Source organism: Hemicordylus capensis, chromosome 1 (genome assembly GCF_027244095.1).
Source record: "Hemicordylus capensis ecotype Gifberg chromosome 1, rHemCap1.1.pri, whole genome shotgun sequence".
NCBI lineage: Eukaryota > Metazoa > Chordata > Lepidosauria > Squamata > Cordylidae > Hemicordylus > Hemicordylus capensis.
The window spans coordinates 66,436,487-66,489,532 of record NC_069657.1 but is presented as its reverse complement, the minus strand read 5'-3'; the positions used below and the strand labels follow the sequence as shown (position 1 = coordinate 66,489,532).

The window sequence follows — 53,046 nt, the reverse complement described above, 5'->3', positions numbered from 1 at the left end:
ATATTTTTTTTGTTCAATTTGTTGCAGGGCTTTAAGAAACAACAACAACCCATCTTTGTGAGTACCAGTCCTACGGAGGACAAGAGACTTTTCCTTTGATGTCTATGTAGATCAAGGACAGTTGTGTGACACTTCTGTTGTTACTACAATACATCAGGCACAGAAAAGACTTGTTAGATTTGTGAGAGGGAACTGGGCTTTGTGTTTTGCTGTGTATGTACACACACACACACTCAAGTTGTTTGAAAAGTAATTATGCATGGTTTCTCCAATCCTCAGTCAGATTTGGGGGGGCAGTTTGCTACACCAAGGTGCCTGCAATGTGCAGAAATTGTTGATTCATTTTTCTACAAAGTTGTCTTTTTAGGAGTACACAATATCTTCAAAGAATGGGTAGTTTAAATACATGGTTTAGTTTCTCTCAATGAAAAACTGCTTGGAGTAGGTTTGTGCCCCAAAAGTGACTGGGTTTTCCCATATGGAGTCACTTACCCAAAGCACGTTATCTCAGAAATTAGCAATTTCTGCTAATAGGACTTGCTATGCTTGGGTGTGTTTGACCATATTTTGCTGAGGTGGCCTGTGGGTCAGAGTGCATTCAAAGTTTGTTCACACCAGTTCTGGTGTGCTTGGAAACAAATTGGCCATCGATATCCAACTTTTGCAAAATTTCTGTTAAAAACTCTGGTTGCAGGATGTGAAGCCTGCAACCCGCCTCACGCTTGCCCTCAGGAAAAGTCCATTCACACCTTTTCTGGTGTTCTTCGTAAAGAATGGAACCTGGATTAGCAATTTATCTTACAATAGCCTTCTGATGACCTTTCTATTTCAAGAACACTCATAACAAATTTGCATGATAAATACTTTCAATCTGTAATGTTAATGTTGTATTTATTTGTGTGAACCACCTAGAGCCTCTGGAATCAGGTGGTAACAATAACAACAACAATGTTTAATAAATAGTGGAGTTTTCCCCCAGTTAAGAACAACTGTCACTATTTTCTGATAAGGCATGTGAGTGGGAGATAGTTATCCTATTACAGCAACATTGTGGTGTTATGGGATAAAGAGTTATCCTATGATGATGCTAACGATTATCAATTCATGGACACAAGATTAAATTGCCTCTGGATTTATTTCTGTTCTGATTCATTGAGTGTTGACTGGGGAGGAATGAGAACAAATTATGGGGCACCTCCCAGAGAAAGGTCTAGGGAAGATTTTAATTTTAACCTGTGGGCACATTCATACAAGAGCAGACAATCCTTCCAATCTTTAGGTCCTACATAATGCAAGGTTTTAAAGGGAAGTCCCACTTTGTGAACTATGTTTACAAGAAGTACTGTGTGTGAAACATCTTTCTTGCATGACAGTCAACTATTCTATGATATTCAGGAGAATTGCACCAGATGCTCAGCATTGTAGAACAGACTTGGTCCACTCCCGCCACTCTGGATGCTGCATCTGGCTGCACCTTTGTTCTTTGGCACTCTTTGTCAGCATATATCTGCTTCTGAATGTATAACTTTAGAAATACAAGTGTGTTTGCTTGTTAGGAATTGTTCATCACTGATTCATCGCTGAATGATGTTACTTGCATCTGTATCACAGAAAAGATGAAAGAGGCACGCTTTATTGCATCTTAGAAACCTTTTTGTTTTACTGTTAAACCAAAATATTCTCCTTTTATGTCAGCATATTTGTATTCCACATCTTTTTACAATTACTTAAAATGGACATGTTATAAATATTGTTTCCAATCAGATGGGAAAATAATGAAAGCACAATCAAGCAGCAATTAAAAGGCATCACTCCTTTCCCATCACTGTCAACGTCAAGCCAAGAATTCAGCCACAAGCCACACAGGGTATGATGTGGTGCGTTATGAAAGTTGCCAGATCTTCTTACTCAGCAAACCTGGCTGACTGGGCTTCACATGCAATTCTGAATGTGCATGATGAATCCACACAACTATACATAGCTTTGGTACAGATAGGGGTGAATTTATGTATTTATTTGTCACATTTTTATACTGTCCCATGTACACATCTCTGGGCGGTTGACAAAACCTTAAAAAAAAATTGATTGATTGATTGAGTGAGTGAGTGAGTGCCGTCAAGTCAGTGTTGACTCTTAGCGACCACATAGATAGATTCTCTCCAGGATGATCTGTCTTCAACTTGGCCTTTAAGGTCTCTCAGTGGTGCATTCATTGCTGCCATAATCAAGTCCATTCACCTTTGTGCTGGTCGTCCTCTTCTTCTCTTTCCTTCAACCTTCTCCAGTATTATGGACTTCTCATGGGAGCTGAGTTTTCGCATAATGTATCCAAAGTATGCTAGTTTGAGTCTGGTCATTTGCGCCTCTAGTGAAAATTCTGGATTGATTTGTTCTATGATCCATTTGATTCTTTTCCTGGTTGTCCATGGTATCCTCAAAAGTCTTCTCCAGCTCCAAAATGCTGGAGGCTCCCTCAAGGCTCCATTCTGTCACCAATGCTTTTTAATATCTACATGAAACAGCTGGGTGAGGTCATCAGGAGATTTGGTGCTGGGTGCTATCAGAATGCTGATGACACCCAAATCTACTTTTCCTTTTCATCTTCAGGAAATGGTACTCATTCTCTCAATGCCTGCCTACAGGCCATAACGGGCTGGATGAGGGATAACAAATTGAAGCTGAATCCAAGCAAGATGTAGGTGCTCATTGTGGGGGCTCAGAATCTGAGGAGTGTGTTAGATCTTCCTGTGCTGGATGGGGTTACACTTCCCCAGAAGGATGCAGGTGCGCAGCTTGGGAGTACTCCTGGACCCAGGCCTCACCCTGGTATCTCAGGTGGAGGCCATGGCCAGGAGTGCTTTCTATCAGCTTCAGCTGATTCAACAGCTGCGCCCATTCCTTGAAGAGGATGACCTCAAAACAGTGGTGCATCAGCTGGTAACCTCCCAGCTTGACTATTGCAATGCACTCTACATGGGGCTGCCTTTGTACATAGTCTGGAAACTTCAGTTAGTTCAGAATGAAAACCCTTGTAAACCAGGGCATTTTCCAGACTAGCTGCCCAACAGCAGCAAAATGCTTCCTTTCAGGTAAGTCGCATTCAAAGCATAAACAGCAGCGGGAGCAGTCTCGCAGAAACTAACAATCTCCCAAAACAACAACTTTCTTATGCCAGATATACGAGGTTCTAGCTCTATATTGCAGTGATTAAATTTGAAACAAGGCATTGGAAATGTGAACAGCACCCTGCTGTCCATGTAGGGACTGTGGTGTCACAACACAGGAAGTGTAGAAGCACACTTCCAAGATACACCGTGACACCGTTGCAGGGTCTAATCTGGAAAAATGCCCAGGCCAAATCTTTACAGTTTAAAAACAGTTTAAAAACCCTGGAAGGCCAGGCCAAACAGATAGGTCTTAAGGACTTTCCTGAAGGCCAACAATGAACTCAAATTATGGATTTCTGCCAAGAGTGCATTCCACAGCCCAGGAGCAACTAAAGAGAAGGCCCGCCTCCGAGTCACCACCAGATGTGCTGGTGGTGGTAACTGAACTCCAGAGTATTTTGTACTTGGACTCTACTTTAATCATGCCTTCACCATTTATAACTTCCTCAGGACTCCACTTTTCATCTCACTGGCTTGTTGTTATTGTTGTTGTTTTGTAAAAACATTTGCTTCCCACCCTTTGATTATACTTTCCAAAGTGACAAACATTATTATCAAAATCAGGTTGTATTCTGTACTTGCATTTTCTCTCTTAGGTGTGCTTTTTTGAAGTCACTTTGAAATCTTTCCCTCTCCTTGGGAAAAGATACATTTTGTTCACAAGTCTACATTGTAAGTAAACTGATCAGGTAGGAATATCAATTCATACAACTGTCGTTTGTACCTGATGTTGTTGGGAATGTATGGTATCATCTGGAGTCATTACACATACAACATGTGCAACTGGAGTTGGATCAGGGTCATCATGACTTGTAGGACCCATGTTCAGCAGCAGATACCAAGCAAAAGGTATGGGAAACCCTGTTAACCTGGATGTGTGTGTTGGGATCACCTGGAAGCAGTTAAGTATAATGGGAAGTGGTAAACCACTGTAGACTGGATCCATGTTAATGCTGGTTGATGAGAGGGGTATGAAATGCTCTAAATACTGAGACTGTTATTCAGTGTTTGCCTTTGGGGTGGGAAAGGGATGGGCACCATTATAAATCCACAGTTTGCAGGCCCCTACTTGAGAAATCAAGTACTTGCATAGATTCAATGCTGGCCTTTCTACAACTCTGTAGAGTTATGGTTATTGAATGAGTAACTGCCAAAATCTTCAGGTACATGTGGATGATTCTTAGGGCCCTATCAGGCTGACATTTGACCTTTGACTCGCACTGAAATTGCATTTGCAGCTTTTGGTAAATGACAGTCCCTGCAGACTGACAGATGAAATTGTATCCTATTGATCTTTCTTCCTTTCTTCCTTTCTTTCTTTTCTTGGTTGATTGATTGATTGATTACATTTATATACCACCCCATCCAAATGGTTCTGGGTGGTGCACAGCAGCAAAACTAAAACCCATGAATCAGTCCTTTAAAAATAATTATTACAAAACAATTTAAGAACAGTATAAAACCATTAACATTTAAAACATTTAAAACCCTGGAAGGCCTGGAAGGGCAAACATATAGGTTTTAAGGACTCTCTTGAAGGCCAAGAATGAACTCAAATTACAGATTTCTGCCAGGAGTGTATCCACAGCCCAGGAGCAGCTACAGAGAAGGCCCGCCTCTGAGTCGCCACCAGACATACCGGTGGTAACTGGAGATGGACATCCTCAGATGACCTTGAGTGGTGGGGATCATGCAGAAGAAGGCGCTCTTTAAGGTAACCCGGGCCCAAGCCTTTCAGGGATTTAAAGGTAATGACCAGCACTTTGTATTTTGACTGGAAACATATTGGCAGCCAGTGCAACTGTTTTAAAACAGGCGTAATATGGTCTCTCTGCGTTACCCCAGAGACGAGTCTGGCTGCCACATTTTGAACTAACTGAAGTTTCCAAATTATGTTTGAAGGCATCCCCACATAGAGTGCATTGCAGTAGTCAAGCCTGGAGGTTACTAGCTGATGCACCATTGTTTCATCATCTTCAAGGAATGGACATAAAATTAGCCAAAGCTGGTAGAAAGCACTGCTGGCCATAGCCTCCATCTGAGATACTAGGGTGAGTCCTGGGTCCTGGAGTACTCTCAAGATTCCTTCCGGAATCCTTCCTTCCTGTTCCTTCCAGAAAAGCCTTGATACCATTGATCATGGTGTCATGATAGTTTTCCACTTGTCTTCAGTTGACCTCCTGTTCTGCGGGAGAAACATGGCCATCAGTCTTCCTTCCAGTTCTCCTCCTTGGCCCCCTCTCCTGTCCCTTTAAATAGTCTCTGGCACTGATGCACCTGCCAAAGTGACTCACCTATTTCCAGTGTGAAGTCTCATGAGACCTCCTTGAATAGCCTTGTATTTGAGATTAATGGGTGGCCCCTCAGATGCAAGAATCAGAGATTGATTGAAATGCAAAATAAACTACACATATTTTTAGGCTACTTTCTGAAGGGAAGAAGACTTCTGAAATCACCATGTCCATATGTGCATGTCCCCTCTAATAACCTTTGTGTTTGTGGACCAATACAAATCAAATTCACAGCACTTCGGAGGAGATCCTCAGGATATCAATGTGGGTATTTTTTGCCAGTCCATATTGGTTCAAGGTGGCAGCGACTCAAACCAGTGGTGCACCTAGGCAATTTTGCAGCCCAAAACCTAAAGGGCTTTGGAGGCCCCCCCGCCTTTAGGGAAAGTGCAAAAGCTTTTCTTTTCTTTTTTTAAGAAAAAGAAAAAAATCTGAACTGACGCACTTTGCCTGCCATGCCCACCACTCTCCTGTCCCTGGAGGCCTCCTCCAAATATTCTGGAGGAGGGGCTCTCTGTAGTCCACTGCCACACCTGTCCCCGCCATGCCAATCTCCTCTTGTATGTTGTGTGAGCAGCCAGGGATGGGGGCTGAGAGCTGAGTGCTGAGCAGGCCTATGTGGTGGCGGCTGCTAAGCCATAGGTCCCAGGCTAATCCTGGCCAGGCCTGCTGGAGGCCTGAGCATGCAAGCCACTTCCAGGCACCTGCAGAGTGTGACTTGCAAATGTTGCAAGCCTGACATTGCAACCAGGCCCAGCCTGGGATCTATGGCTTAGCAGCTGCCACAGAGGCCCACTTGGCTCTCAGCCCCCATCCTGAGATCAGTGTGGCAGGGGTGACGGGGGCAGTAGTGGTGACGGGGGCAGTAGTGGGGACGAGGGCATTGGTGGGCTGCAGGGCCCTCCTCCAGGACATTTGGAGGTCTCCTTCTGGTGCTGAGGACTGGACTTAATCCTGGAAGTCCAATCCAAAGAGTGCCACTGTACATGCGTACCTTGAATCTAGCCTGGAAGTGGACTGGTAACTAATGAAGCTGCCACACGAAGGGTGTGACACTTATGAAGTGTCTTGCACCCACAAGCATCCTTGCAGCAGTATTCTAGACCAGCGGAGGCTTCCGAGAGGAGAGCTGGTCTTGTGGTAGCAAGCATGAGTTAGCTAAGCAGGGTCCACCTTGGATGCATATGAATGGGAGACACCAGGGAGACCGTGGATGCTCTGAACCTGGGCTTGGACTGGATGGCTGTTCTGGAGACTTGATGTGTGAGCACTGTAAGCTATTCCCCTAATGGGATGGAGCTGCTCTGGGAAGATTCCAAGTTCCCTCCCTGGCATCTCTAAGATAGGGCTGAGAGAGATTCCTGCAGCCTTGGAGAAGCTGCTGCCAATATGTGTAGACAATACTGAGCTAGATGGACCTATGGTCTGACTCAGTATATGGCAGCTTCCTGTTCCGAATCATCTTCAAGAGCAGCCTCATGTACAGCGCATTGCAGTAGCCAATCTGTATGTTACCAAAACATGTGTGACTAAGGTCAGGTCTGACTTCTCCAAATAGGGTCTCAGCTGGCGTCACAGCCATAGCTGGTAAAAGGCACTTCTGCACACCGCTGTCACCTGCGCCTCCAAGGACAGCATTGGGTCCAGGAGCACCACCAATCTGTGGACTTTGTTTTTCAGAGGGAGTGTGACCCCTTCCAAGACCAGATTTGTCTCATTACTGGGATGGTCAGTTCTACCAACCCAGAGCACTTCCATCTTATCTGGATTAAGTTTCAGCTTGTTTGCCCCCACCCAGTCCAGAACAGCCTCCAAGCCCTGGTTCAGAGCAGCCACTGATTCCCTGGTGTTTGTTGACTTAAAATATAGGTAGAGCTGGTTGTCATCAGCACATTAATGGCACCGCAGCCCAGATCTACGGATAACCTCTCCTAGGGGTTTCATGTAGATTATTATTATTTATTATTTATTGAATTTTTCGTGTGGCCCTTCCAAAATGGCTCAGATGTTATGGGGGACAGAATAGATCCTTTGTAGTACCCCATAGTCCAAAAGCTAATGGGTGAAACAGGCATCCCCCAGCATCACCTTTTGAGTACAACCCTCCAGGTAGGAGCAGAGCCACCATATAACTGTGCCCCCAAGCCTCAACCTGGAGAGAAGTCCCAGAAGGACACTATGGTTGATCAACTTGATAGTATCAAAAGCAGCTGAGAGGTCCAGGAGAATCAACAGAGTCACGCTCACTCTATCTCCTGGCGTAGGTTATCCACCAGGGCAACCAAGGCAAGTCCCATATCCAAGTTTCGGTCCCATATCCAAGGCAGAAGCCAGATTGGAAAGGATCTGATTCACCCAGAGCAGTCTGGAGCTGAGATGCTACAGTGCTCTCCTCCAATACCTTGCCCAAGTTTGAAACTGGTTGAAAGTTATTTAAGTCATCTGAGTCCAATGAGGGCCTTTTTAGGAGGGGCCTAATGACTGCCTCCTTCAGGCAAGGGGGCATCATCCCCTGATTTGGAGAGGTATTCACCATCCCCAACACCCATAGACCTAACCCCTCACTAGAAGCCTCCTTCATGTCCCGCAAACAGGCAGAGGGGTGCTGGCTAAGTGGAGATTCTCCATGCATATGGAGGCAGGCTGCTGCTGCTGCTCCCCATTCCTAACAATCAGCTGTTCGGTGGGTGGGGCTTGCAGAGGTCTCTGCCTCCTGGAAACCTAAAGGAGAGAGAGCAACCTCCTCTTGTGCATGCCTTATGCCCTCCCACCACTGCCTCTGCCTCATCAGTGTGCTGTGCCTGGCTGTCCTCAGAGTCATTCTCCATGAAGCCTCAAAAGTGTGTGATGGACTATAGGGCTTCTGTGGCTGCTCTGCCCCATTTGTATATTTCCTGATGGCTTGGCCAATCTAATTAACAACATCATCATCATCAACAACAACAACAACAACAATAACCGCCAGTGAGGCACTACCTTGGCATGGTTGTGGGGCTTGCATGCTCTGTGCAAGGTGAGAGCTATGCCAGAGGTCCAACCATACTGGACAGGTCTCACTAGAGGAGTCAGACGAAGAGTGCCTCTCCCATCAACAATATGGTGAGATGTAACTTTAATAAATCTATACTGGATCGGTCATCACCCGGGTCAACAAGGACCATGCCAGGTGCTGGAGTCCCTGGACATCTGGTGGCAAGTGGGCTACAGGACTCAGGATCTTCAGTTGAGCAACCAGGGCTGGAGAGTGAAGGGTTACTGGAAGAAACGTTACTTAACCGGAAGAAATATACGAAAAATGCCAACAAGGAAATAATGATCTGCTATTACAAGTCTAGTCCAACTAGAAGAGGTTATTTAAAAAGAATGTACCAAATTTGGAAAGAGAAGCATCCAGGTACAGAAATCACAGAACAAAGGCTAGCAGACCAGAGCAGATTCATAATAAGAAATAAAGTATCCACAGAAGTTGAGCTGGAGGAACTGCAAAGAGCAACACAGGCTCAAGATATAGAAGAAGAATTACCACCAACTGAAGAAGTTCCTCAGGTGCAAGTGGAGGAGGAGGTGTTGGAAACCGAGGATGCCACTGTTGCTGAACTGTTTCAAAATCAAAACCAGGCAACCTCCCCTTTGCCTTCACCTCAAAAACCCAAATGACGTTTAACAGAAAAGCAACAAGAACTAAAGCAAAAAATAACTGAGCACATGAACCAAACAACCACCAGAGTTTGACTTCCAGCTCTAAAAACAGTTGCCAAAAAACAACTTGCTCAAGCATTAAAAGATATAAATGCTGAACTTGCAGAAATAACAACAAATAATTTGCAAGAAACAAACCAACTAATGTACAGTGCAGCAACAATAACAACACAAGAGCTTGGATATAAGATCAGTGGACCTGTAAAAAAAGAAAGTAGTACATCACCTAAATGGAAGATTAGATTCGAAAATAAAATCTCCAGGCTTAGATCAGATGCTAGTAAATTGAAAGATATGAAAGACAAGAAGCTGAAGAATGGAAACACCAAACAGTATCTGATCCAAAAATACCACCTAGATTCAAGGAAAATTAGAGAAGTCCTGGAAATAATAAAGCAGCAAATAACAGCAGTGTCAAAGAAGATTAGCAGATACGAAGCCAGAATTACACAACATGGGCAGAATCTCCAATTCCTGTCGAATCAGAGACGTTTCTACCAAAGCATAGAAGGAGAAACTGCAAGAAACGTAGAAACACCAAATAAAGAAGAAACAGTGCAATTCTGGGGGAAATGATGGGACAATCCAATAGATTATAATAAAAAAGCAGGCTGGGTGAAAGAGGTCGAAAAATGTAACCAACAAATGCAAGATCTAATAATAACACCAGAATTAATAAGTGAAAGTGCAAAGAAAATTAAAAATCGGATTGCACCAGACAACGATGAACTGCATGGCTTTTGGCTTAAACACCTAACAAGCCTTCTTAAACAACCATCAAAACAGTTCAATCACATTTTGCAAGGAGGTGATATTGAAAAATGGCTAACAACTGGGAAAACTCATCTCATCATGAAAGACCCAGCAAAAGGTGCAGTTCCAAGTAATTATAGACCGATAACCTGTCTGCCAACCATGTTCAAGTTATTAACTGGAATAATAGCAGATAAAGTAATGCAGCACTTATTAACAAACAAACAACTTCCAGTTGAACAGAAAGGAAATTGTCCGAACAAAAGACCAGCTGCTGATTGACAAAATGATTTTAGAAAATTGCAAGAGAAGAAAAACAAATCTAAGTGTTGCATGGATTGACTACAAGAAAGCCTTCGACTCATTGCCTCACACATGGATACTAAAATGTTTAGAAACAACTGGTGTCAGCAAAAACATTCAGATATTTATTTAAAAAGCAATAAGCATGTGGAGTACACAGCTAACAATCAATGGCGAGATGCTTGGACAGGTTAGCATTAGAAGAGGTATTTTCCAAGGGGACTCACTATCCCCTCTGTTGTTTGTAATCGCCATGACTCCACTTTCACAAATACTAAACAAAACAGGCCTCTGATACCAAACATCTAAAACATCAAGTCAAATCAACCATCTGCTGTACATGGACGATCTGAAGTTGTATGGAAAGTCCCAGTCAGAAATCGAATCACTGCTAAACACTGTCCGCATATTCAGTAGCGATATAGCAATGGAGTTTGAACTAGACAAGTGTGCTTCATTAATAATGAACAGAGGGAAGATAAGAAAAACAGAAGGAATAGAACTGCTCAATGGAAGCAAGATCAAGAACCTGGAAGAGAAAGAACAGTATAAATACTTGGGCATTCTCCAGGCTGATAACATTGCACACACTGAAGTTAAAAGAAATATTGGAAGTGAATACATCAGGAGAGTTAGAAAAAATCCTGAAGTCCAAACTCAATGGTGGGAACACCATACAAGCCATAAACACCTGGGCTATACCTGTTATCAGATACACTGCAGGAATAATAGACTGGACCCAGGCAGAGCTAGAGATGCTAGATCGTAAGACCAGGAAAATCATGACCATCAATCATGCTCTGCACCCCTGCAGTGATGTCGATAGGCTATACCTCCCTCGCAGCTCAGGTGGAAGAGGAATGCTGCAAGTCCATCAAACAGCAGAGGAGGAGAAAAGAGGCCTTGAAGAATATATAAGGGACAGTGAAGAAGATGCACTTCAAATGGTCAATAACAAGAAACTATTCAACACCAATGAAACAAAGCAGGCCTACAAGAAAGAACAAGTCAAGAACCGAGCAGAAAAATGGAAAATTAAGCCACTGCATGGTCAATATTTACACAATATAAGTGGAAAATCAAGCATCACTAAGACCTGGCAATGGCTTAGGAATGGCAACTTGAAGAAAGAAACGGAGGGTTTAATACTGGCTGAGCAAGGACCGGCACTAAGAACAAATGCAATAAGAGCAAAAGTAGAAAAGTCAACAACAAACAGCAAGTGCCGCCTTTGTAAAGAAGCAGATGAAACAGTGGTCCACCTAATCAGCTGTTGTAAAAAGATCGCACAGACTGACTACAAAGGCATGACAAGGTAGCAGGGATGATACACTGGAACATCTGCAAAAAATACAAGCTACCTGTTACCAAACATTGTTGGGACCATAAAATTGAAACAGTTGTAGAAAACGAAGATGCAAAAATATTATGGGACTTCTGACTACAAACAGACAAAGATCTGCCACACAATACACCAGATATAACTGTAGTCAAGAAGATAGAAAAACAGGTTACAATAATTGACATAGCAATACCAGGGGATAACAGAACAGAAGAAAAAGAAATAGAAAAAATCTCAAAATACAAAGATCTACAAATTGAAATTGAAAGGCTGTGGCAGAAAAAGGTCAAAATAATCCCAGTGGTAACTGGCCCCCTAGGTGCAATTCCAAAACAACTTGAAGAGCACCTCAACACCATAGGGGCCACAGAAATCACCATCAGCCAATTACAAAAAGCAATTTTACTGGGAACAGCCTATATTCTGCGACGATATCTATAACAACTGACAATAAAATTCAGCCATCCCAGGTCTTTGGGAAGGACTCGCTGTCTGGATAAAACAAACCAGTCAATAACACCTGTCTGACTGTGTAAACAATAATAATAATATTGTGGGAGGGCTCTGTATATGTAATTGTGAAAAGGATTGATCAATCCATTTATTTTTAATACTTTTTTTGAAAAAAATTAAGTCATCTGAGTCCAATGAGGACCTTTTTAGGAGTGGCTAAATGCTCTGCATAGAGCAACATCCTAAAGGTGCCATTTGCTTGTGGCAACTAGAATCATTTTTCAAATGTTTTTTTCATTCTATCACTCTGAAATTCTAGATCCCTCCTCTAAAAGTTGTTCCCTGCATTTTAAGGGGAGGCCTGGAACAACTATCTTTCTCTATCATTGTTGCTGGAGCACAAGTACCATCATCTTCAAGTTCAAAAACCTGTGGCCAGGACTGATGGGATCTGTATTGGAACTACTTCTGCCTTGCCATTACACCTGTTATTGCACCGATTATTAATTGTAACAATGAATGCAAGAGTAGTTTGTGGCCAAGATGGATGGTGAGCTAATTGTGCATTACATAAGAGCACAAGAATAGCCCTGCTGGATCAGGCACAAGACCCATCTATTCCTGCATCTTGTTTCACACAGCGGCTCACTAGATGCCTCTGGGGAGCCCACAGGTAAGAGGAGAGGGCATGTCTCTTGCTGTTGCTCTCCTGCAACTGGTATTAAGAAGCATCATGCTGGAGGTGGCCAACAGCCATCAGACTAGTCGCCATTGATAAACCTGTCCTCCATTAATTTGTCTAAGCTCCTTTTAAAGCCGTCCAAGCTGGTAGCCATCACCACATCTCATGGCAAGGAATTCCATAGATTAATTATATGCTGTGTGAAAAAGTACTTCCTCTTGCTGGTCCTAAATTTCCCAACCTTCAGTTTCATGGGATGACCTCTAGTGTAGGCTCTAGTGTTGTGTTTGTGAGAGAGAAATTTCTCTCTGTCTACCATCTACCTTCCATGCATAATTTTATACACCTCAATCATGCCTCCCCTTAGTCGCCTCTTTCCCAAGGTAAAGAACCCGATGCTGTAGCCTAGCCTCATAAGGAAGGTGCTCCAGGTTCCTGATCATCTTGGTTGCCCAAGTATTGGGTTGCTTAACATCGAACTCTGTTAAGATAACAGCTTGGAAATAACTGTCCATAAGAGCTGTTCTCCCTGCAACTTGTTAAGCTTAGGTGTACAGGCATACTCACCAGATATTTCTTCTTGCTGCAATTGGCGCTTTTCTGAAATGTTGTCTGAACCATCACCTCCTTCATCGAGCAAAGGTGTAGGTGGGAAACCCAGAAAAAGTGATTTCATTGCCTGTCTGGGAAAACATGTCAGTCAGGGAATGAGAGAACTGTTCTTCCAACTAGCTTGTGTCCTATGCTTGCTCCAGGAAACTGCTTGTGCCGAATGGGACACCCTGCACAAACTCCTGCTCTAGCAGGGAACCTTGGCTGTCCTCTTGCACATATTGGGTGGTCGCTAGGTATTCAAGGGCCTCAATTTGTTTCTCATCTTCCTCCTTAGAGCCTATGGCATACAGTGCAGACTGAAGTGTCTTTCCCTGGGCATCCAGAACCTGGACAAGCACAGGTGCACTGCTCACTCTGCCTTCCCAGGAAGCTTCAGTCTTCCCTGGGAGCAGCTACACAAGTGTGCTCCAAGGGAATGGGAGGTCTGTGTAACTAGCTTGCCACCCCAGAGCAACCTGCAATCTCTGTGGCCTGAGTCTAGGCATGTGCACAAAAACGGGTTTTGTGGTTCGGTTCTAAGAACTGAATTTGAACCGGCTCTATCGGTTCTGGTTCTAAACTGTTCTAAACTGGCCTGTGGTTCGGTTCTAATTAGAACCCCCATAGAACCACGGGCACACCACAAACCTAACTACAAACCGCAAGCCTCACCTAACCAAGACAAGAAGGCACAATCCAAACTAACAAGAAGTAACCACAGAAGATTGCAAGCCTGCTGGAGCAAGCCACAAACCAAACAAGCAGACACTACAAACACACTGCAAACCACAAAGCCACTAATATCACCAAGTAACACAAACTACAGAAAAGGCATTTAGACAGGTGTTTCAGAAAAAGCAAGCCCAAAAAAAAGCATTTAAAAAGCAGCTGTTATAAACAAGAAAGCAATTCTTTAAAATGACATTTTAGACATTTTGAGATGTCTAGGATTGAGAAGACCCAAGTTCAAATCCCTATTCAGCCACGAAACTTGCTGGGTGAATCTGGGCCAGTCACTTCTCTCTCAGCCCAACCGACCTCACAGCGTTGTTGTGAGGATAAACATAACCATGTACACCACTCTGGGCTCCTTGGAGGAAGAGTGGGATATAATGCAATGTAAAAATAAAATTAATATAAATAAATAAATTGGAAGCAATTAATTAAGCACATTGTATTACAGCCAGCCAGGAAATAAAAAACTTTAAAATATTGGTGTGTGTGTGTGTTTTGTTTGTTTGTTTGTTTGTTTGTTTGTTTGTTTAAATAAAATTAAAGCCCTCTCCCCCGAGCAGGCAATGTGCTTTCAAATAGGAAGCAATTAATTAAGAACACTACATTACAGCCAGCCAGGAAAATAAAATAAAATACTAAAATGGAAAAACTGAAAGAGGGGGAAGCAGGAGTCAGTCAAACCTATCTGTGGAGACCACCACAAGCAAGAGAAGTTTGCCTTACCAATTTCCAAAGATGCAGCAGCAATTTCCAAAGAAGCAGCAGTAGTATTGGCTCCTCAGTCAGCAGAAAAACAAGCAGCAGGAAAAAAAGAGATTCCAAGCCATGAGGTCTTTGAATAACCCTCCTGGGGCACACATATACCCTGTTCCTTCCCCCGGCCAATAGGGTGGCAGATGTCCCTGAGTGACACACTGCCAAAGCCACTCAAACAGCCAGACACATCTGGCCAATCAGGGGATCAGCACAGCCAATCGTACAAAGTGACACCAGACTCACAAAATGGATGAAGATCTTTCTTATACTCAAAATGGAGGCTCGAGCCTCCCAAGCCAGTTAGAACCAGCTCTAATAGAGCCAGGCTTGGTCCGGTTCAACCTAGAACAGGCTCTATTTTATATTTTGGAGTTCAGGCTTGACCTAGAGCCATCAAACTAGGGGTGGGGGTGGAGTTTGATCTAGAACTGGTTTTAGATGGTTCGCACACCCCCTACCCTAGCCTGCAACATTGAAATATTGCATCTTGTACCATGGCTCAACTCCCGACATTATGTTGTGGGTGGCCACCTCCTTGAATTTCTTCTACAGAAACTGCAGTCTTCCTGCTTCCATCCCCAGTCTGGCTGCTTTCCGTGGTGGTGCCAGTGCCAGTTGTGGATGGTGAAGCTGTCGTTGAATGCTGAAACTGCATGGCTGGTGGTGATTTTCCAAGTAGATAGTTAAAGGAGCAGGACACAGGGTGCTACCCTGATCTCATCATGTTAGGGGAAAGGAGGAGGGATGGGTGTGTCTGCCTTGTGCAAGCAAAGCCAGCAGTGTGTAGGAGGGGTGTGGTCATCAACCACATGCACATAAAGCAAGTGTTATGCGCACCCCAGGCCTCATGTCCATTTGAAATGCTTTAATTTTCATTTACTGATGCCAGGTTGAACACAGACATTGTTTGTACCACCAGCTGTGCAGAAGGTACTGAATACTGAATGTGCTGAAGGATTCGTGGACGATCTTGCTACTAGTAACCACAGCTCTGAAAGCTGGATTTGTAGAATCCCGAGTCCCACGTTAGTTACATTTATGTATTAGAGTCTTAACTTCGGGAAGAGAGTACAAATCTGTGTCATTGGTGTTTCTGATATGAACTGTTGTATCACTCCTCCAAAGTCCTGGCATATGTGCCTTATGTGGGAAAACAACCTAGTTGTGAACTTATGCTCCTCCCCTTATCCTACAAATCCCTGATTTGAAGTAGTAATGATGGCCAAAGGGCCAAGAAAGGAAAGCAATGGTTGTTTGACTTGTTTTGTAGATAAGTTAGGATTTTTCTTTGATTGCCAGGAGAGTTCGAATCCCCATTCAACCATAAAACTCACTGGGTGACTCTGGGCCAGTCATGTATCTCTCAGCCTAACCTACCTCATAGGGTTGTTGTGAGGATAAAATAACCATGTACACTGTTCTGAGCTCCTTGGAGGAAGAGTGGGATATAAAGGTTAAAGATAAAATAAAATAAAAATAAAATAAAAGACATCCCTGGTCTGATTCCTTGTGTCTCCTCACACACCCACTGGCCAAGCCCTCCCTGGTTTTGATAGCCCAAGGGTGCATTGGCACATCAGAGGGATCTCTTGGGCTATGATTCAATAGCACACTGGTACATTGGTGAAGTCTCTCGAACCAAAAGGTCCTGCAACGCATAACACAAGCGACACGGAATACAGGTGGGACTTAGGTGTGGATGGAAACCTGCATGAAAATAAAGCTGCACACAAGCCCTCATTCTTATTATGGGAGGATGGGGGCACTGAGGGCGACTGATATGTGTGTGGTCAGAAATGTGTTTATGTGTTCAATTATTTGTATTAGTAGGGCTTCATGAGTTTGTGCACAAAGCACCACAGTGATGAGTTTCTGGAGACCTCTCCTGATGTCTCCATCTTGTCCTCCCATCCTTTTTCTTTTTTTCTTTTTGCCGAGGAACACACGAGGTCCAAAACACACAGGGGAAAGCAGGCTTTCCCCCATGTGATTATGTCCCTTTAAATTCCTGTACTCTAGAGATGTGGCAACCCAGTTGCCAAACAGAAGCAGGAGTAAGGAGATGGCAGAGGTCAGAGCACCAGCTCCAAAAGGAAGCCAGCAAGAAACACGGCCACCCTAGAACTGACATATTTCTGTGCTGCTCTGAGCCAACCTCTCTATGGTTGCAGGAGGAGCTTGTGCACAAAACCCAGATTATAGAAGCAGCAGAAATCAGATGACACAATTGTGCCCTGGAACCTCAGGTTTCAGCAGCGAATCTCACTACAAACCAAGGGCTCAAATTCAGGTTTGGAAGCAAAAATGGAGCTGTGGATGGGTGACAAAACTTCATCTCCATGCATTTGGACGATCACTCACTCCAACCTCTGGCACATTAACCTCTGATTTAGCGTTATGTCTAAATGGGGCCATAGTAAAAGTGGAATACCACTATGTATATGTCCATACATGGGGTGGAGTGTTGGTCTAACCCTTGCTAACTGGGCAAAGAAGCACACTTTTCAACATGGTGATTATCTTTATTTAGCAGGGAGAGAGTAACTGGCCCTATCCAACCACAGCACAGTATCTCCAGTTGCTGGTGTCTATCATATGTTTCTTTTTAGATTGTGAGCCCTTCAGGGACAGGGATCCATCTTATTTATTTGTTATTTCTCTATGTAAACCACTTAGGAAACTTTTGTTGAAAAACAGTATATAAATATTTGTTGTTGTTGTTTTGTGGTAACAAGCATAAATTGTCCCCTTTGCTAATATATTTGAATGGGAGACTACATATATGAGCACTGTAAAGAGATTCCCCTTAGAGCAAGGGTGGAGAACCTTGGCCCTCCAGCTGTTTTTGAACTACAACTCCCAGCTCGGGATGATGGGAGTTGTAGTTCAAAAACAGCTGGAGGGCCAAGGTTCCCCACCCCTGCCTTAGAGGACGGGACTGCTCTGGGAAGAGCAATTAAATGCTTGCATGCAAAAGGTTTCAAGTTCCCTCCTGGCATCTCCAAGATAGGTCTGAGAAACTCCTGCCTGCAACCTTAGATAAGTTGCTGCCAGTCTCTATAGATATGACTGAGCTAGATGGACCAGTAGTCTGACTCAGTATATGGCAGCTTCCTATATTCTTATGAGTAAAGCCGAATGTCCTCATGTGCCCTCTACATGCCCACACAGGTGTCAGAGATCTGTAACTGAAAGCTCACTGTGAAGCTACAGTCTGCCGCTGATGACAAAGGATAACTAGTTGCCTGTTTTCAGCCCAGAGAACATGAAAAGAAAGATACCATGTTGGTGTATTTGAAACATGAGCAAGGAAGGCACAAACAGAAGCACCCTAAACTCTAGTTTAGATAGAATTTAATCACTCCAAATTGATCCTACATGTGGAATAAAATTAAACCTTGCTCCTACCATGTGTATGGAACCTTATTTTAAATAGGAAGCTTAAAACAAAATGCATTATTGAGATAGAGTCTATAGGCATGCCTCCTCTAAGCTATGCTCCCTTTTATACCTTGACGGAAAACTGCATGTCCCCCCACGGTATTTGGTGAATGAAATTGAACAGAAAAGCAGAAGCAACAGGGCTTTTTCACTTGCACAAACAAGAAAGTTGAAGAAGTGGCATTGCTCACTGTAGATGTGTCTGCCTTTCTTTTAACCACCATCCAGGAGATTGGTTCACCAGATATTGTTCCTACAGTGCACTGCAAGAACAGTGTACACTATTCACATCAATGAGGCTTGGGTGTGAGGGGACCTGCTTAGCCCCTCCCACACACACCATCTTAACTTAGTAAATTCACGTTTCTAGTATTTTTTTTACAAAAATAGGTGTTAGCAAGCATATACCATACACTTCTTCTCCCTGCCCCACATTAGACATGCTGCTTATCTCTGATTGAACCAACAACACCAATCCCCCCTTTACAAGTTGCAAAGAATATCCTTCATATAGGAAATGAAGGAATGTGCATTTAAGGTTACATCATCCTGCTTCCTGTTTGCTTTCTTCTTTGTGAGGTGATAGTATGGGATGGCACAGAGAGACAAAGAAGGTGTTCACATGCATATACATTCACCAATGTACACAAAATGTTACAGGGTTAGGACATCACTATAATAAAGAGCAAAATGATGGAACTGAATTAGAGACTGCAGTTAATGCAAATAATGTAGCAGCCTTGCTAAGGTGGGTGCCATGTGTTCAGAAGTGTCTCAAGATACATTCACAGCATCAGTGGAGTCAACATACACATTGTCTTCTCTTTATCCTCTTCTTTCTACTTCATGTTTTCTCTCCCTAGTCCATTACCCTTTTAAGTTCCTCTTCTTTCTAACTCTAGGCTGTGGCTCTGTTTTCCAGCAAAACAATGTTGCTCTTGCTCAAGCTTCCTTCCTTTCAATCTTAATTGCACCATGTATTAAATATATTAGAACCAATTACATTCTGCAGTGGGCACATCTATAATTGTCTATTGTGTCCATTGTAACATTGTCTGTAGCAAACAACTCCATATTTAGAACTCATTGATGTCCCTCCAGTTACAATGGATATTGATCATCCTGGAAGTCAGTGGCATAGCTTGCAGTGAAAGATGGAAGCCAGAGGTGCAGGAACTCCAGCACACAGGTGAGTTAGTGAGAAACTGAACCTAGGGACAAGGTTACAGGTATAAGTGACAATTTGCACACCAAATGGCAGTGCAACTCCATATGCATACTATTGTACTGACATCTAAGTTCACACTTGCACATAATGTATGTCGTTTGCTGTGGTTCTCTTTGGCGCTTGTCCCCTGCTATACTTCTAGCAGGTCCAGGCATTTGCTGTCAAGGAGCCAATGACAACAAAAGCCTGGTGTGTCCTCAATGATGTACCCTAGTCCAAGTCTATGGATATACAGCGGCACTCTTTAACCCGTGTGATCCTCTTTTTCTTCCTTGGGGGCTGAAGCTCTGGGCAGTTCAGTGTGACTGACATGGTGGTGAACTTCTTTGGTTTGCAAAAGGAGCAGGATTGAAAGGAACCTTCCTCTTTGCGGACATGCCTTGGAATGTAAAAGGAATTGCACTGACCATAACAGAATCGGTTAATGATGGTGTGACTGGTGCAGCCTTCCTCGTGGATGGTTTGCTTGAGTGGCTGCGTTTTGCACCAGTCTCTTTTCAGATATTTTCGCTCTGTGACATGCAAAGCCTCTTGGCTTGACTCCAACACCTCTTCAGCAGATGGAGTTTTGACTTTCTCCCTGCCACTGGATCTAGAGCCTGGCTTTGGTGGCGGTGGCGGCTGCTGCGTCTGTTCTGAATCATTGGGCTGATCTTTGTCAGGTGGAGGAATGGCTCCTTGTGATCCACTATTCCTCTTTTGCCCCTCGGCTGTGGGAAGCAGAAGGCCAAACAGAAGAAGCAGTACACCAACAGTGGAAACTGTACGAGCCATCCTAGGAAATGTGAAAGAAAACACTGTCAGTTTTGCATAAGGAGTATTTGCATATTGTATACATACACAAGCGTCTTTATGTACATGTACATGTTTTCCTGTGAATTAAAATGAACTCATATGCAGTCAGCGTCAGCACAAGGAGCAGACCCCTCAAAAATGCAGAGTACAAATTGTTTATATGGTTGTACATAATGTGTGAATAACTACACATCAGATTGTAGACACAGTGAATGCAATATGCGGATACTGAATAGGGCTAACAGTATCCACCAAAAATTTAAAAATCAAAAGCTGAAAGTTAAAAAATTTCCTCAGTATGGATCACATAATTCCTACTCAGAAGCTAAAATACGATCTGGACAAAGTGCAACAGATTGAGGTGATGGAATGGAATGCACCGCTTGAGGTTACAGGTGGGTAATCCCATTTTGGAATGGTCTCCTCTATGAATAAAGCTTCCAAGACGTTACATCAGGGAGTTACATCAGGGAACGCCACCTAATGGCACAGTGGGGAAATGACTTGATTAGCAAACCAGAGGTTGCTAGTTCAAATACTTGCTGGTATGTTTCCCAGACTATGGGAAACACCTATATCGGGCAGTAGCAATATAGGAAGATGCTGAAAGGCATCATCTCATACTGTGCAGATGGAAATGGTAAACCCCTCCTGTATTCTACCAAAGACAACCACAGGGCTCTCTAGGAGTCAACACCGACTCGACAGCCCATTTTACCTTTACATCAGGGAGGGAGCTTCTAGCCAAGCCTACTTCCTGTTGTGCCAGTTTTCCACTTGATGTTCTTTTTTAAAAAGCAAAGGAGCATCAAAAATATATTATCTCTCAGTAATCTGAACCATCCCACACACTACCATCCACATGGCCATCTCATTCTGTTGTATGTATAGATCATATCTCATTAATTTGGAGGAAACTAGAATTGGGATAGCACAATTGCCCTTCCCTTTAACTCAATAGACCCAATTCCCTTCGATTGGCAGGTTTACAATGATGGAATTACCTGGGTGGATTTTAAGCGTGTAGGGATTCAGGTTGAGAGAAAAAGAGGAACGCTTCCTACATACCAGGAACACTACTTAACCCAAGTGGAAAACTAGCACCACACATACCCATTACAACCAATGGGCAACCAAGATGATCAGGGGCCTAGAGCACCTTTCTTATGAGGCAAGACTAGAACACCTGGGGCTTTTTAGTTTAGAAAAAAGACGACTGCGGGGAGACATGATAGAGGTCTATAAAATCATGCATGGCGTGGAGAAAGAGAGAGATTCTTTTCCCTCTCACACAACACTAGAACCAGGGGTCACTCCATGAAATTGATTGCCAGGAGGTCTAGGACCAACAAACGGAAGTACTTTTTCACACAACGCGTGATCCACTTGTGGAACTCTCTGCCACAGGATGTGGTGACAGCCAACAACCTGGATGGCTTTAAGAGGGGTTTGGATGACTTCATGGAGGAGAGGTCTATCAATGGCTACTAGTCGGAGGGCGGTGGGCCACCTCCATCCTCAAGGGCAGGGTGCCTCTGAGTACCAGTTGCAGGGGAGTAACGGCAGGAGAGAGGGCATGCCCTCAACTCCTGTCTGTGGCTTCCAGTGTCATCTGGTGGGCCACTGTGCGAAACAGGATGCTGGACTAGATGGGCCTTGGGCCTGATCCAGCAGGGCTGTTCTTATGTTCTTATTACAAATAACAGTCTAAACCAGAGAAAGTCAAGTCACAGTCAACTCCCCCCCAAATAAATGATAGAACACAGCATTGAATTACTGGTTCCTTAGAGAATATTGCTCTATGATGCAATTTAGAGACTGCCTTGGATGTTTTGAATGCTTTATACCTTAGGAAACATGTATTCATATAAAAGTGTTCTTGTTTATAGTACGTTTGTTGGGATAGTTCATTCTGAATGATTGTTTCGGAATTAACAATTGCTTAGGCAATTCCTAAAGATTACACGCAAAACTTGCCATAGTAGTCCCAAACACATCATTTTAACTCAGCATTTAAGTTTCAGATTAAAGCCCAACACACAGCAAAATGCCGAGTAATTGGGTGGATGGTTACAGTGTATGATGGCTTCTGTGTTGGTAGTTTCTACAAAAGGCAAATCACTGATTAGATAGAGAATAAAATGCATGTTAAGAAGTTCCAGCAAGAATTGTTTAGTTAGTGCTTATCTGGTCATTCTACTAGAAATACATTTCTTAATGTGATGATTACTGCTTCCATGCCATGATAAAGCCCACTCCTACAAACAATGGCTGACATGATGAGAAAAATTACTCAAAAACTGAAATTAAAAGGACAACTTGGCCATTGCCTAACTGGTCCTTTTAATTTCAACGGGACTACTTTGAATAACCTTTCTCATCATGTCAGCCAATTACTACTAATTTTGGCTCTTTATTACAATGGGACAACATGACTTTAGTGGCAACTGAACTGAATATAAGAAAAATCCCAGTAAGATTGCTTAACAGCAAAAAGTCACTTCTGCAGTATTCCCTGATCCATGCTCAAAGATATTCCATTAATCACCCAACCATATTTTTTAATATGGAGAACATTTTATACACTACAGCTGTGGGAGACTGTCCATTTGGTGGGGGCGGGGGAGAGATATCAAGTCTTCAGTCCACCAATCACAGACAAATACAGGCAAGTCTGCATGAACAAATGAGCTATACCACTTCTTCCCAAACTCCAGATGTATTCATGGAGGCTGAAGCATCTCTGTGCATTTCACTGCAATGGCTTTAAAAGTGTGCCGTCGAGTTGGTGTCGACTCCTGGCAACCACAGAGCCCTGTGGTTGTCTTTGGTAGACTACAGGAGGGGTTTACCATTGCCTCCTCCTACACAGCATGAGATGATGCATCTTCCTATATCACTGCTGCCTGATATAGGTGTTTCTCATAATCTGGGAAACATACCAGAGGGGATTCGAACCAGCAACCTCTGATTTGGTAGTCAAGCCATTTCCCTGCTGTGCCATTAGGTGGCTTTGCCTCCTTCCAATTGGCCTTCTGCAAGGACAGATAGTTCTGCCTTGTCTCTGAATTGGGTGGGATTACATTAGGGGTGAAGGTCCATTCTTATTCAATGCATGGATATTGGAGTGAGGGTTATTCTTACTCATACTTCAAAAATATAATTTCTTGGGAGTAAGATAGAAGTATACCTCCAATTTTAATTCAGAAAAGAGTGAACTTCAGTTATCAGAAATTTAGGAAACAATGACATAAGCTAGTTCAGAAACTTCCTGTATTACACTGTACCTAATTTAAAATAAAGAAAAATTTTAACTGTATGTTAAAGCACCAAATTAGCAATATAAGACATGCCTGTAAAAAAGCATCCCAAGAAACTTCTGAGGGCTGAAAAGGAAGGGTATAAAAACTGCTGGTTTGGTTCCCAGGTAGAGTTTTTTTAGTTGTTCAGTTTCCTTTCCATTTTTTTTCCGTTGTTCATACTCCTCCACCCTGTTTCAAGGTGTTATAATTTATATTCTAGCTTCAAAGCAAAGTATGACATATTCTCACATGCACGTGAAATTCATGATGTGGATGCACCATCTTTGATGGAAAGAAGAATGATGATAAAGCTGTGATTTGGGCAAATATATCCTTAAGGTAATTCTTATAGCTTGAATTTACTAAACAAAGGTTCAGATTTCTATTCAATTTTATCTTAACATTTTTATGTATACTATTTGGTTTAGAGAATTTACCCTTGTAAGGCACAAAAGTACTGAATTGGGCAAGTGATACTTATTGCCCTAGTCAAGAAATTATTGTCAAAATGAGACATGACAAGATTGGTTTTGATTGCACAGTACTTAAGTAGCCAAATTTGCTTCCATTCTGAAAACAAAGTTAGACTCAATTTGAGGGGTGGAGGAACAAAGGCATGTCATAGAGGAATGCATAAACATTAATGCCATGTAGTTTAAGATGCATTTGTACTGTGATCATTCCCAGCAGCACTCAATTCTTGGGAAATATAGTACAGTAGCTGCTATATAGATCACAGTCAAATGCCACTTTCACATTAACATTTGCTATCAGCTGGATGCATTGAACACACACACACCTTTATTTTTAAAGGAGTTAGAGTGCTCTCTTTCTAGCGCTGGCTCTGCCAACCAAAAATGAATGCACTTTGTTCTGTAGGTTATTATTGGTATCAATATTTTATTATAATTATTATTGGTATTCCTACTTATTACAAACAACATGGCTTCAGCTAGGGATGTGCAGACCGGTCTGGCGGTCCAGTCTGGGGTTGAACCGAAACACGCACACACACACACACACCCCGTTCTGTCGGACTGCAACTTGACTGCTGGGTCTGGTCCGGCCGGTCCGCAAATTTTTTTAAAAAATTAAAAGTAGATAATAAGTATCTTAAGCCCCTTTGAGGGGCTTGCTGAAGCTTCAGGGAGGGGCTGTCTGCGTGAGGCCTCCGTAAGAGCGCGTGGCCGCCATTTTGCCTCGCAGAGGGCATTGGCACATGCGCGGCTGCCACGGCCTCACAGAGTGCATTGTCACATGTGCAGTGGCCGTGCGCTCTTATGGAGGCCCGAAAGGGCCGAAAATGCTCAAGCTACCTGGCCGCGGTGGTGATGAGGAAGGCTGGTGGGGGGAGAGGGAAGCCGCGCGGACACCCCCCGTGGCTTCAGCAAGCCCCCAGAAGGGGCTAAAGGTACTTATTATCTATCTATCTATCTATCTATCTATCTATCTATATATTAAAAATTGTGGACTGGTCCGGGGGGGGTCGATGGGGGGCCGGGCCGAACTGGCCTGGTTCCATTCTAGGCCGGTCTGGCCTCGAACCAAACCGGGCCAGACGGTTCTATGCACACCCCTAGCTTCAGCCATTATTTCCTATAGATCTGCAGTCTGATGAGGGTTTTAAAAGGAGATCTTCATACAGAGAGTTAGCCCCTGCTCATGGAGCAAAGAGATACCTTTTAAAGTGGCAATTCTCTTCTATTTAGCAGGGGGAGAACAAGTATCCATCCCCAGCACAGCATCCCTCCAGTTGCTGTTGCTGGTATCTGCCTCGTTTCTTTTTCAATTGTGGGCCATCTTATTTATGTATTACTTATTATTCTGTGTAAACTGCTTTGAGAACTGTGGTTAAAGAATGGTATATAAGAAGTAGAAGAAGTAGTAGTAGAAGTAGTAAAAGTGCTCAGGCTTCAGAGAAGGAGTGGTCTAGGTCAGTACTGAGCTCTTTGGAAAAAAACTACACCAAAATATTTTCTATCAGAAAAGAAGTGATATCAGGGGTGTCGCTATAACTGAATGAATGGGTTCAAAGAACCCGGGCCCCCAGCTCCAAAGGGACCCCCAGCTCCACCCCTCCCTATTTTCTTCATTATCTCTCTCATTCTGAGGGGCCACCAAAGAGAGGGGTGAACACGGGCCCCCTCTCCCCTAGCTATGCCCCTGGGTGATATTATGCAGGCAAAACTGTATACCTTTACATACCTTGCTGCTCTGTTGTCTATCTGGAGCAGTGGTTACAAACCACACAGGATCACAAGCCAAGGCATATGTGTCCAAGCAGTTTCTACAAGAAATACCTTGCCCCAAAGCACAATTGGCTTTAGTACAGGCAATATGAATTTCCATTTCAGGATGAATGCGAATAGGCGACCTGTACATCCAAGGCTTCCAAAGTACATCCAAGTTTGCCAAGGCTTGATCACTTAGGTCCGAGATCCCTTGCAGATGAACAGTTCAGGCCGAACAGGCCATCATCGCTTTACTTCAAAGTAAATGTGGTCAGAGTTCATCTTTGAGTTTTTGCTTTGGAAGTGTATGCTATCTCAAGAAATCCTCATCTTCAGTGCCATTTCTCCAAAGCAAAGAGTTTTCGGAAACTAATTTTCAGTCCTAATTAAGAATGTTTTCTTGTAAATGCCATTTTGCAGTTGCAGGCTAGTTATGTTTTCAAGAACCAGATAATATTGTGATTATAGAACTTTGTTACAAACATGAAACTAAGGTGCTATTCACATCACTTTGAGCACTAACACACCAAACCAGTTCCAGGACTGAGCCCTGGTCTTAGGTTTAAAGTCCACCATGAAGCAGTCAAAAGCCAGTTGAGGTAGGGAAGGGTGAAGAAGGTGAGCCTTTGGAGCAAAAGGGGCCATGTATCACTGGGTCCATCTAGTTCACTTATGTTTCCACCAATAGCTAGCTAGAAGATCCTGGAGAATGCACAACGTGATGACTGAAGAAGAATAGATCACTCCTGAATATTCAGGTTACATATCATCCATGATTAAGTCTAATCTTTTAAACAGCCATCTGAACAACCAGCCAATACTACAGATGGCCCAATATTACTCAGGGTGACAACTTTCCAAACATAAGAACAGCCCTGCTGGATCAGGCCCCAGGCCTATCTAGTCCAGCATCCTGTTTCACACAGTGGCCCACCAGATGCCTCTAGGGAGCCCAGAGGCAATGGCATGCCTTGCCACTAGTATTGAGAGGCATTTTGTCTCTGAGGCTGGAGGTAGCCTATAGCCACTAAACTAGGAGCCATTGATAGACCGGTCCTCCATTAATTTGTCTAAGCGCCTTTTAAAGCCATCCAAACTTGTGGCCATCACCGCAGCCCATGGCAAAGAATTCCATAGTTTAATTATGCGCTGTGTGAAAAAAATACTTCCTCTTGTTGGCCCTAAACAACTGGGCAATTTCAAAATGTGTGGGTGGGTACCAGAATAGTGATCTGCAAGGTTGGGCCAAAACAAAATTATTAGTTTCACATATCCATCAATGAGCTCCAAGCTAACTTGTGGCAATCAATTCCATATATTATGCATCAAATGGAAGAAGTACTTTTGTCTGAATTGATTGATTGCAAAGCCAATCTCCTTGGACAACTCATGTTCAAGTGTCGAGAGAGAAAAAATTGTCTCCAAACAATTTGAAATATAGGCTTCTATCTTGTTTATTCCTGTTAATTGCCTTTCTTCTAAAAGAACCTCAACTTTGCTTATAGGGTAAGATGCAGATAATTTTTATTGCTCCTTTCTGTATCTTCTCTAGTTCAACAATAACCTTTTTGAGACAGGGAGACCAAAACCAAATTCCAAATGTAGGTACATCAGAGATTTACACAGTGGCATTGCAACACTTGCCGATTTACATTCAACCACTTTAATAATTTCCAAAATTGGATATGTATTTTCTGCTGTTGCAACACATACAACGAGCAGTAAGCTTTTCAAGATCTTTCCTGGGTGGTTATTATAGCCAATTCTGATCTTATCGCCATATGTGAAATTAGTGTTTGTGCCAATTTTGCACTTACTTTGATCTAATCTGCCATTCTGTTGTCTGCCTACCCCCACATGTTGGAGCCTGCTTGGGATTTTGCCACTCTTAATGTGATGTAATTTGAAAGCTTGCCTCAACGGTCATCTGGAGCCCAATGAGGCAAGGATCAGTGGAGTGGTAGCAGCAGAGCAATAAGTAGCCATTCATAGGGAGTATTTACATTATATTGTACTTCACTGAAGGTATCTAAGGAAGGTATCTAAGCAATGGAGAAATAGCAAGAGAAAGGGCATGCCCTCAACTCCTGCCTGTAGTCTTCCAGCAACATCTGGTGGGCCACTGTCTGAAACAGGATGCTGGACTAGATGGGCCTTGGGCCTGATCCAGCAGGGCTGTTCTTATGTTCTTAAGAAACAATAAACTAATGTAAACACTCTCTCTCAGTCATCATCCAGCTCCCCTCAGAAAGGACAAGAGCCCTATCTGGGCATTATATCAGATGTGCATACAGGTGTCTGTACACATGTCCAAGCTTTTGTGTGAATGCCTGTACCTATGTTCAGTTTCAGAGTGAATCTAGGTACAGGGCACCTGAAATTCAGGGTACAGATAGGAAGTATACTACTCTATGTGCATAGAATATAATGTGTGAATAACTGTATGTGTCTACAGATTTGTATGTAACCCCTGCTAACTGGGCAAAGAGGCACCTTTTTAATATGGCGATTCTTTATTTAGCAGGGGGAGAGTAACTGGCCCTCTTGTGTTTCTTTTTAGATTGTGAGCCCCCTTTGGGGACAGGGATCCATCTTATTTACGTATTTATTATTTCTCTATGTAAACTGCCTTGGAAACTTTTATTGAAAGCGGTATATAAATATTTGTTGTGGTCAGCCACAAAGACACCCAAATGCCTTTGGTTTCCATATAATCTTCTACAATGTAAAATGTATGTTCAAGATTGTGTGTTAATGATGTCAATGCCGACAGAACACGGAGCAGAACTTGGTACATTAACTAACAGATCCCCTGCTAACTGAGCAAAGAGGCGCCTTTTAAAAGTGGTGATTCTCTTTACTGAGCAGGGGGAGAGAAACTGGCCCTATCCATCCCCAGCACAGCCTCCCTCCAGTGGCTGTTGCTGGTGTCTATCTTATGTTTCTTTTTTAGATTGTGAACCGTTTAGGTGAGCTGGTTTGAGAACTTCTGTTGAAAAAGGTAAAGTGTGCCTTCAAGTTGATTTAGACTCCTGGTGCCCACAGAGCCCTGTGGTTTTCTTTGGTAGAAAACAGGAGGGGTTTACCATTGCCTCCTCCCATGCAGTATGAAATGATGCCTTTCAGCATCTTCTCATATCGCTGCTGCCTGATAAAGTAGTATAAAAATGTTCGTCATAGTCATAACTACCCTGTTCATACCCCACATAGAATTGCCCCCCAGTGGTCGTTGCTGTTGTATCTCGTGTTTCTTATTAGGTTGTGAGCACCCTGGCACAGGCAATCAATGGGGTCGTGCACATGACCAGAATTGCTGCCCGAGGGGGAAGTCTACGACTGCGTGCAGTACGAGCATACACACTACCCTAGCACCAGGGGGTGCCCTAAACCCTGACGAAATAAATAAATAAATAAAATAGAATAAATAAATGAAGGGCAGGGTAAAAAGTCAGGTCAGGTGGGACTTGTTCCTGCCCTAGCCTGGATTAGGCTCCTTGTGAGAATAGCCTTGTTTTCTTATTCCTTTTGCTATATAAATTGGTTTGAGTTTAGTTGTTGTTTTTTAAAGCCATATGTAGTGGTCAGAGTGTTGGGCTAGGACCAGGGAGACCTGAATTCAAATCCCCATTCAGCCATGAAACTCACTTGGTTACTCTGGGCCGGTCACTTATCTCTCAGCCTAACCTACCTTGCAGGGTTGTTGTGAGGATAAATATAGGTCATGTACACTGCTCTGGACTTCTTGGAGGAAGAGGAGGATATAAATATAAATATCCTAAATTACAACAACTGAAAGAGAAGTAGTTTCAAGTAAGAAAGCATTAATATTGCAGTCTAAGTAAAGCAGCATCAAAATACTTGGGCCTCAGTGGGCCATGAATCAGTTGTGCCATATATCTGGAATGACTCCCCTATCAACACCCACTTTGCTCCATCCATCATCATGTTCAATAAAAGATCCCCTTTTACTCAAGTGTTCCCCATATAATCAGCTTTCTCTGATCCTTCCATAAACTTTTCCTTGTGTTTCATGTCCTTTTAAAACTGTGTAAGCCTGCAAGTAAATGGAGTGTTCATTTTTAATCTTTGTAATGCTCAGAGACTCTGTTTAGAGGCTTACAAATATTGATTACACTGCAAGGATAAGATGGAAAGGAAGGGGGGAAAGACCGTGATTTGAACAGACAGTGATCTGAAGATTCAGGTTTACCACTAGATTCAGATTCAGTCGAAGTGGGTGGTTGCTCCAGGGACAGAGGACTGTAAGCCAGTCAGAGATCTTATCAACTAGAGAACAACTTTTGTTAAAAAATAAAAAGACCCATAAGCTTCACTGAAGTTTGCAAATCAGTTCTTTAGAACTGCAGGCTGGTGACTGAGGTATGGGCTTTTGTAGCATTCACAAAATTTCGATGTTAGTGTTTCCTTAAGGAAAACTCCTTAAGGAAACACTAACGAGTAAACAACACCTTCTCTGCAGGTGGAATTCTCCTTGTGGAATCTCTTCTTCAGGATAGCCATTCCCTTTGCCCCTGCCATATTTTAAATGATTGCTAAAGACAATTTTGTTTAGACAAGCTTTCCCCACCACTGGGCTTTTCCTCTCTAAGGTTTTGATTTGCTGTTTTATTGTTTTTAACTATATTGCTTGTTTACATTTTAAGGTACCCGGACTGCAGTGAAGGGTGGAGTTAAAGTTCTTTAAAAAAAACAAAAAACAATCTTGTGATCAAAGCCTAAAGGGGCAGCCTACCAGGGTTGGTAGGCTGCCCCTACCTCCCCCACCCCAATTTCTGGGTCAGAAATCCAGCATGTGGGACACAACCCGCTCACCCATACACGCACTTTGCCCCTTCTGTGCTGTGCCCACCCTCCTCATCCCCCCCCCCCATGCCACCACTGGCAGGCTAGAATCCATGCCAGGTACTGTAGGAAGCACATACATTCTGCTGCCCTTCACTCAGAGCAGCACTGAAAATGGGACCCATTAATCCAAGGGTGAAGTGGAGGTTCTGTTTCCACTAGTGAAACTGAGAGGCAGCAGTGATTCTGGAGTGCAGAAATGAAAGCTTAGACAGACAGATTACACAGATAGCTAAACTTTATTACAGTCGATGACCAGCAACACAACACACAGTATGCAGCAGACTATGAGTCACTATAAGCAGAGTGCATCCCACATGGACAGAAGATGTAATAAAATACAAAGATGCATACATGCCAATAGATTAGAAAAGCCAAGGTATGTATTGCAAGGTGGTGGAAGGCAGGCTGCGTCCCCTCACTACAGAATCCGGGCGTTTCCCCACGTGGAGATGAAACCGGGCCCAACCCAGACAATCTTAGATCATGAGACTGGTGGGAAATGAACTCACTACTTTGGGGAGAGTGTCCTTGTGAGGTCTCTCGCCTTCTGCCCGGCTGCATTAGAAACACGCCCCAGCAGAGCAACTCTGGAGGGGCTCCGGGACTCGTTTTCGAGGGTCGCCTGAACAGCGGCGGGTGATCCAATCGGGCGCTTCTCCCGCCACGTGCACTCTTCGCGGGCTCTTTGGAGCTCGCACCAGCCCCGCAGGCAGCCTGCTTTTACCGCCCCCGCCCTTCTCCGCGAAGCTCCGAGCTCACACCTACCCGGGCTCAGACGATGCGCCCCTGCACCGCACCGCCTCCACTTCCTTGGGACCCAGACTGGACGTGGCGGCGGCGGCTCTGGACTGGCCCTTAGTTTGGGCCTCTGCACACTCCGTCCCGCTTCCCACCGCCAAGGAGCGAGAGGGGGCTCTCTCCGTCCGCAAAGGACTTGCTCCTTAAGTCGCCCAGGCTGAATTTCACCCCCGGCCCCGCTACGCCGCCAGGCCGCAGCCGTTTGAGCGTAAGTTGCAGCTTGGCCAGCCGCGCTCCTCGCAATCTGTTGAGCGGTCTCGGTGCAGGGCAGCGAACTTTCACCTCCTCCGGGTCCAACCCAGACTGAGTCTTGGGCTGCCACCGTGGTGACTGGCGTGCTGTCCCTGCTGGCCTTGCCCCTTCCTAGTGACAACCATGCCCGGCCGGTCCCCTTTGTGACCCGAAGGAGTGGATGCATACTGGGCTGGAGCCGAGCCTTTGAATGGTCTGGCAATGTTAGAAGCTGGAGCCATAGGAATAAATGCTAATTGGGTCACAGGGCGCAAGAAACGCCTGGGATCATCTCCCACTGTTTCGACTACAATATGCGAATGTGGATGGGATGCGGGAGGAGTCGTGGGAAAGAGTCCTTCGCAAAACCAGGCTGTGCCGTCGCATTACAGGCGCAGAAAATAAGTGCAGGCGCAGCCCGATCCTTACTCGGAAGTAAATCCCACTCTGTTCCATCCTTTCCGTTCTGACCGGACTATTGGACTTTAGTCTTGGACAGAAGTTGGGAGTGAATCCCCCTGAACTCAGGAGGGCTTGCTTCCGAAAACGCACGCGCAGGCAGGCTTCCAGTGGTTAGTGCCACTTTCACACGCGACGTCGTTTTAGGATGTTTTGTCAAGCAATGCCGAATTTGTTTAGACTGGAATGCATCAAGCGTTAGCCTTGTTAGTGCAGGTAAGGAAGCCCATTTTTAATGGGACGTTCCAGCCAATAATTTCATTAGAATGAGGGATGCTGAAAAGACAAGACCTATTGAAGCAGCATCACTTGTGAGAAAATCGCCAAAGGGCAGCCTTGGGCTTGCCACAGGTAAAGCCAGACAGATCCTATTCTTCAAAATACAGATCAGAAATTTGCACTGCGAATAAAATGTACGTGAGTTGAGCGGCTAAATACCATAGTGGTATAGACAGAGACCTTTTCCGATGATAGATTAATTTGCCATTTCATAAAGGATTCCAAGAGATCCGGGATCGTCCGAGACTTACTCTAGTCAAATAAATCCAGAAATCTCTCTTCCTCTGGCGTGTGCCACACATGAATTCACTGATCAACAGTTCTACTCTGAAGTCGAATATTCCCTTGCGCAGAATAGAAGTTAGGGGTCATTCAGTGACGCGCATCAATTTGCGCAGAAATGAAGACAGGCAGCTATCTTCCCTCAGGCTTATGCCACGAGTAATTCCATCGATCCAATGGATCTATTCCAAAGTCAAGCCAAGCGCCTCTACACCCTATAGCCCAGGGCTGGACGCGTCTTCACTCCCACCCAGGTGTTCTACCCCAGTGCTGCAGTACCAAGTGGCTTGGTTGCTTCCCTTGGAGTCCCGATCCCGCCCTTGGCACCTCCTCACCTGTTGCGAACGTTGCTCCACAACTTCCCCTCTCGGCTGATGCACTTCACCACGCGGGGCAGTTGCTGTTTCTGCTACAGGAGCCCATCGGGGGAAAGGAAAGCTCGGCTCCTGCCTCCAAATTGAGAGCGCATCGCGCCTGGCTCCCATTTAAATGCCTGCCAGCTGAGAGCGGCTCTCCAGATCATTGGCCAGAGGAGGCCTCCCAATCCGCCCCCTAAACGCTTCCACCAGCCACCGCCAGGGAGAACTCGCAGTCCCCAAGATGCCCACGCTCTCGGCTGCTCCCGGAACCTCTCGTCGTCCAGGAGCTAGAGCTGGGCAAAGAAGCCGAGCGCCCACGTGGGCGAGGAGCGCCCCGAAAAATCTCAACTGCAAAAGAGATGGTAAAAGAGAGTGGCTGACCATGTAGCCCCAGGCCCCCGTCCTCCTTTTTCTCTTTCTCTTTGCAGCGCCGGTCCTCTGGCGGGTTGGTGGTGTTGGTGGGCCAGAGTTGTAAAAAGCTGAGCCACTCTTGTCAGTCAGGATAGCTGGCTCTAAGCAATGCTTATACCTTAAAGGTAAAGTAAAGTGTGTCGTCAAGTCGATTTCGACTCCTGGCGACCACAGAGGCTTGTGGTTTTCTTTGTTAGAATACAGGAGGGGTTTACCATTGCCTTCTCCCGCATAGTGTGAGATGATGCCTTTCAGCATCTTCCTATATCGCTGCTGCCGGATATAGTAGCAGACATTCGAACTGGCAACCTTCTGCTTGTTAGTCAAGCATTTCCTCACTTTACTAAATGATAATTTTGTAAGACTGCAAAAGTTGGTGAGCAGGGTTTTGTTCATTTTTTAAAAACCTTTTAAATCCATTTGGTGCAGGTGCATAATAAAAATTATTAAATATGATGATCACAAGAAAAACTAGTCCCCACACACTTTACAGTCCAGGCCCGGTTTTGATTGATTCCACATGTCAGAAGCAGAGAGAGAATGCCCTAGAGAATGGAGTGAGGTACTCCAGTCCCTCTGAGGCTGCAGGCGGTGCACACTTGCTTGGGAGTAGGTTCCATACTAAACACAGTGCAACTTACTTTCAAGTAAACACATAAAGGATCTAGTTGAATGAAATCATTTCATATCTGGAAACTTCCCTCTCTCCACAAGCCCAGGTTTTTAGCATTTCAACCACACAGAGATTGCAATCCCTAGTATGCCTAATCTAACTCTGGGATTAATCCACAAAGTGCAAACCACATTTACATTAGAGGAATCTTACTGAATTACCCAGAAGTTAGTGGATTGTTAATGTTAATCAGCATAAGCAGATATTCTGATCAACAAGAGACTAATTATGGCCCTGTAGTAGTACAGAAAAAGCTGTTATTGCCATTTGCATTAACTGACATTTGTCACTTTGTCTTGCTGGAGTTGCTTATGGTGGCAAAAGACAAGAACCTGACTGTTGAAATTTCTAAATGTTTTACTGTTGCTTGACCAACAGTTAAATACAACCAGAAGTTGTATGGGCTCTTCAATCGTCAGATTTCACTCTCTATCTTCTTCCCCATACTTTTTGAATATGCTGCGTGTCATCATATACTTCATTCATTCATTCATTCATATTTTTATACTGCCCTAAATAAAATCTCAGGGCAGTTTAAAATTTAAACCAAACACCAATTAAAACCAAAAAACCATGTAAAAACAAATTAAAATTACCATCACACTTTAAAACTTCAAAACATTGTAAACTAAAAGCCAGATAAAACAGGTGTGTTTTCAAAAGTCATTTAAAAACAACCAGAGATGGAGAGGGTTTGGTTTCATTTGGGAGGGTTCAGACATGCACCAAGGCCCTCAAGAATATCATACTTAGCATGTATATAGCACTTTTGATTGTTCAAGGTATATCACATCATGTAGTATCTTGTTGCAATCCTTACAACAACCCAGAAAAACAGTGGAGTATTATTATCCCTATATGGAAAATGTGGGGCTAAGAGCCCATGACTAAACTACCTAATGAGTTCATGGTAGAGGTGAGATTAGAACCGGAATTATAGTAGTGAGGCAAATAGTGAATGGAATTGTGCACTTTGATGCACAATCATGAGATTTTGCAGAAATGTTGTCAGGTATCTTATGATTTAAGAGAATAAGACTGAACACTCCCAAAAATCCAATATGGTGGCCAAAAACAAATATGGTATCATGGTGTAAATCATAAGCCCTGCTAACTTGGCAAAGAGGCACCTTTTAATGTGGTGATTCTCTTTATTTAGCAGGGAGAGAGTAACTAGCCCTATCCACCCCCAGCACAGTACCTCCAGTAACTGTTGCTATCTTATGTTTCTTTTAGATTGTGAGCCCTTTGGGGACAGGGATCCATCTTATTTATTATTTCTCTGTGTAAACCGCCCTGAGCCATTTTTGGAAGGATGGTATAGAAATTGAATAAATAAATTATTTATTTATTTGTTTACACAGTCAGACAGGTGTTATTGACTGGTTTGTTTTATCCAGACATCGAGTCCTCCCCAAGGACCTGGGATGGCTGAATTTTATTATCAATGTTGTTGCTGTTGTTATAGATATTGTTGCAGAATATAGGCTGTTCCCAGTAAAGTTGCTTTTTATAATTGGCTGATGGTGATTTCTGTGGCCCCTATGGTGTTGAGGTGCTCTTCAAGGTCTTTTGGAACTGCACCCAGGGCGCCAATTACCACTGGGGTTATTTTGGTCTTCTTCTGCCACAGCCTTTCAATTTCAGTTTGTAGATCTTTGTATTTTGTTATTTTTTCTATTTCTTTTGCTTCTATTCTGCTATCCCCTGGTATTGCTATGTCGGTTATTTTAATTTGTTTTTCTTTCTTCTTGACTACAGTTCTATCTGGTGTATTGTGTGGCAGATGTTTGTCTGTTTGTAGTTGGAAGTCCCATAGTTTTTTTGCATCTTCATTTCTACAACTTTTTCAATGTTATGGTCCCACCAATGTTTGGCTAGAGGTAGCTTGTATTTTTTGTAGATGTTCCAGTGTATCATCCCTGCTACCTTGTCATGCCTTTGTTTGTAGTCAGTCTGTGTGATCTTTTTAAAACAGCTGATTAGGTGGTCCACGGTTTCATCTCCTTCTTTACATACACTTGCTGTTTGTTGTTGATTTTTCGACTTTTGCTCTTATTGCATTTGTTCTTAGTGCCTGTTCTTGTGCAGCCAGTATTAAAGCCTCTGTTTCTTTCTTCAAGTTGCCATTCTTAAGCCATTGCCAGGTCTTGGTGATGACTGATTTTCCACTTATATTGTGCAAATATTGACCATGCAGTGGCTTATTTTTCCATATTTCTGCTCGGTTCTTGACTTGTTCTTTCTTATAGGCCTGCTTTGTTTCATTGGTGTTGAACAGTTTCTCGTTATTGACCATTTGAAGTGCATCTTCTTCACTGTCCTTGATATATTCTTCAAGGCCTCTCTTCTCCTCCTCTACTGTTTGATGGACTTACAGCATTCCTCTTCCACCTGAGCTGCGAGATAGCCTATCTACATCACTGCGGGGGTGCAGAGCATGATTGATGATCATGATTTTCCTGGTCTTACGATCTAGCGTCTCTGGCTCTGCCTGGGTCCAGTCTATTATTCCTGCAGTGTATCTGATAACAGGTATAGCCCAGGTGTTTATGGCTTGTATGGTGTTCCCGCCATTGAGTTTGGACTTTAGGATTTTTCTAACTCTCCTGATGTATTCACTTCCTTTTTTTTTTTTTAAACTTCAGTGTGTGCAATGTTATCAGCCTGGAGAATGCCCAAGTATTTGTAATGTTCTTTCTCTTCCAGGTTCTTGATGTTGCTTCCATTGGGCAGTTCTATTCCTTTGATTTTCTTAACCAGAAGGTTACAAGTTCGATCCTGACCAGGGGCTCAAGGTTGACTCAGCCTTCCATCCTTCCGAGGTCGGTAAAATGAGTACCCAGAAATGTTGGGGGCAATATGCTAAATCATTGTAAACCGCTTAGAGAGCTCCGGCTATAGAGCGGTATATAAATGTAAGTGCTATTGCTATTGCTATTATTATTCCTCTGTTCATTATTAATGCAGCACACTTTAGTCCAAACTCCATTGCTATATCGCTACTGAATATACGGACAGTGTTTAGCAGTTATTTGATTTCTGACTAGGACTTTCCATACAACTTCAGATTGTCCATGTACAGCAGAGAGTTTATTTTACTTGATGTTTTAGATGTTTGGTATCCGAGGCCTGTTTTGTTTAGTATTTGTGAAAGTGGGGTCATGGCGATTACAAACAACAGAGGGGATAGTGAGTCCCCTTGGAAAATGCCTCTTCTAATGCTAACCTGTCCAAGTGTCTCACCATTGATTGTTAACTGTGTACTCCACATGCTCATTGCTTTTTTAATAAATATCTGAATGTTTTTGCTGACACCAGTTGTTTCTAAACATTTTAGTATCCACGTGTGAGGCAATGAATCGAAGGCTTTCTTGTAGTCAGTCCATGCAACACTTAGATTGGTTTTTCTTCTCTTGCAATTTTCTAAAATCATTTTGTCAATCAGCAGCTGGTCTTTTGTGCCTCTGGTGTTTGGGCAATTTCCTTTCTGTTCAACTGGAAGCTGTTTGTTAGTTAATAAGTGTTGCATGACTTCATCTGCTATTATTCCAGTTAATAATTTGAACATGGCTGGCAGGCAGGTGATCGGTCTATAATTACTTGGAACTGCACCTTTTGCTGGGTCTTTCATGATGAGATGAGTTTTCCCAGTTGTTAGCCATTGTTCAATATCACCTCCTTGCAAAATGTGATTGAACTGTTTTGATAGTTGTTTATGAAGGCTTGTTAGGTGTTTAAGCCAAAAGCCATGCAGTTCATCGTTGCCTGGCGCAGTCCAATTTTTAATTTTCTTTGCTCTTTCACTTATTCATTCTGGTGTTATTATTAGAACTTGCATTTGTTGGTTACATTTTTCAACCTCTTTCACCCAGCCTGCTTTTTTATTATAATCTATAGGATTGTCCCACAATTTCCCCCAGAATTGCACTTTTTCTTCTTTATTTGGTGTTTCTACTTTTCTTGCAGTTTCTCCTTCTATGCTTTGGTAGAAACATCTCTGATTCGACTGGAATTGGAGATTCTGCCCGTGTTGTGTAGTTCTGGCTTCGTATCTGCTAATCTTCTTTGACACTGCTGTTATTTGCTGCTTTATTATTTCCAGGACTTATCTAATTTTCCTTGAATCTAGGTGGTATTTTTGGATCAGATACTCTTTGGTGTTTCCATTCTTCAGCTTCTTGTCTTTCATATCTTTCGATTTACTAGCATCTGATCTAAGCCTGGAGATTTTATTTTCGAATCGAATCTTCCATTTAGATGATATACTGCTTTCTTTTTTTTACAGGTCCACTGATCCAAGCTCTTGTGTTGTTATTGTTGCTGCACTGTACATTAGTTGGTTTGTTTCTTGCAAATTATTGGTTGTTATTTCTGCAAGTTCAGCATTTATATCTTTTAATGCTTGAGCAAGTTGTTTTTTGGCAACTGTTTTTAGAGCTGGAAGTCGAACCCTGGTGGTTGTTTGGTTCATGTGCTCAGTTATTTTTTGCTTTAGTTCTTGTTGCTTTTCTGTTAAACGGCATTTGGGTTTTTGAGGTGAAGGCAAAGGGGAGGTTGCCTGGTTTTGATTTTGAAACAGTTCAGCAACAGTGGCATCCTCTATTTCCAACACCTCCTCCACCTGCGCCTGAGCTACTTCTTCATTTGGTGGTTATTCTTCTTCCATATCTTGAGCCTGTGTTGCTCTCTGCAGTTCTTCCAGCTCTACTTCTGTGAATACTTTATTTCTTATTATGAATCTTCTCTGGTCTGCTAGCCTTTGTTCTGTGATTTCTGTATCTGGATGCTTCTCTTTCCAAATTTGGTACATTCTTTTAAAATAGCCTCTTCTAGTTGGACTAGACTTGTAATAGCAGATCATTATTTCCTTGTTGGCATTTTTCGTATATTTTTTTGGTTAAGCGACGTTTCTTCCAGTAACCTTGCAGTCTCCAGCCCTGGTTGCTCAACTGAAGATCCTGAGTCCTGTTGTCCACTTGCCACCAGATGTCCAGGGACTCCAGCACCTGGCGCGGTCCTTGTTGACCCGGGTGACAACCGATCCGGTATAGATTTATTAAAGTTACGTCTCACCAAATTGTTGATGGGAGAGGCACTCTTTGTCTGGCTCCTCTGGTGAGACCTGTCAGTATGGTTGGACTTCTGGCATAGCTCTCACCTTCCTCAGAGCACACAAGCCCCACAACCAAGATCTGAGATTTTGCTAAAAATGTGGCTAAAAATCCAAAGTGGTGGCTAAACATAAACATGGTGTCATAAGTACATAAGAACAGCTCTGCTGGATCAGGCCCAAGGCCCATATAGTCCAGCATCCTGTTTCACACAGTGGCCCACCAGGTGCTTCTGGGAAATCTACAGGCAGGTGCTGAGGGCATGCCCTCTCTCCTCTTACTCCCCCGCAACTGGTATTCAGAGGCATCCTGCCATTTCTAAACTAAAAAGCCTCAGGTGTTGTAACCTCTCATAAGGAAGATGTTGAATGTTAAACCATCAGATTCATAGTGATATAGACTGAGATTTGGCAGCAAGGTTGTCAGATGTTTATGCTTTTAGAAAGCAATGTTAGACACCAAAAAAATCCAATGTGGTGGCTAAAAATCCAGTATGGTGGCTATAAATATGGTGGTACAAAATAAAATGTTATAAGTTATCAGAATCATTCAAACATTGATGCAGACCTGAGATTCACCAAAAGTGCTGTCAAATGCTAATTTTAGAAGTAGCCTTAGGCACCCCAAAAATCCAATATGGTGGATACAATTGTAATATGGTGGCTGAACAGAAATAATGGGTCATGATCTTAAAATTCTTCAGAGTCATTTGAATAGTGATATGAAATGGACAAAATATCATTAAGATTGTATGGAATGTATTTTATTTGATGGAATTGAGTATCATTTTTTGTAACAAGACACATTTCTTCAGAAACTGAGCCAAAATATCTTACTCATAAATAATGCTTACATTGCTATGCAGCTGTATTGAGTGTTATAGATCTATTGAGTGTGTTGGATCAGGCCCAAGACCTAGCTAGTTCAGCATCTTGTTTCCCACAGTGGCCCACCAGATGCCTCTGAGAAGGCCACAGGCAAGAGGTGAGGCCATGCCCTCTCTCCTACTATTGTTCCCCTGCAATTGATATTTGGAGGCACTTTGCCTCTGAGGCTGGAGGTGGCCTATAGCCATCAGACTAGTAGCCATTGATATACCTGTCCTCCATGAATTTCTCTAAGCCTCTTTTAAAGTCATCCAAGCTAGTGGCCAGCACCACATTCCATTGCAGAGAATTCCATGGATTAATTATATAAGGTGTGAAAAAATACTTCCTTTTGTTGGTTCTAAATTTCCTGGCAATCAGCTTCACGGATTGACCTCTGATTCTACTGCTGTGAGAGAGGGTGAAACATTTGTCTCTTACCATTCTTTCTACTCCATGCCCCAGATGCTGTAGCCTTGTCTTATAAGGAAGGTGCTCTGGACCCCTGATAATTTTAGTTGCCCTCTTCTGCACCTTCTCCAGTTCTACAATATCCTTCCTAAAATACAGTGACCAATACTGTACACAGTAGTTCAAATGTTGCCACACGATAGATTTGTATAAGGGCATTATGATATTAGCAGTTTTATTTTCAACCCTCTTGCTATTGTTCCTAAGCATAGAATTTGCATTTTTCACAGCTACTTTCAGTCAACATTTTGAATGAGCTGTCCACCACAACCCCAATATCTCTCTCCTGGTCAATCACCAACAGCTCAGACCACATCAGTGTATATGGAAAGCTGGGTTTTTTTGTTTTTGTTTGCCCCAATGCATCACTTTACACTTGCTTACCCTGAACTGCATTTGTCATTTTGTTGCCCACTCACTCAGTTTGGAGAGATCCTTTTGGAGCTCCTTGCAATCTATTTTGGATTCACTACCCTAAATAGTTTAGTATCATCTGCAAATATGGCCACTTCACTGCTTACGGCAACTTCTAGATTTATGAATAAATTATGAACAAAACTATTTGAATACAACAAATTACTTAAATGGCGAGGCTGACTTAATGGATTAATGAAATAAAACAAAGGCAAATGATAGCTTTCTAACCCAAGCATGTACAGCTACACAATCCAGTGCAGTTGAGGACACTTTTGATACATTTATAACTTCCTTTGCAGTCAGTTTTGCAAGCACATTTTGCCAGTTCCTTGCAGCATTCCACAGGTGGAATAGTTGCCCAATAGATTTTCTATGTTCCTCCCTCTTTTTTTCATCCTCACTCAGAGGGACCTGGTATATTCAGTTGGAATGTAGTTGTTTGGCCCCATAATATTCTTGCCTGGAATTCAGCCCTCTTTGAGTGCAGTAAGAGGTCACCCTCAGTCATCAAAATAGGCAAATAGGAGTTTTGTTTTCTAGCAAAAATTCTAGTCATGCATCATTCACATACACAGCTATACTACCTTTGTCATACATGATTACCACAAGCCTCTCCAAGATGCTGAGATCTTGGTCTTCAATCACTGCCGAGCACTGACTCAGTTTTGTAAAGACACTCGACACATCATCAAACATTCCATGCATGTCACACAGATTTCTTGCCATGAAATATATGGTACCACAGCAAGCAAATGCATGAAAGAAGGGTAATCCACTAAATTTTTCTGGCCCTAAGGAGTCAGTGACTTCATGGAACTGTATAGTAATGTAAGCACTGTTAATTAAGAGTAAGATATTTTTTTTTGGTCTCAATTTTTGAAGAAATGTGTCTTCTTACAAATACTGATACTCAGTTCCATCAGATAAAATACATTCCATACAATCTTAATGATATTTTCCCCCAATTTCATATCACAATTCAAATAACTCTGAAGAATTTTAAGATTGTGACCCATTATTTCTGTTTAGCCTCCATATTACAATTTTATCCAACATATTGGATTTGGGGGGTACCTGAGGCTACTTCAAAACAATAAAAATTTGACAGCACATCTGCTGAATCTCAGGCTTGCATCAATGTTTGAATGATTCTGATAACTTCTAATGTTTTATATTGCACCACCATATTCATATTTAGCCCCATACTGGATTTTTAGCCACCACACTGGATTTTGGGAGTGCCTAATACTGCTTGCTAAAAGCATAAACATCTGACAATTTTTCTGCCAAATCTTAGGCCTGTATCATTATGAGTCAGATGATTTAAAACATTCAATATCTCAACGCCATATCTATATTTAACCACCATCTTGGATTTTCAGCCACCATCTTGGAATTTTGAGTGCCTAATATTACTTTCTAAATCCAGAAACATCTGACAACATTGTGCAAAATCTCAGGTCTTTGCCACTGTTTTAATGATTCTTATGATTTTTAACAGTTTACACCATATTTGTTTTTGGCCACCATTTTGGATTTTGGGGGGTGTCCAATCTTACTTTATTAAACCATACATACCTGATAACATTTCTGCAAAATTTCATGCTTGTGAGTCAAAGTGCACACAATTCAGCTTAATTTTCCAGTTTAGTTGCTCCACTATAGCTCAGTATCTTAGCAAATACATTTATATTAGCTCTCTAAAGAAAGAGTTGTATGGTTTTCAGAGTATATGCTATTGTGCCAAGGATGCAGGCCTCTTTTTTTGTCTTCATCATCTGCTGTTTCAGTGACAGGACTCCACCCGCACTTCTGCTTCAGGATAGCAACATATTTCAAGCAGCTGCCATCCAGCTAAGTTCATGAATCGTGAGCTATCATAGTTGAATCTAGTTTATATTAAACTTGTAAATCCCATGGCAACTAAAACAGCCTGATTGATTGATTAATTAAGTGCTGTCAAATTGGTGTCAACTCTTAGCAACCACATAGATCGATTCTCTCCAGGATGATCTGTCTTCAGCTTGTCCTTTAAGGTTTCTCAGTGATGCATTCATTGTTGTCATAGCGAGTCCATCTACTTTGCTGCTGGTCATCCTCTTCTTCTCTTTCCTTCAACTTTCCCCAGCATTATGGACTTCTCAAGGGAGCTGGATCTTCACATAATGTGTCCCAAGTATGCCCGAAGTTTGAGCCTGGTCATTTGTGCCTCGAGTGAAAGTTCTGGATTGATTTGTTCTATGATCCATTTGTTTTTTCCCCTGGCTATCTATGGTATCCTCAAAAGTCTTCTCCAGCAACAAAGTTCAATAACGTCAATGCTTTTTCTATCTTGCTTCTTCAAAGTCCAGCTTTCGTATCCATAGAGTGTCACAGGGGAAACCATTGTCCAAATGATTCTAATCTTTGTAGATATAGACATGTCATGGCATCTAAATATCCTTTCCAAGGCCTTCATTGCAACCATACCAAGTGCTATTTTGTAGCGTATTTCTTGACTGCTGGATCCTTTACTGTTGATGGTCGATCCTAAAAGGCAGAAGCTATCCACCACTTCAGTGTCTTCATTATCAATTCTGAGGCCGGTTGCAGTGCCCATTGTCATCAGTTTAGTCTTCTTTACATTTAGTTGTAGTCCCATTTTTTCACTGTGCTCCTTGACTTTCATTACTAGAGCTTGCAGATCATCAATGAGCCCCTGGTGGCACAGTGGTAAAACTGCCACCCTGTAACCAGAAGGTTGCAAGTTCGATCCTGACCAGGGGCTCAAGGTCGACTCAGCCTTCCATCTTTCCAAGGTCGGTAAAATGAGTACCCAGAATGTTGGGGGCAATATGCTAAATATGCTCAACCACTTAGAGAGCTTCCAGCTATAGAGCGGTATATAAATGTAAGTGCTCTTGCTATTGCTATTGCTATCTGCATTCTCAGCTACCGGAGTGGTGTCATCAGCATAGCGCAGGTTACTGATGTCTCTCCCTCCAACTTTAAAACCACACTCATCTTCTTCCAATCCAGCTTCTCTCAATATATGTTCAGCATATACATTGAATAAAGAAGGAGAAAGCCTTTTCTTATTCCTTTGCCGATGTGGAACGAGTCTGTTTCACCATGTTCCAGCTGGACTGTGGCTTCCTCTCCCGTGTATAGGTTTCCAATGAGAACAGTGATCTCACATCTGTTCTGGGACGCGCATTTTCCTAAGAATATTCCACGACATGGTTGACACAATCGAAGGCTTTTCTGTAGTCAATAAAGCACATATTGATTTCTTTCTGGTATTCTTTGGCTTTCTTAATTATCCAGTGTGCATCAGCATTTCTGGGGCAGCGTTTCTGCCCAGCGTTTCTGGGGCAGCTATTACTGTTGTGGTGGGGAATAGAAGAATTGGCACTGGCAGAGCAGCTGGCCATTACAGGGGAAGGGAAATTAGTAATTTAGTAACTGTTTCCACTTCCAACTGCTCTGTCAACTCTCAGGCCTCGGGAAGCAGCCCCAACGACCCACAGAGTCTGGCCTTGCTCCTCTGTAATGCCAGGTCAGTTCAGAATAAGACTGAAATTGTCCACGATTTGATCGTTGATTCAGGAGCTGACCTGGCATATATAACTGAGACCTGGTTGGGGGAGGCGAGTGGTCCTGTGTGGGCTCAGCTTCTCCCACCAGTTTATTCTGCTAACTTGGCAAAGAGGCACCTTTTAATGTGGGGATTCTCTTTATTTAGCAGGGGGAGAGTAACTGGTCCTATCCACCCCCAGCACAGTACCTCCAGTGACTGTTGCTGGTGTCTATCTTGTGTTTCTTTTTAGATTGTGAGCCCTTCGGGGACAGGGTTCCATCTTATTTGTTTGTTATTTCTCCATGTAAACCACCGTGAGCCATTTTTCGGAAGGGCGGTATAGAAATCAAATGAATGAATGAATGAATTCTGTCGTGGAGCAGGCTAGAGGATGTGGGCGGCGGGGTGGAGTGGCTGTGGTCCATAAGAATACCATTTCCCTTACCAGGGCCCCTGTGAGACAGCTGACTTATATCGAGTGTGTATTTTTGTGGCTTGGAACTAGGGATAGATTGGGGATTCTGTTGGTGTACCGTCCACCCCGCTGCCCAACCGACTCCCTAACTGAGCTGACAGAGCTGGTCACGGAGTTAGTGTTGGAGTCTCCTAGACTTTTAGTGCTGGGGGACTTCAATATTCACTTTGGAACTGGCTTGTCTGGTGCGGCTCAGGAGTTCATAGTGCCCATGACAACTATGGGCCTATCCCTGTTAGTTTCTGAACCAACTCACGTTGCTGGCCACACATTTGACTTGGTCTTTTGTTCAGATCAGGGGGGTGTTCCGTGGGTGCGGGATCCTGTGGTTTCCCCATTGTCATGGACGGACCACTACCTAGTTAAGGTTGGTCTCACAGCTGCAATCCACCCCTGCAGGGGTGGTGGACCTATTAGGATGGTCCGTCCGAAAAGGCTGCTGGACCCAGTGGGGTTTCAAAAGGCCTTGGAGGATTTTGACGTTGGTGCGGCCGGTGATTCTGTCGATGCCCTGGTGGGAACCTGGAACAGGGAATTCATCAGGGCAGTAGACATGATTGCTCCTAAGCGTCCCTTCCGACCTGCTTCAAAAATGGCCCCTTGGTATACTGAGGAGTTGCAGGGGCTGAAGCGGTTGGGTAGGCGACTAGAGCACAAGTGGAGGAGAACTCGGTTTGAATCTGACAGGATACAGCATGTGACCCATTTGAAGAGTTATGCGGTCGTGGTGCGTGCAGCAAAAAAGAGCGTTTGGTCTGCGCGCATTGCGCTGCAGGTTTGCGCTCAGCGGAGCTATCCTGGGTTGTGAGGAGTTTGATTTCTGCTCCTTCTACTTCAAATCAGTCCCCGGGGTCATTCTGCTGTGATGCCTTTAATGGTTTTTTTGCAAACAAGATCTCCTGTATTCGGGCCGACTTGGACTCCACTGTTTTTGCAGGGTCTATGGAGGAGGTGTCCAGTAATCCCTCTTGCAATATTAGATTGGATCAGTTTCAATCTGTGACTCCTGAGGATGTGGAGAAGCTGCTTGAGGTGGTGAGGCCTACCACCTGTTCTCTGGATCCTTGCCCAACTTGGCTGCTTCTATCTAGCAGGGAGATTGTTGGAGATAGCCTAGTTAATATCATAAATGCATCACTGAGGGTAGGGTAGCCCCTTGTTTGAAGGAAGCATTGATTAGACCACTCCTAAAGAAGCCTTCTTTGGATCCCCTAGTGATGGACAGTTACAGGCCAATCTCCAGTCTCCCTTGGTTGGGCAAGGTGATTGAGAGGGTGGTGGCCGACCAGCTCCAGGCAGTCTTGGAGGAAACTGTTTATCCAGATCCATTTCAAACTGGCTTTGTGGCTAGCTATGGGGTTGAAACAGCCTTGGTTGGCCTGATGGATGACCTTTACTGGGAAATCAACAGAGGGAGTGTGACTCTGCTGGTTCCTCTGGATCTCTCGGTGGCGTTCGATATCATCGACCATGGTATCCTTCTGGATCGCCTGGGGGAGTTGGGGATAGGGGGCACTGCTTTGCAGTGGTTCCGCTCCTATCTCTCGGGTAGATTCCAGATGGTGGAGCTTGGTGACAGTTGCTCCTCAAAACGGGAGCTATTATATGGAGTCCCCCAGGGCTCCATTCTGTCACCAATGCTTTTTAATATCTACATGAAACCGCTGGGTGAGGTCATCAGGAGATTTGGTGCTGGGTGTTATCAGAATGCGGATGACACCCAAATCTACTTCTCCTTTTCATCTTCAGGAAATGGTACTCGTTCTCTAAATGCCTGCCTACAGGCAGTAATGGGCTGGATGAGGGATAACAAATTGAAGCTGAATCCAAGCAAGACGGAGGTGCTCATTGTGGGGGCTCAGAATCTGAGAGATGAGTTAGATCTCCCAGTGCTGGATGGGGTTACACTCCCCCAAAAGGAGCAGGTGCGCAGCTTGGGAGTATTCCTGGACCCAGGCCTCACCCTGGGATCCCAGGTGGAGGCCATGGCCAGGAGTGCTTTCTATCAGCATCGGCTGATTCGACAGCTGTGCCCATTCCTGGGAGAGGATGACTTCAAAACAGTGGTGCATCAGCTGGTAACCTCCTGGCTTGACTACTGCAATGCGCTCTATGTGGGGCTGCCTTTGTACATAGTCCAGAAACTTCAGTTAGTTCAGAATGCAGCAGCCAGGTTGGTCTCTGGGGCAACCCGGAGAGACCATATGATGCCTGTTTTGAAACAGCTACACTGGCTGCCGATATGTTTCCGGGCAAAATACAAAGTGCTGGTTATTACCTTTAGAACCCTAAACGGCTTAGGTCCGAGTTATCTAAGAGAGCGCCTACTTTTACATGATCCTCACCGCATGTTAAGATCATCTGAGGAGGTCTGTTCCCAGTTGCCACCAGTTCGTCTGGTGGCGACGCAGGGCCTTCTCTGTAGCTGCTCCTGGACTGTGGAATGCACCCCCGGCAGAAATTCGTAATTTGAGATCATTGCTATCCTTCAGGAGAGCCCTTAAAACCTACCTATTTGGCCTGGCCTTCCAGGGTTTTAAATGATTAACTGTTTAAAATTGCTTTAAATTGTTGCCCTGATTTTCAGGGCTTTTAGCTGTTTTATTGGTTTTATTGTGTTTTAATAGTTTGATTTTAATTGTTTTGTTTTTATCATGCTGTGAACCACCCTGACCCAATTTGGAAGGGTGGTATATAAATCAAATAAATAAATGATGTCTCCTGTTCCTCAGCCTTTTCTGAAACCAGCTTGAACATCTGGCATTTCCCTTTCCACGTAGGGCTCTAATCTGTGTTGGATGATCCTGAGCATTATTTTGCTAGCATGTGAAATAAAGGCTATTGTGTGATCATTTGTGCAATTTGCTAAGTCTCCTTTCTTTGGTATGGGTATGTAGACTGACCTCTTCCAATCTGTTGGCCACTGTGTCATTCTCCAAGTTTGCTGGCATAGTTTGGTTAGAGCCTTGACTGATTCTTTTTCTGTTGCCTGCCATATTTCTGTAGCTATTCCATCAATTCCTGTAGCATTCCGACTTGGTAATGACCGAAGTGCTGATCTAACTTCATCTTCCCATACTAGAGGTTCTTGCAAGTAGGGAATATCTTCTAGAGTATCTTGGATGTTGACGTCTCTGCTGTATATATTTTCAGTATACTCCTTCCATCTCTATTTGATCTTCTTCTCTGATTCAGTTACGATCTGTCCTTTGGTATCCCTTAACATACTAATTCAAGGTTGGAACTTCCCTCTGAGTTCAGAGATCTTTTGGAAAACTTTCCTTGTGCCTATTTCCATCCTCAAGGTCTTTACAGATGTCATTGTAGTACTGCTCCTTGTCTCTTCTAACAGCTTTCTGAAATTCTCTATTACGTTCCTTCCTGAGGTCTTTATCTTTCTTGACGTTGGCTTCTCTCCTCTTCTTGGCAATTTCCACCGTCTGTTCTGACATCCATTTTGCTTTCTTTTGTTCCTTGGTCTTTGGCAGTCTCTTTTTGCATTCGTCCTTAACAACTTCTTTGATTTCATTCCACAGCTCCTCTGGTTCCCTATCAATGAGGTTCAGAACTTCAAAGTGGTTCCTGACGTTCTCCTTGAAAATGGTGGGTACATTCTCAAGATCATACCGTGGAAGCTGGATAGCTTTGTTTTTCCACTTTAGCTTGACTTGGAACTTGCACATGAGCAGTTCGTGATCTGTTCCACAATCGGCTCCTGGCCACATTTTTGCTGTTATAACTGAGCTCTTCCACCTCCTTGCACCAATAATGTAATCAATTTGATTTCTGTGTAGTCCATCTGGTGATGTACATGTGTATAGGTGCCACTTTGGTTGTTTGAAGAATATGTTAGCAATGAAGAGATAATTGAATTGGCAGAAACTAAGAAGTCATTCTCCTGCTTCATTTCTGTTTCCTAGGCCATAAAGTCCAACTGTGTTTTCCTCCAACTTTGGCATTCCAGTCTCCAACCACCAGCATCACATCTTACTTGCATGTTCTGTCAATTTCAGACTGAACTTGAACATAAAACTCATCAACTTTCTCTTCTTCTGCATCAGTCGTTGGGGCATAGACTTGAAGAACTGTCATGTTAAAGGGTTGTCCACGAAATCTAATTGATATTAGTTGGTCACTGACCGCATTGTACCCAAGTACTGTCATTGCTATATCCTGCCTGACTATGAAAGCAACACCGTTCCTTCTTTGTTTTTCGTGTCCTGAGTAGTAAACGGTATGATTTTCTGACTGAAAGTGTCCCATTCCAGTCCATTTAATTCACTGATGCTCAAGATGTCAATCTGTAGTCGATTCATTTCATCTTTCACTGTGTCAGCTTTCCCATATTCATGCTTCTTACTTTCCATGTTCCCATTGTAATTCTGTCTTTGCAGCTTCAGATCCCCCCCCCCCATGGTTACATCAGCTGCTAGACGTCCAAAAGGCTTTAGTCTAACCACATCATAAACACCATTGGTACTCTGAGAGATCCACAGCTCTTCCTCAGTAGCAAGTTGAGTACCATCCAACCTGAGGGGCCCATCATCCAGCACTACATCAACAGTTATTCCATTTTGTCTTTCCATGTGGTTTCCTTGGTAAAATACAGGAGTGGTTTACCATTGCCTTCTCCCGCACAATCTGAAATGATGCCTTTGCCGTTGTCACTGAAGTGATCATCCACCTCCAGCATCTTCCTATATTGCTGATGCCCAATATAGGTGCCTGCTTGCTTTAGCAAGGCAGCTGGGATGACCTTCGCGCTTTGGGTGACCCTACTGGGAGTATACCTCCTGGCGTACTTCACTTATCCCTCCCAGGAACATCACCCCACCATGATGAGGTAGCATAGCAGGACTTGAGGGGGGAAGACAGCCTAGAGCTCCTTTTCTCTCCGCACTTTCGGCATGCTTTCTCTATTAAAAAGCTTTCAGTGTCAGGCAACAGCAATTAAGTCATGACAAATTTTGCACTATAAAAGCTGCAGCAATTTTGGAAGTACATTCCCAGTCACTGTTTTCCTCAGGCATGTGGCAGTGTGTTCTACCCAATATATACTGTATGTCACCGAATTTGCTACTCCAAACCACTTCTGCTCCTATAGTACAGCTTTATCATCCAGACTTCAACAGATTATATACTTTCAATTTTGGCTCTGTCTCACCCTGTAGCTATTTCTGTCAACCCTGTTGCCTATAGCCTAGGCCATACAAAACTTTTCCTGAATAATTCTAGTCCAATCCCTTCCTCATCACTTCTGCTACTCATTATCTGTCATTTCTATGTTCTACCACCTAAGGCACTAACAATGCCAAATAAATGCCTGGTGACTGGTCAATTGTATTAGTTGGTCAACGTTTAAGGTGTCACAAAACTGGACAGAGGGAAGAAGCATCAGTCATTAATAATACTCCTGTTACAAAGAAAGAAATAACATAAAAGTAACATCTGAGATAATCTCAGCCATTCACGAAAAATTACTGCTCCTAATCTACATTAGGAATTTATTTATTTATTATTATTTTCTCTATGTAACCTACTTTGGGAACTTTTATTGTAAAGTGGTATATAAATACTCAGCATATTGGTATCTGTATATATTGGACAGGTTGACCATTCTAGATAGCTGTAACACTGAAATAAATACTGCATGAAAACCTTGCTCCTGCATGAAAACCTTGCTCCTTGTTCCTGTAGCACAGGCATGTTGAAGACTCTCTTTCTCTGTGGACCTGCAGCCCTTCTTCCATCTCCAGAAGGCTGCGCATCTTGCCAGCCACCATATTTATTTCACCTAACTGACTTTTTAAATATATATTGATGATTACTGCACTTTATTCCTTGTTCTTCTCTGTAGGGATCCTCCAGAGGTAATATGTAATAACAACATCCCCCTGCCATGTTGATTGGCATTTAACATCTCAGCACTCATTTGTGCTAATATCTTGGAACATTGTGGGCTGGAAATCCAGATGCAGGGATCCTGCCTTTACAAAATATGTTTCAATATCAATCGCAATCTTGTCCAAGGAAACAGCACAATCAGGGAATGTTTTAGTCACATTTGAAGTGATGGAGACTTGTCTACACTGACTGTCAGCAGCTCTCCAAGGTTTCAGCTCTCCAAGGCAGAAGTTTTTCTCAGTCATACCTGGTGATGCCAAGGATTGAACCGTGGACTTCGTATGCAAGCAGATGCTTTGCCACAGAACTATGGCCCCAGCTCCACCAAGGTGGACCCTACTTAGCAAAGGATATAATGAATGCTTTTCCACAAAGCCCTGGGCTTCACCCCTCAGTCTTCATCTTCTATCAAAATAAAGCCTAAATATACATAATTGCATTTGCTCACATTCATCCTTGTGTTACCTTTGCCTCTCCTGTCCCATTTCTCCCCTCCCTATATTTTTGTAGGAACACATTACTGATTCTGGATTCCCAAAACGTGGCAATTTTGGTGTCAAGCACTGAAAGTTCTTGAAGAAGCAACTACATTGTGAGGGGCCGGGATTCTTCCCAGGGAAGGATCAAGAAGTAAAAACATCCTTACCCAGATCCCATACTTTCTGGTGGCTGCAGAGGCTCTGATGTACGGCCCCCTCCACTGAAGTGGATGGAGAAGCTCACTCCTTAAAACAACTTTGTATGTACCTGATGTTTTAAATATGTGTTTTCCACTTGGAGCACACATAGACTTCTGCAGTAGTGTGATAAGGTATATTCAAAGTTCTCAGTTAAATTGATATGGAACTCATAAGTGTTTTTAAGTTTTTAAAAGTGGTTTTATTTTGTACATACTAGGTGAAAGCTGCAAATTATCTATCTTATGTATGCAAGATGAATATTATTTGCTATTCATATATAATAATTTGAGATTAAAATAAAGCGTCAGTCCTGCAGGAATGAATTTACAGCATTCAGGATGGGCTGATTAATTATATTTATTTTGTAACTACCACTACCACCACCACCACTATTAACAAAAGTTCTTAAAGTGGTTTACATAGAATAATAAATAATAAATAAATAAGACTGAGTTCTGTCCCAAAAGGGCTCACAGTTTAAAAAGAAACATAAGGTAGGCAACCACCACCATTGGAGGGAAGTTGTAGGGCTCTATAGGAACGGTTGCTCTCCTCCTGCTAAATATAAAAGAGCTAACATACTGCACAGTGTAACATGCACATTATGATGTTGTAAACATGCAGGTGTGCAGTGGCACTCTTGTGTAACTGCAAAATGCATTTGCAGGGGCAATTCCCTCAGTTCCCACAGTCTACATTCCAATAAAAGGTACAATGTGTTGTAAATACCTTACATGACCCTAAGCATTTGTGCTAGGGCTGTAGCTCATTGATAGAGAACATAAGAACAGCCCTGCTGGATCAGGCCCAAGGCCCATCTACTCCAGCATCCTGTTTCACACAGCAGTGCACCAGATGCCATTGAAAGCCTACAGGCAGGAGTTGAGGGCATGCCCTCTCTCCTGCTGTTACTCCCCTGTAACTGGTACTCAGAGACATCCTGCCTTTGAAGCTGGAGATGGCCTATTCCCCTTCAACTAATAGCTGTTGATAGACCTCTCCTCCAAGAATTATACAAACCCATCTTAAAGCCATCCAGGTTGTTGGCTGTCACTACATCCTGTGGCAGAGAATTCCACAAGTTGATTATGCGATGTGTGGAAAAAGTACCTCCATTTGTTGGTCCTAAATTTCCTGGCAATCAATTTCATGGGATGACCCCTGCTTCTAGTGTTATGTGAGAGGGAGAAGAATTTATCCACTTTCTCCACTCCATGCATGATTTTATAGACCTCTATTGTGTCTCCCCGCACTCGTCTTTTTTCTAAACTAAATAGCCCCAGGTGTTTTAGCCTTGCCTCATAAGAAAGGTGCTCTAGGCCCCTGATCATCTTGGTTGCCCTCTTCTGCACCTTTTCCAGTTCTACAATGTCCTTCTTTAAATGTGGTGACCAGCATTTTACGCAGTACTCCAGGTGTGGTCGCCCCAT

The 53,046-nt window shown here is 43.3% G+C and overlaps 1 protein-coding gene and 2 long non-coding RNA genes across 5 annotated transcripts; 1 reads left to right on the top strand and 2 right to left on the bottom strand.

The window, feature by feature from the left end:
- Nucleotides 1-596: 596 nt before the first annotated feature.
- LOC128339691 (uncharacterized) lies at nt 597-15,173 on the bottom strand. Its single transcript, XR_008313170.1, has 3 exons — nt 14,743-15,173; nt 13,258-13,373; nt 597-1,600 (listed from the first exon to the last, which is right to left on the bottom strand). It is a non-coding gene; the product is annotated as an uncharacterized LOC128339691 (long non-coding RNA).
- Nucleotides 15,174-18,112: 2,939 nt separating this feature from the next.
- GREM1 (gremlin 1, DAN family BMP antagonist) lies at nt 18,113-33,152 on the bottom strand. Of its 3 annotated transcripts, none has more exons than XM_053272149.1 (2): nt 33,023-33,152; nt 18,113-20,219 (listed from the first exon to the last, which is right to left on the bottom strand). In XM_053272149.1, exon 2 carries the CDS (start codon nt 20,216-20,218, stop codon nt 19,655-19,657), a length of 564 nt encoding a protein of 187 aa, XP_053128124.1. In that variant the 5' UTR covers nt 20,219; nt 33,023-33,152; the 3' UTR covers nt 18,113-19,654. The 3 variants fall into 3 exon arrangements, with proteins under 3 accessions (XP_053128124.1, XP_053128134.1, XP_053128142.1); XM_053272159.1 differs by lacking the exon at nt 33,023-33,152 and adding an exon at nt 31,404-31,797; XM_053272167.1 differs by lacking the exon at nt 33,023-33,152 and adding an exon at nt 31,148-31,394.
- Nucleotides 33,130-51,931, top strand: LOC128334825 (uncharacterized). Its single transcript, XR_008311407.1, has 2 exons — nt 33,130-33,408; nt 51,447-51,931. It is a non-coding gene; the product is annotated as an uncharacterized LOC128334825 (long non-coding RNA).
- Nucleotides 51,932-53,046: the final 1,115 nt, after the last annotated feature.

What these genes read in the sequence shown, in the direction of transcription:
- GREM1 (XM_053272149.1), bottom strand. Translation starts at nt 20,218, where the DNA reads ATGGCTCGTACAGTTTCCACTGTTGGTGTACTGCTTCTTCTGTTTGGC.